Genomic DNA, 72,089 nt, shown 5'->3' with positions numbered 1-72,089 from the left:
CTATCTTATGATGAACAACCAGTGCAAATTCTGGATAGGAAGGAAAAGGTTCTCCGAACTAAAACCATATCATTGGTTAAGGTACTCTGGAGGAATAGTAAAGTGGAAGAAGCCACTTGGGAGTTGGAGGCTGATATGAGGACTCAGCATCCTGAGTTGTTCAGGTAGATTTCGGGGACGAAATCCTTTTAACGGGGGGATAATTGTAAAGACCGCATATGGTTAATACCTTCAATTATTAAATAATTAAGATTTATGTATGAGATTAATTAATAATTATGAAATGTATATCTTGGAAATATATTTAATATCATTTATGTTATTATGCTATTTAATATAAATTACCCAATTCCTGTATTTGTGTTCGGAAGCTGTGGAAAGCGACGTTGGGCCTTTAGAGAGTCGTACTTTGGGTATTAAAGCAATTTATTATTTTTTTTCGGGGCGTCATCGTTAGATTTAATAGTGTTGGATTTTGTCGGGTTTAGTTCTTAATTAAAATGCCCTTGTTAATTATTAATCTATTTTATTTTAAGAATCTTTGATTTTCATTTAAAGGAAAAAGGAAATTTAATTTATTAAAAGAAATTATATGTTAATTCTTTTGTCTTATTTGCTTCAGCCTTTTTAATTAGAATTTGTTAATTAAAATGGTTATTTACTCTTTATTTTTAGAAAAGGAACATAAGCCCTAAGTTAGCCATTCTCTCAAACTTTTCTCTCTCTCTCTCTCTCTCTCTCTCTCTCTCTCTCTCTCTCTCTCTCTCTCTCTCTCTCTCTCTCTCTCTCTCTCTCTCTCTCTCTCTCTCTCTCTCTCTCTCTCTCTCTCTCTCTCTCTCTCTCTCTCTCTTTCGATTTCGATTTTTGCAAAAGGCAGCAAGGGATTGTGAATCTTCAATTGTGTAATCAAAATTCTAGTTGAATTCTAAGGTTTCAACTTAAGGTATCAATTCCTAGTGATCTCTTCCTTTGTTTTCTCTAAACTAAGTTGTGTGTTGATGGTAGAAATTGAATGATTTTGTGGCTGCTTGTTTAAAGATTGTTCTAAACTGTATTTTGATGTTTTGTGATGATTTTTACTGCTGGTATGGTTTAGATTAAGTTGTTGTTGTGTTGTTTGTGCCAATTGAGGTTTATGAGCTCTAGGTTAGGGCTCTAATGGTGGTTTGAGTTTTTGTGTTTATTGTTGTGTTCTTTTTGTTGGTTTGAGGCTGTTATAGTGTATACAGGTGTTCTGGAGGTTTTTGGGAAGTTTGGGAATAATTTGAGGTGTGGGGGTCGGTTTTGAGGTTCCCAGCTATGAACCGGTCGACCGGTTCTGGGAAGCCTCTGAAGAACCAGCCGTCGACCGGTTGGTACCCAGAAACTGGGGTTCCGGTTGGGAACCGGTCTGCCAGTTGGGACTTTTTCCCGAGCCCTGGTTTTTCCCGTTTTTAAGTAATTTAGGGTATTGGCATCCTATTTGTCGATAGGGTTAAGTTTAGTTCCTATCTTAAATCCCCGATTAGTGTTTTAGCGAGTCTCTCATCAAAGTTTAAACATTATGGTTTAGGGCCCTGCAAAACGTCGAGCTGCGTTTCCACTCAGGCTGACCGGCACACTTGAGAACGGAACGAGGTAAGATAGCGTAAGAATATATATAAGAATATATGATTGTTTATTTGTTGCACTACTAACACTAGTTTAAATATGATTTATGGAGTGTTAGTATAGTGTTGTTATAATTGTGGTTACGGTGTTACCAACACGAGTACCAAGGGTACGTCGTGTTCGTGGTACAACACTTAGTAATTCCCGGGAGTACAGTTAAGGCTCTTCCAACACAAGTACAAGTTTTGGTACTTTAGCGCATTTGGTATAGTAGTCGTACTTCCCTTAAGAACGTTCTTAACCATTCGGTGAGCTTGGTTATTAAGCTCAGGCCGGCTTAATCATAAAGCTGGCATTGCAGTATTTTTATATATTTCTTGCATATCTTACTGAATCTGTTGACTCATCAGTTTGTTACCTTGTGTAGGTAAAGGAAAAGCAAAGCTGGAGGAACAGTGAGGCAGAACTCGACAATGATTGTACATATCGCGTCAGTGCAACCTGGAGGGTTTCGGTCTTTTAGTATTTTGGAGTCTGTATTTTGGGGTTGCATTTTAGCGCATTAGTTTTAAAAAAAATATATTTTATGTACATTCTAGCAAAATACTTTTAAATTGTATTTTGTTGCTCGGGATCCCGACTCTTTTAGTTATTAAGCTATAAAATATTAAAGTTATCTTTCGAGTTTAGTAAATATAAAATACGGGCGTTACAACAATGCTAATTCTAATGATTTTTTCAGCTTCGGCGACTTTTCCAGCACCGACGGCTACTCTGACGACTTTTCCGGTGCCGACAGTAAACTTCGGTGACTTTTCTGGCAGGAGTGACAACTTCAGCGATCACTATAGTTTTATTTATTTTATTTTTTAAAAAAAATAAATATGAAGGGAATTTTAATATTTTTTATGGTAATTTAATTAAGTTTTTATTTTTTATGAATTTTAAATTCAGATTTCTTTTTAATGTTTTATATGATTTTTTTTGTAAAAAAAATCATATTTTTAGTTTGATTGGTTAGATAATGCCATATTTAGTGGCATTTACTTTTTATGCCATATTTATCATAACCTTAATAATTTTTCCCATATTTTTAAAAATAGCTCATATTAATAATCTCCTTATTTCTTCACAATGTTGATTCTTTATAAAGTCAAAAAAATCAAAAAAGTTAATTTGATTAAGATAAGTAATTTTTCTATCATTTGTCATCTTGTATTTTGCCCCATTATCTTTCTTAACTTTATATCTATCTTTTAACTTGGTTATAGCATGAATCATAAAGTTGACTTGCTATTTAATTTGTAAAACAAATTGATTATTAGGGGTGATGTTGCATAGGGATGTAAGCACTCACACCTTTGTCTCTGTATGCATGGGCAACTACAAATGCATATAGATATAGATACAAACATGAAACATGTTTATGGGAGTACAACACTATTGAAATAATCTCTGCTGTCATGTTTGCTATGCTAGCTATTAGTAAATAGCATTTTGAACCTTAAAGAAGGGCACTCTAAGTTTGAAAATATTTGTGTTAAATCTCTTGCACTGTAGTCAATCTAGAGTAAGAACGAAAATGCTAATAATCTCTTTTCCATTCAAGTAATTAATGTGATTTTCCAAGGGCTCAGTAATAGTAACTTTGTTATCGGGTTTAATTTCTTTAATAGAGTTTGAGTTTTCCTGTCCTGTAATAGTTAGTTGTTAACTATTCCTTTTTGTAGATATATATTCTTATGCCTTGAATTTTGTCATAGTATCCAAAGTCATTCTTATTCTATCACTATCACTTTTGCTTGTAGCTAATAATGTTGGTCATTGATTATATTGTCCAAATATACATTCAGTTGTTCTACAAGGTCTCTAATTTTAGTGATTTAGTGATTTCTAATTATGTTTATGGGTGGCTCTGTCTCTTTTCCTTTTTAATTACAATTTCAAGTAAGTATGGCTTCTTAATATGAACGTGATGCAGTAGGTTCAGATTCTCTAATAATTTGCTCATGTTTACTTTGTTGTTTAAATTTGTTCAGTGCTGGCTGAAGGGTGGGGCAGAAGGGCAACTGCCCCGGCCGGGCTCCCAGCTAAAAGAAGTCCCATTAGGTTTAAGAAGTCCAATTCAAATGTATCTTAAAAAATGGCGTAATTTAATACTTTTTTTATTTTAATAAATATTTAATGTTAATTGTATATATAATTAAGAGAAAATTACATGAAATATGAGATTTTATAAAAAAAAAAAGTTACAAAAATATGGTATTTATAAGTTTGTCACTATTTTATGGTAGTTTTTTTAATTTAAGATTTTTTATGATATTTGATATGCCAACATTTTTGTAAACTTAATATCCAAACCCCTATGAAGGAAATTACTCTATATACCTTTTATAACTTGATGTTTTAAATTTTTACCCTCTTTTTCAAAATCTATTATGTTTACCTCTTATTTCAATCATTCTACAAATTTTACCCTTATCAATTCACAATAGTTTTGTCTAATCAAAATATCGAGTTGTGTTAAAGGCTTTCAACTGAAGAGCCCTAACAGATTTGAATCGCCTCCTCCCTCTCTCTTGTTTTATCGGCTGTCCACCATCTCTTCCATTCAAGAATTCATGCACACACAGTCTAAATTGGAGAGTTTTTCAGCAAGCCTGAGACAATGGTATAGACAATATAAACTTGAAGACAAGATATTACCGAAAGAGAAGACCATTGTATTGATCTTCTTGATTGATGCCAAAAGTTTTTGTTTTCATTTATTAATTTACTATTATTAGTTTAATTCCAATTAATATTTTATGGGGTTAGAATTATTAGGAGTTCATTCCTTAATTAATTTTAATGCTGTGATCGTGTTTATGTGCAGAAACTAATTTAGTTTTTCCGTTAGTCTTGTCTTTTGACATGGTTCTTTAGTCTTCTCCTTTTAGTTTTTTCTGGTTCGAGTCTTGTCTTTTGGCATGTGTTGTATAGCTCAGAATCATCATGGTGCTATGGTAGAAGCATTCAAGAAGCGGAAGATTGGATGTGTTCAACCCGAAATTGCTGAGATAATTAGGCATTAAAGAAGCATTGAGTTGGATTGCAACTCATTCGTGGGATAGAGTCATGTTGGAAACAGATAGCTTGGTGTGTGTCCAAGCGATTCAGAGTGGTATTTTATGCTTTCACAGTTTGTATTTTGTAAAACGATCTGCAAATAAGTTGGCTGATTGCTTGGCAAGAGACTCTTGTTTCTCTACATGTTGTGTGCTTCAGTTGGAGGACTGTTCCTCTAAAGTGTGTTTTATTGTTTTGAACAAATTTATTAATTAATAGATCTTATGATTTTTATTCAAAAAAAAAAAAAAATCACAATAGTTTTCATTCTTCTCTAATCAAAATTTTGCTTCAACTTTTTTACAAATCTACACATCCATCTACAAAGAACACAAATTTATTATGTTTGAAATTATGTTTTAGTTATGCGAGTGTGCGAGGATAATTTGGGTATAATACTCATAAAAAGAGGTATATTTAAATTTACTTTTATTTGGAAATAAATTTGATTAATGTATGAAAAAAGTGAGTACTTTTCAACTTCTCCCACCCATATTTCATGTTTTTGTTTCTAGCCCAATTAATTTTATGTTAGAGATTTTTGACTTATATACCTGAACTCTAAAATTATTACATTACACATATGCGCAAACTTAAGTTAATGTCCCAATTACCAAAATTTTAAAATTATACATACCAAATGCCCACTAATTTATAGCGCGTAAGTGATTGGGTTTCTTTCCTTTTTTTTTTTTTTTTTACTTTTCAAGTTTTCTTGAAAGAGATCTATCTTTAGCTCTCTTTATTTTTTTTATTTTCTGTGTTTTCATTTAATTTTTAATTTCGAAATTATTTTTTAATCTCAATACTAATATGTTGGACTCAAAAAAAATATCACTTTGACCTATTATTTAAGATTATTATTTTAAAATATGAAAATTATATATTTTTTCATCAATTAAAAAATATCAAAACCAACATTTCAATTTATTTTATAATTTTTTTACAAATAATTACTAAAATTTAAAATTCAATAAATATTAACTAACGTTTTATATATATGAATATTTATTATTTAATATTTGCTATTACACTGACTTTGTGGATTATATTTCTTACCTACTCATTATAATTGTTTTTTTACAATCTGAACGGCCATAATCATGCAAAAATTCTTTTGAAAAAAAAATCATGCAATTTTTTTTTGTAAGATATATATATTTTATTTTATATAAAATGTGACTATGTAACAGAAATTTTAGTTTAACTGTATATTTTGATTTCCTACGTTAACTTTAACAGAATATCCTATTACTTAATAGAATATTCTTTACCAATTTTATAATATTATTACATATATTTTAAAGTACAAATTATATAAAAATTATATAGATATTTTATATAAGAAAACTTTCATTTAATTTTTAATTTTAAAATTATTTTTTGACATTAATATAAATATGTTGGACTGAAAAAAAAATATATTACTCTGACCTATTATTTAAAATTATTATTTTAATATATGAAAATTATATATTTTTTCATCAATACAAAAAAAAAAAAAAAAAAAAATCAAAACTAACATTTCAATTTATTTTATAATTTTCTTCACAAATAATTACCAAAATTTAAAATTTATATAAAATCTATAAATACTAACTAACTTCATGTTTTATAGTAAATATTTTATGATATCACTAAAGAAGACTGCAAGATGATATTCTCAATAAACTTATTTCATAAAATATTTTTATAATTTTTAAAATATATATACAAGGAATTCTTTATCAAAAAACCAAAAAAATAAAAAAAACTCAATAGGCATTTGGCAGCGAGATATATAATTAAGGTCTTGGAGTACGTTCTGGGAAGAATTCAGTAGGTGTTATCCGCGACAGTAATTACGGTCGAGGCAGAGAGCTTGAGCATAGATGTAAATATTGATCGGGTCATTGGTGAAGGCGATGACCTTGTCCGCTGTTACGAAAATTCTGTTTATTACGCAAGTGTACGTATCGAGTAGTATCTCACGCAAGTGAGGTCGAACCACAGGGAATAGGATTAAGTACTACTAAACTATACTTATGATTCTATTTGATAAAATAATAATTTTGCAATTTTAAAAGTAAATAACTCAGAAATTAAAGAGAAAATAAACGAAGATTAATCAAGATGAGAGATTAGGGAGGTGAATCCTGTTGATAAGCTACCTATGTTAATACCTAATTGCTATCCTTATCTCAATGTGAAAGACAGATTATAAATTAACCTAACTCTTTTCAGATCTTTTAGGTTCTAAATAATATGTTCTCTAATTAACTTCTTAACTAGATCAACACAAAATCAGCATTAAGCAATAATCTATTAGTCACTGAGGCTATGTAAATATTTTCGTTTTACATCAGAACCTAGACTATCCAAATTTTAGCATTCCCAATTCTCACTTTTCAGATTTCGAATTAGGATCATAGAACATGTAAAAGGTGATCAAGCTTGCACATGAAATTAAACACAAATAAAGATAGTATTCACACATAAGATGAAGGAATGACAATTATTTATTAACTAGGCATAAACTTAAACAACAATCATCATCCTCCCTTATTGGGAAATTTAGTTCATAATAACTCTAAAAACATCCATGATTAATTCAGAAATAAAAACAAACATAAAGAAGAATAAAAAGGGTAAAAGAAAGAAACTAGAAGGTGGTATTGCTCCGGGTCTTCAAGATAGCTTCCTCTCCACTTGCCTCAACTATTAGGTCTGTTTTTGCTTCCTTCTGACCTTCAATGTCGTATTCCTTATATAGGGATGAGTGGTGTGCCTCCAATTGAGTGAAAAATCAAAATTAGGTCAAATCTGCGATTTCCGTACCTAGTCGCGATTAGCATTTAAGCTGGTCGCGACTACAGGCAAAACTCGAAAAACCGAGTTTCTGCCAAACTCACGAAGTCGCGACCAAGGTCGCGACCAGGAAAAAGGGTCGCGACCTGGCTCTCTGGAGGTCGCGACTACTGATGCTTCTGGAACCGAATTTTCCAATTTTTTCCAAGTTTGTCCTGCGCTTTTCGCCATTTGACTGAATTCGAACTTTAACACCCCGAGAACCTGAAATAATGAAAATCAAGCGTAAAACTGCTCCAAAAGACACCAATAGACGAGATAATGCTAACTTTAAAGACCCGAAATATAGGTTAATTATAACCTAACCAAATCCCCCAAACTAGATTCTTACTCGCCCCCGAGTAAGATAAAAAAAAAACTAACTACGCTATCAGATAATCACTACGCTGCTGACTCATGCTCTGTTTTCTTCCTTGCATAAACTAGAATTTTGATCCTACTAACTCTAACAATTAACTCAGATGCTCAATTAATAACACTATGTACAACTGCAACAATCTACTCAAATATAAAACATTGTTATAAAAGTTTTACTCCTTCCATTAGTTCCACAGCCCGATAACTCATAAGCTTGCATGCTTACCTTTCTCCACTAATGTTGACAGTATTCTTTGGAATCATTAGGTCTTTTCAAGGCTTAGGTAATATGGCTCAGATATTCAGGGATAGGCAAGAGACAATTTTGGCTCAAGATATCATAAGCACACAAACAGAACCCCCAAGCTTTTTACTTTTCTTTTCTAAAACCCCATACTGTTCCCAAGTTTACCAAGATTGAGAGAAGATATATATATATATATTTTTATTTTCCAACATCACTGAAATCATATTCTTAACTTTTTTCTCAATGTTTTTTTCTTTTTTTTTCAGTGACATTGAATTACACAATTTTTTCTTCTTTTTTCCTTCTCAATCTTACAAATATTTTTTTTTCTCTCACTATTACGTCACACTACATGTTTCTTTTCCCCCAAACTAATCATATAGCTTATGATGTCTTTGGATAATCATGGTGAGAATAAAAATTAATAGTGTGGTTGCAAAACTTCAAATCAGTGGGTGAAAAACATAACAGGTTAAGGCTCAAAAGGTTAACTAGGGATACACATTATTACGGTAGGCTTGAAAGGCTCAAACTATCCAACAAATGCCTAAGTCATATTCCAATTGAACACTATCAAGGATTTCGCCTCAAAAGAATAAACATGCAAGTTCTAAGCTATCCTGTCAATCTTACCACAAACCATAGTAAAACAGTTATAACAATTTTCACAACTTGAGTATTTGCAGAAAAACACAGGTTTCTAAGCATCCAAACTAATCCAAAGATTTAACAAAATCAAGCACACAGTTATTTTATAGTTTCAGATCACATCACACTAATCAGCAGCATACAACTATCATCAAGCTTATTGCCATTCCTTAACTAAAACAAAAAAACTAAAACAGAAAATTAAAATGCAGAAATTAAAGTGCAAAATTTAAAATTTTTAAGTCTCTCCCCCCAAACTAAATATTACATTGTCCCCAATGTATACAGTAATATGCAGAGAGAAGAAACTTACCTGAAACCCTCTCAGAAAGGGTTGGGTGGACCCTTTTCATCCAAAAGAGCCCTCGTACTAAATGAAGAAAATTGACCACCAATCGTGTTGATTTCAGAGTTTTGCACAAGAGTAAGCTCACCTTCAGAACTACCACACATCAATCTTTTCCAACGACGCTGAATCGTTCGAAGTCTCTCTTTAGGCTTTGCTTTCTTCTTATCAGCTTTAACAAAAGAACCCTTCACCATCTCAATCTTGCAACAGGTAGGAATGCCAGTTGGGGCAAAAACATTAAAATTGACCCCTTCATCTTGCACTCTCAACTTTAACTCTCCCTTTTGAACATCTATTACTGCTCGGCCCGTGGCTAAGAATGGTCTTCCAAAAATAATGGGAATAGTTGAATCTTCCTCCATATCCAGAATTAGGAAATCAGTAGGGAAGATAAACTTACCAACCTTCACCAGTACATCTTCAATTATCCCACGAGGATTAGTCAAAGAACGATCTGCCAGTTGTAACGTCACTGTTGTAGGCTTTGCTTTTCCCAATCCTAGCCTCTTGAAGACAGACAAAGGCATTAGATTAATGCTTGCTCCTAGATCACATAGAGCTTTAGTTTCCACCGAACCCCCTATAGAGCATGGAATATTGAAACTACCCGGATCTTTAAGCTTGGGCGGTAGTTTCTTTTGCAAAATGGCGCTACACTCCTCAGTTAATGCCATTGTTTCATAGTCCTCCAATTTTCTCTTCTTAGACAATATCTCCTTCATGAACTTCACATAACGGGGCATTTGTTCCAAGGCTTCAGCAAAAGGAATGTTGATGTGTAGTCTTTTGAAGACCTCTAGAAATTTTGTGAACTGCTTGTCTAGATTGGTCTTACGGAGTCTCTGAGGATAAGGTATCTTTTCATGATGATCAATACTGATTGGTGGGGACTGTTGTGGTTGTGTTGAGCTATCAGTAGCCTTCGTTGAAGTGGGTGTTGGGGTTGACATTGGTTGAGCTTCATTCTCCTTTTCTCCATTCACTAGTTGTGGCATTTCAGGACCATCATAATTTTTACCGCTTCTAAGGGTAATTGCTTTGCAGTTTTCTTTGGGGTTTACTTCAGTTGTGCTAGGCAAGTTCCCTTGAGGACGGGTTGCTACTTGAGTTGCTAGTTGGCCCATCTGTGTCTGCAGGTCTTTGATTGAAGATCTAATTTCAGTCATGAATTGAAGCAGTAAATCTGTCTGCAAACTAGAATTTCCACCAAAGGTTTGTTGCTGATTAAACTGTTGATTCTGATTCTGGTTCTGATTTCGTTGCTGATAGAACCCACTGTTTCTTCGGTTATTACCCTGGTTGAACCCATAGTTGTTGTTGTTGTTCTGTGAATAGTTTCCAATGGCTTTAGCTTCATCCATTGGCAAATCATCCACATCAGCTTGGCATTCTGAAAAGTGATGGCTTCCCCCACATAACTCACACACAACTTGGGCTTGTTTAGCTTGCCCTGCAATTATCTTTGTCAATGCCTCAACCTGTGCTGTCAACTTTGTGATGGCATCGACCTCTAACACACCAGCTACCTTCTTTGATTGACTCCTCTCAGTTGGCCACTGTTGATTGTTTATAGCCATCTCCTCCAATAGATCATAAGCCTCATTAGCACTCTTCCTCATAAAGGCTCCTCCAGCTGCAGCATCTATTAAAGTTCTTGTGTTTCCTACCAACCCATTGTAGAAGTTGTGGACTAGCATCCACTTCTCTATACCATGGTGAGGGCACTTTCTGATCAGATCTTTAAACCTCTCCCAAGCCTCATGGAGAGATTCATTATCTTGTTGGCAGAAGTTATTGATTTCTCCTCTCAGCTTTGCAGACTTGGCTGGAGGAAAGAACTTTGACAAGAATTTCGTTGCCAGATCATTCCAGGTGGCGATAGAGTTGGGTGGCAAGGAGTTTAGCCAACTCTTGGCTCGTTCTCTAAGAGAGAATGGGAACAGTCTTAGTCGAATGGCATCATCACTAACTCCATTAACTTTAAAGGTTTCATAAAGTTCCATGAAGTTAGAAAGATGCAGATTAGGATCTTCGGAAGGGAGGCCACCAAACTGAACTGAAGACTGCACCATCTGAAGTATGGCAGGTTTGATCTAAAAGTTATTTGCATCCACTGCCGGTGGCCTGATACACGACTGCACTCCCGTCAGAGTAGGGAGAATGTAATCTCTCAAGCTGCGGCCATTAGCTTGATCTTCTACTGCGCCACCATTGTTACCGTTATTGCCTCCATTGTTTGCGGCATTAGCAGCCATGATTTCTGAAGTTTCAGCAGTTGCTGAAACTCCCTCTTGCCTCTTGTTCCTTCGGTTTCTCCTACAAGTTTTCTCGATTTCGGGATCAACTGGTAATATCACTGCTTGTCCTTGACGGCGCATACACTTATGATTCCTGAAATAGATCACGAAAATATTGCAAAAAAAAGGTTACAAAAATCAGCAAGAGAAAATATACCAAAGTAGAAGTTAGTATAATTTTGTGTAATATTAATCTTTAAACAATTCCCCGGCAACGGCGCCAAAAACTTGTTACGAAAATTCTGTTTATTACGCAAGTGTACGTATCAAGTAGTATCTCACGCAAGTGAGGTCGAACCACAGGGAATTGGATTAAGTACTACTAAACTACTTATGATTCTATTTGATAAAATAATAATTTTGCAATTTTAAAAGTAAATAACTCAGAAATTAAAGAGAAAATAAACGAAGATTAATCAAGATGAGAGATTAGGGAGGTGAATCCTGTTGATAAGCTACCTATGTTAATACCTAATTGCTATCCTTATCTCAATGTGAAAGACAGATTATAAATTAACCTAACTCTTTTCAGATCTTTTAGGTTCTAAATAATATGTTCTCTAATTAACTTCTTAACTAGATCAACACAAAATCAGCATTAAGCAATAATCTATTAGTCACTGAGGCTATGTAAATATTTTCGTTTTACATCAGAACCTAGACTATCCAAATTTTAGCATTCCCAATTCTCACTTTTCAGATTTCGAATTAGGATCATAGAACATATAAAAGGTGATCAAGCTTGCACATGAAATTAAACACAAATAAAGATAGTATTCACACATAAGATGAAGGAATGACAATTATTTATTAACTAGGCATAAACTTAAACAACAATCATCATCCTCCCTTATTGGGAAATTTAGTTCATAATAACTCTAAAAACATCCATGATTAATTCAGAAATAAAAACAAACATAAAGAAGAATAAAAAGGGTAAAAGAAAGAAACAAGAAGGTGGTATTGCTCCGGGTCTTCAAGATAGCTTCCTCTCCACTTGCCTCCACTATTAGGTCTGTTTTTGCTTCCTTCTGACCTTCAATGTCGTATTCCTTATATAGGGATGAGTGGTGTGCCTCCAATTGAGTGAAAAATCAAAATTAGGTCAAATCTGCGATTTCCGTACCTAGTCGCGACTAGCATTTAAGCTGGTCGCGACTACAGGCAAAACTCGAAAAACCGAGTTTCTGCCAAACTCACGAAGTCGCGACCAAGGTCGCGACCAGGAAAAATGGTCGCGACCTGGCTCTCTGGAGGTCGCGACTACTGATGCTTTTGGAACCGAATTGTAACGACCGCCTTAATAAATGTGATTAGAAAAGGCAATTAGCACTAATTTTTATTATTTTATTATTATTTATGAATTTAATTATTTTAGACCCCAATATTTAGAAATAAATATTAGAGTTGTAATTTCTCAATTTCGGAGATTTTATTAAACTCTAGGGGTATTATTTAGCTTATATGTGAAATATGTTAATTTTGTAATTTTTGCTCGGCGACAACGGAAAATACGATGGATGGCTAGATTGATCACATAGGTAAGTTTAGAATTTTATTTCTTAGCGGGGAGTATTTTAGAAAAAATAAATTATCGGGATTGAGCGGGGTTATGGAATTGACCATTTTACCCCTAGATTTAGAAATACCCAAGTTATAATTTTGAGGGCATTTTAGTAATTACCAAAAAAGGAGTTGGTGGCTGCCTTGTAGGGTGACACCTAGCAATTAAATCTCAGCAAAGGATTTACTTGAATTCATTTGAGGGAAATTAAAAAAAAAAAAAGAAAAGAAAGAAAAGTTAAATTGAGGAAATTCAATCTTTTTCCCCTCTCTCTTTGCTCGGCCAACCTAGACCAGAAGGAACCAGGTTCAGCTCCATTATTTTTGCTGGATATCAACTAGAGATTCAAGGTTCTTAGGACTAAGGTAAGCCCTTGTAGTTTTCTTCCTTATTTTCTTTAAGTTTTATTGGTTTGGGTGTGTGATTTTGTGAATTAGGGGCTGTTAAGGTTTGAAGTACCTAGGGTTCGAATTCTAGGGTTGGTTTAAGTTGATTGAAGTCCCTTGTAGCTGATTTTATTGCTTGAGGTTGGTTTTAAGCAAGCTTGAGTTTTGAAACTCAAGCTTTGAGCTTTAATGGCATAATTTGAATTATTGGTTTGTTCTGTGATTTGTTGATTGGAAATGGATGTTTATACATTGTATAGGTATACTGGAGAGTTTGGTAAAGTTTGGGATTGAATTGAATCAAGGGGGATGATTTTTGGTTCCCAGCGGAGAACCTAATTCCGGTTCTGGGTGGTCTGTACCAACCGGTCGACCGGTTGGTGACCCAGAACCGGGATGCCGGTTGGGAACCGGTCTGCCTGTTGGGGGATTTTCCAGAACCCTAGTTTTGGCCAATTTTGAGATATTTAGGGTATTGCCATGAGGTTTATCGATAGGGAAACGTTTAGTTTCAAGTTTAAGTCCCGGAAAGTGATTTAGTGAGTCACTCATCTGTGTTGCAATTGTTGTGATTAGGGCATCCATCTAGCACGAGATTTCCGTTCAGGTTGGCCAGCATACTTGAATTCGGAAAACAGGTAAGAACCGTGTATAATGTGTGATATGAATATTCTAATGTATGTATGTGTTAATATATATACATGCTTATTTGTTGTGATTCATACACTACGAACACTTGTACGGTTGCAGTACAGAGTGCATTGGTAAGATGTATGATGTTTGGAAGTACATCATGGTGTTACCAGCACTTGTACGGAAAGGTACGAGGTGTCTGTGGTACAACACTTAACGGTACTCAAGGTGCGGTCCATACCCTACCTACACTAGTACGATAGTATACTGAGTGCATGTGGTACATGGTACATGGTCGTATCCTAGTTAGAACGTTCATACTCATCTGTTAAGCTCTGCAAATAGGTGTATGGGCGCCTATTTACAGGTCGGAAATTTATATGATGTGTTATATGCATTTCTTACTGAGTCTGTTGACTCACAGTTTCTACTTTCATGTGTAGGTAAAGGAAAGGCTATGACTGAACAGGAGTGAACCCGAGCCCAGATGGGATTGTACATGTCAAGCGGCGCGACCTGGAGTGTTCGGTCTCGGGACATCTGGGAGTTGTATTTTGAAAGTCGCTGTGCGACCTAGAACTTGTGTATTTTGAAATATATAATTTGAAAAGTAAATTTTACAAAGTTTGAAAACGGGATCCCGGAATTTGTAAATATTGTATTATATTACAAAGTTTAATAATTAAAGCAAAAGTTTTAATTTAACACGTTTTTCGAGAAATATCTTTGATTAGCAAAGATTGCACAATAATTGAAAAAGCACTGTAGCGTGCCTTAGCATTAGGGCGTTACAATTTTGGTATCAGAGCCGCCAAGTTTGTCTACCGAAGCTTGCTATGACATGTACAATCTTCATCAGAGAAAGCTCGGTTCACGGTTCAGTAAGCCCGTACTTGTTTAGTATTTTAAATAATTGTGAATGTGAGAGCATGATAGGAAGCATATTAGATTTTAATTAATTATTTTAAAGTGCGTTGCCCTAGAATGCATAAGTGCGGTAGAAAGTTTGTAATGGGGTCGTTGCCTGACCAGACTGACTTACTATTTGGCAGGTTTGTCCTATAGTATGGACACCTGGTGCAATATGGGGAGTCTGGATAGTGTGGTCAGGGCTAGTAACGGTTGGAGAGAATGGAGTTTGAGTTCTCCCCGCAACCAAGGTGAAAGCCTTTGGATGACTTCTGATGGGAGTAATGGTCGTTCGTCACAGGCTCCGTGGGAGTTGGAGCAAAGATTCGCAGAAATGGAAGCTATGATTCAACGACACGATGAGGAGATTCAGAGGTTGAAACAACAAAGGTTTCCTGTACTATCTTTACCTCATATGCCAGGCATTCTCAATTCGGTATTACCAGCAGAGCATAGTATGGCTGATAACCAAGTGGGATCATTGCATGAGAAAATTTGGATAAATAAACCTACAGTCCTTCAGGGAGATTCAAATTTGAAGAATGCTCTCTGGACTGGGAGCCCTAGGGAATGTATTTTAGGACCTCAAGAGATTATGCCACGAAATTGGGATACCGCTTGCCATATTTCTAGTTATGGCAGAGGTGGTAGGGGCTCCATGGTTGAGCAGAAGAGTAAACCTACGTCATCAGTGGTGGGTTTAAAACGGAACAAGCGGTTCCGAGGAAATCAAGGCAAGGGTGTACGCAAGGATTATTCTTACCCTGAGTGCCCGCGATGCAAGAAACATCATCCCGGAAAGTGCAACCGAAAAGCATGCTTCCTGTGTGGCATGGTTGGGCACTTTAAGAGAAATTGCCCTCAGGCAAAGAAAGATAAGCAGGAGCTGGAAGTAAAGCCTGTACTTGTTCAGACATTTGTTATCACTGAGGCTGATGTTGCATCCAGTCCTTCTATGGTGAAAGGTTAGCTTCTTATCAGCAACTCCCATTTTAATGTATTATTTGACTTTGGGACTATATACTTGTATGTAGTATCGAGAGTATTTAATCTTTTGGATAGACTTTATGATTTTCTTGTAAGAGGGTTTGGAACCCTAATGCCTAGCGGGGAATTGGTTATCACTAATAGGCGCTTTAGGTCTACGCCAATTGGGATCGAAGATAGGGAATTGAGTATTGACCTTATAGAATTGAAATTAACGGAGTTTGATATTATACTGGGAATGGATTTCTTATCCAAGTATTCGGCCAGTATAGATTGTAGGCGTAAAATGGTGACTTTTCAGCCGGAAGGTAAATATCCATTTGTTTATGTTGGATCAGTTCAGGGTCTCAAATCCCGGTTACTTCTGTGTTGAGGGCTAGGGATTTACTATGCAATGGTTGTGTAGGATTTCTAGCGGTGGTATTTGACTCCAGCAGACCTGAAACATTTGGGCCTGAGGTAGTCCGGGTGGTGAAAAATTTCCTTGATGTGTTTTCCGAGGAGTTGCCGGGATTGTCGCCACAGCAAGAGATTGACTTTGTAATTGATTTGGTACCTGGAGTCGAACCTGTTTCTAAAGCTCCATATAGAATGGCTCCGGCAGAACTCAAGGAGCTTAAGTTACAACTTCAGGGGATGCTTGACATTGGGTTTATTCGACCCAGTGTATCGCCCTGGGGAGCTCCGGTTCTTTTTGTGAAAAAGAAAGATGGTTCCCTCAGAATGTGTATTGATTATCGGGAGCTAAACAAGCTGACGATTAAGAACAAGTACCCGTTGCCCAGGATCGATGATTTGTTCGATCAGCTTCAGGGAAAGGCATTGTTTTTCGAAGATTGATTTACGGTCTGGTTATCATCAACTTAGAATTCGGGAGAAGGACATACCAAAGACTGCTTTTAGAACCAGATATGGGCTCTATGAGTTTCTGGTAATGTCATTCGGATTGACTAATGCTCCTGCGGCCTTTATGGATCTCATGAATAGGGTATTCAAGGATTTCCTCGATAACTGCGTTATAGTATTTATCGATGACATTCTTGTATACTCTCAGTCAGAAGAGGAGCACGAGCATCATCTTCGAATGGTGTTACAACGACTTAGGGATCACAAGCTGTATGCCAAGTTCAAAAAGTGTGAATTCTGGTTGTCCGAGGTGTCCTTTCTGGGTCATATTGTTGGGAAGAATGGAATTATGGTCGATCCAAATAAGATAGAATCAGTGAGGAGTTGGCCGAGGTCCAAGTCTGTGACAGAAGTTCGAAGTTTTCTCGGGTTAGCAGGGTATTATCGACGTTTCGTCGAAGGATTTTCTAAACTTTCTATGCCCCTAACCGAATTGACCAAAAAAAAAAAATCAGAGATTTGTGTGGTCAGATAAGTGTGAGTCAAGTTTTCAGGAGTTGAAGCAACGTTTGATAACAGCTCCGGTGTTAGCTTTGCCATCAGATCAAGAGAAACTCGTTGTTTATTGTGATGCATCCAGACAGGGTCTGGGATGTGTTCTGATGCAAGCTGACAGAGTCATAGCCTATGCCTCTCGTCAACTGAAGGATTATGAGCAGTGTTACCCAACTCATGATTTAGAGCTCGCTGCTGTGGTTTTTGCTTTATAGATTTGGCGACATTATCTTTACGGTGAAAAGTGTGAGATTTATACTGATCATAAAAGTCTCAAATACTTTTCACCCAAAAAGATCTGAATATGAGGCAGAGAAGGTGGTTGGAGTTGGTTAAGGACTACGATTGTGAAATACTGTATCACCCCGGGAAAGCCAATGTTGTGGCCGATGCTCTAAGCAGAAAAGGTCCCGGTCAAGTGTGTACTACGGTTATGATAGCCCCTCACCTAGCCTCGGAAATGGTTAGTGCAGGAATTGAGTTCGTGGTCGGGAAGTTACATAATCTAGCACTCCTATCTGATCTGTTGGAGAGAATCAGAAAGGCACAATTGGAAGATCCCGAGCCAGTTAAGGTTCGAGACGATGTAATGGCTGGTCGGCCTAAAGACTTTTTAGTCTCGAATAGTGGAATGTTGTTATTTAAAGCTCAAGTTTGTGTTCCTAATGTTGATGAGCTTAAGAAAGAGATACTTAATGAAGCTCATACCATATCTTATTCATTGCATCTAGGAACCCCCAAAATGTATCAGGATTTAAAACCCTATTCTTGGAGGTATGAGATGAAAAGAAAGGAGGTGGATTATGTGTCCAAGTGTTTGACTTGCCAAGTAAGTTAAGGTGAATACCAGAGGCCGGCAGGGTTATTACAAATTTTAGTCCTTCCTGAATGGAAGTGGGAGGACATTGCAATGGATTTTGTAATTGGAATATTTAGAACTATGAGAATGTATGATTCAGTAAGGAACATAGTGGACGGATTCACAAAAATCAGCTCACTTTCTACTAGTGAAAGCTACATATTCAGTGGATCAGTATGCTGAGTTGTATGTAAAGGGGATCGTTTGTCTCCATAGAACCCCTAAATCTATTATGTCAGATAGGGATCCAAAGGTCACATCGAAGTTTTGGGTGAGTCTTTAGAAGGCTATGGGTACCAAGTTAAAGTTTAGTACAGCCTTTCACCCTCAGACTGATGATCAGTCGGAAAGAACTATCTAGATTTTAGAAGATTTACTGCAAGCCTGTGTCATGGACTTTGAGGGTTCATGGAGTAAGTACTTGCCTTTAATTGAATTCTCCTACAACAACAGCTACCAAAGTACAATAGGGATGGCTCCCTATGAGATGTTATATGGTAGAAAATGTCTTTCTCCTATTCATCGGGACGAGACGGGAGAAAGGAAGTACCTGGGTCCAGAATTAGTGCAGAGGACCAATGAAGTTATTGATAAGATCAAGGCTCGAATACTTGCTTCTCAAAGCAGGCAGAAAAGTTACCCTGATCCGAAGCGCAGAGATGTTACATTTCAGGCAGTGGAACATGTTTTCCTGCGAGTTTCACCAATGAAGGGTATTAGGCGCTTCGGGAAGAAGGGTAAGTTAAGCCCTAGGTTCATTGGGCCATTTCAAATACTCGAGAAGGTCGGGCAGGTAGCGTATCGGCTAGCCTTACCACCAGCATTATCAGCTGTTCATGACGTATTTCACATTTCCATGTTAAGGAAATACGTGTCGGACCCGACTCATGTCTTGAGTTATGAAGCCCTTGAACTGCAATCAGACTTATCCTATGAAGAACAACCTATTTAGATTCGGAACAAGACTATTGTTCTGATTAAGTGCTCTGGAGGAACAGTAAGGTGGAGGAAGTCACTTGGGAATTGAAGTCTGATATGAGGACTCAGCATGTCCAAAGCTACTCAAGTTAGATTTCGAGGACGAAATCCTTTTAACGGGGGGATAATTGTAACGACCGCCTTAATAAATGTGATTAGAAAAGGCAATTAGCACTAATTTTTATTATTTTATTATTATTTATGAATTTAATTATTTTAGACCCCAATATTTAGAAATAAATATTAGAGTTGTAATTTCTCAATTTCGGAGATTTTATTAAACTCTAGGGGTATTATTTAGCTTATATGTGAAATATGTTAATTTTGTAATTTTTGCTCGGCGACAACGGAAAATACGATGGATGGCTAGATTGATCACATAGGTAAGTTTAGAATATTATTTCTTAGCGGGGAGTATTTTAGAAAAAATAAATTATCGGGATTGAGCGGGGTTATGGAATTGACCATTTTACCCCTAGCTTTAGAAATACCCAAGTTATAATTTTGAGGGCATTTTAGTAATTACCAAAAAAGGAGTTGGTGGCTGCCTTGTAGGGTGACACCTAGCAATTAAATCTCAGCAAAGGATTTACTTGAATTCATTTGAGGGAAATTAAAAAAAAAAAGAAAAGAAAGAAAAGTTAAATTGAGGAAATTCAATCTTTTTCCCCTCTCTCTTTGCTCGGCCAACCTAGACCAGAAGGAACCAGGTTCAGCTCCATTATTTTTGCTGGATATCAACTAGAGATTCAAGGTTCTTAGGACTAAGGTAAGCCCTTGTAGTTTTCTTCCTTATTTTCTTTAAGTTTTATTGGTTTGGGTGTGTGATTTTGTGAATTAGGGGCTGTTAAGGTTTGAAGTACCTAGGGTTCGAATTCTAGGGTTGGTTTAAGTTGATTGAAGTCCCTTGTAGCTGATTTTATTGCTTGAGGTTGGTTTTAAGCAAGCTTGAGTTTTGAAACTCAAGCTTTGAGCTTTAATGGCATAATTTGAATTATTGGTTTGTTCTGTGATTTGTTGATTGGAAATGGATGTTTATACATTGTATAGGTATACTGGAGAGTTTGGTAAAGTTTGGGATTGAATTGAATCAAGGGGGATGATTTTTGGTTCCCAGCAGTAGAACCGGAATTCCGGTTCTGGGTGGTCTGTACCAACCGGTCGACCGGTTGGTGACCCAGAACCGGGATGCCGGTTGGGAACCGGTCTGCCTGTTGGGGGATTTTCCAGAACCCTAGTTTTGGCCAATTTTGAGATATTTAGGGTATTGCCATGAGGTTTATCGATAGGGAAACGTTTAGTTTCAAGTTTAAGTCCCGGAAAGTGATTTAGTGAGTCACTCATCTGTGTTGCAATTGTTGTGATTAGGGCATCCATCTAGCACGAGATTTCCGTTCAGGTTGGCCAGCATACTTGAATTCGGAAAACAGGTAAGAACCGTGTATAATGTGTGATATGAATATTCTAATGTATGTATGTGTTAATATATATACATGCTTATTTGTTGTGATTCATACACTACGAACACTTGTACGGTTGCAGTACAGAGTGCATTGGTAAGATGTATGATGTTTGGAAGTACATCATGGTGTTACCAGCACTTGTACGGAAAGGTACGAGGTGTCTGTGGTACAACACTTAACGGTACTCAAGGTGCGGTCCATACCCTACCTACACTAGTACGATAGTATACTGAGTGCATGTGGTACATGGTACATGGTCGTATCCTAGTTAGAACGTTCATACTCATCTGTTAAGCTCTGCAAATAGGTGTATGGGCGCCTATTTACAGGTCGAAAATTTATATGATGTGTTATATGCATTTCTTACTGAGTCTGTTGACTCACAGTTTCTACTTTCATGTGTAGGTAAAGGAAAGGCTATGACTGAACAGGAGTGAACCCGAGCCCAGATGGGATTGTACATGTCAAGCGGCGCGACCTGGAGTGTTCGGTCTCGGGACATCTGGGAGTTGTATTTTGAAAGTCGCTGTGCGACCTAGAACTTGTGTATTTTGAAATATATAATTTGAAAAGTAAATTTTACAAAGTTTGAAAACGGGATCCCGGAATTTGTAAATATTGTATTATATTACAAAGTTTAATAATTAAAGCAAAAGTTTTAATTTAACACGTTTTTCGAGAAATATCTTTGATTAGCAAAGATTGCACAATAATTGAAAAAGCACTGTAGCGTGCCTTAGCATTAGGGCGTTACACGAATTTTCCAATTTTTTCCAAGTTTGTCCCAATTTTTCGCCATTTGACTGAATTCGAACTTTAACACCCCGGGAACCTGAAATAATGAAAATCAAGCGTGAAACTGCTCCAAAAGACACCAATAGACGAGATAATGCTAACTGTAAAGACCCGAAATATAGGTTAATTATAACCTAACATCCGCAAAGAAAATGGCAGAAGAGTAGAGATGCTTGCTCACACAGTCCTTCACCACTCCAAGAAGCTTCTCGATCTCTTCTTCTCTCATCGTTCTGAACCAGGGAAAACGAAGAAGACGAGAGGTTTGTAGAGAGAGAAAGAGCAAAGGGTTTAGAGAGAGTGTTTTTGTTGAATTGAGCGCGAGAGAGAGACTTAACAGAATATCCTATTACTTAATAGAATATTCTTTATTAATTTTATAATATTATTATATATATATTTTAAAATAAAAATTATGTCGATATTTTATATAATAAAATTTTAATTTAAATTTAAAATACTTAAAATATTGTAAATATTGTATATAAGAAAATTTTAGTTGTGAATATTCTATATTAGTCTTGTAGTTATATTTAGTGTACTTGTATTATTTTTATTTTTCTTTTTGATCAATATATAAGTGGAGTGAAACCTAATGATAATATGTTAAACAATATGTGTGACTTACTAATATGAATAATTATTATTTAACATTCGCTATTGCATTAACTTTGTAAATTACATTTTTAACTAATCATTATAATATTTTTTTTACAACCGGAACTCCCATAATCATGCAAAAGTTATTTTGGAAAAGAAAATCATTCAAAGGTTTTTTTTTTTTTCTGTAATATATATCAATTCTATATAAAATGTGAGTATGTAACAGAATTTTTAGTTTAGCAATATTTTGTGATTTCTTTCATTAACTTTAATAGAATATTTTATTACTTAACATAATATTTTTATTAATTTTATAATATTATTATATATATTTAAAAACAAAAATTATATAGATATTTTATATAAGAAAATTTTAATTCAAATTTAAAATACTTAAAATATTGTAAATATTCTATATAAAAAAATTTTAGTTGTGAATATTTTATATTAGTCTTGTAGTTATATTTAGTGTACTTGTATTATTTTTTTTTTCTTTTCGATCAATATATAAGTGGAGTGAAACCTAATGATAATATGTTAAACAATATGTGTGACTTACTAATATGAATAATTATTATTTAACATTCGCTATTGCAGTAACTTTATAAATTACATTTTTAACTAATCATTATAATATTTTTTTTACAACCTGAACTGCCATAATCATGCAAAAGTTATTTTGGAAAAGAAAATCATTCAAAGCTTTTTTTTTTTTTGAAAAATATATATACCAATTCTATATAAAATGTGAGTATGTAACAAAATTTTTAGTTTAACAATATTTTGTGATTTCTTTCATTAATTTTAATAGAATATTTTATTACTTAGCAGAATATTTTTTATTAATTTATAATATTATTATATATATTTAAAAACAAAAATTATATAAATATTTTATATAAGAAAATTTTAATTCAAATTAAAATATACTTACAATATTGTAAATATTTAAAATACTTAGAATATTGCATTAACTTTGTAGATTACATTTCTCACCTAATCATTATAATATTTCTTTTACAACCGCAACTACCAGAATCACGCAAAAAGTTATTTTGGAAAAAAAAATCATTCAAAGCGTTTTTTTTTTTTTTTGTAATATATATATATATATATATATATCAATTCTATATAAAATGTGAGACAGAATTTTTAGTTTAGCAATATTTTGTGATTTCTTAGTTAATAGAATATTTTATTACTTAACATAATATTTATTAATTTTATAATATTATAATATATTTAAAAATAAAAATTATATAGATATTTTACATAAGAAAATTTTAATTCAAATTTAAAATATACTTACAATATTGTAAATATTTAAAATACTTAGAATATTGCATTAACTTTGTAGATTACATTTCTCACCTAATCATTATAATATTTCTTTTACAACCGCAACTACGAGAATCACGCAAAAAGTTATTTTGGAAAAAAAAATCATTCAAAGTTTTTTTTTTTTTTCTGTAAAATATATATATATATATCTATTCTATATAAAATGCGAGTATGTAACAGAATTTTTAGTTTAGCAATATTTTGTGATTTCTTTCATTAACTTTAATAGAATATTTTATTACTTAACATAATATTTTTATTAATTTTATAATATTATTATATATATTTAAAAACAAAAATTATATAAATATTTTATATAAGAAAATTTTAATTCAAATTTAAAATACTTAAAATATTGTAAATATTCTATATAAGAAAATTTTAGTTGTGAATATTTTATATTAGTCTTGTAGTTATATTTAGTGTACTTGTATTATTTTTTTTTTTCTTTTCGATCAACATATAAGTGGAGTGAAACCAAATGATAATATGTTAAACAATATGTGTGACTTACTAATATGAATAATTATTATTTAACATTTGCTATTGCAGTAACTTTGTAAATTACATTTTTAACTAATCATTATAATATTTTTTTTACAACCTGAACTGCCATAATCATGCAAAAGTTATTTTGGAAAAGAAAATCATTCAAAGCTTTTTTTTTTTTTTTTTTTGTAAAATATATATACCAATTCTATATAAAATGTGAGTATGTAACAAAATTTTTAGTTTAACAATATTTTGTGATTTCTTTCATTAATTTTAATAGAATATTTTATTACTTAGCAGAACATTTTTTATTAATTTATAATATTATTATATATATTTAAAAACAAAAATTATATAAATATTTTATATAAGAAAATTTTAATTCAAATTAAAATATACTTACAATATTGTAAATATTTAAAATACTTAGAATATTGCATTAACTTTGTAGATTACATTTCTCACCTAATCATTATAATATTTCTTTTACAACCGCAACTACCAGAATCACGCAAAAAGTTATTTTGGAAAAAAAAATCATTCAAAGCTGTTTTTTTTTTTTTTTGTAATATATATATATCTATTCTATATAAAATGTGAGTATGTAACAGAATTTTTAGTTTAGCAATATTTTTTGATTTCCTTCATTAACTTTAATAGAATATCTATTACTTAACAGAATATTATTTTATTAATTTTATAATATTATTATATATATTTAAAAATAAAAATTATATAGATATTTTATATAAGAAAATTTTAATTCAAATTTAAAATACTTAAAATATTGTAAATATTCTATATAAGAAAATTTTAGTTGTGAATATTTTATATTAGTCTTGTAGTTATATTTAGTGTACTTGTATTATTTTTTTTTTCTTTTCGATAAATATATAAGTGGAGTGAAACCTAATGATAATATGTTAAACAATATGCGTGACTTACTAATATGAATAATTATTATTTAACATTCGCTATTGCAGTAACTTTGTAAATTACATTTTTAACTAATCATTATAATATTGTTTTTACAACCTGAACTGCCATAATCATGCAAAAGTTATTTTGGAAAAGAAAATCATTCAAAGTTTTTTTTTTTTTTCTGTAAAATATATATATACCAATTCTATATAAAATGTGAGTATGTAACAAAATTTTTAGTTTAACAATATTTTGTGATTTCTTTCATTAATTTTAATAGAATATTTTATTACTTAGCAGAATATTTTTTATTAATTTATAATATTATTATATATATTTAAAAACAAAAATTATATAAATATTTTATATAAGAAAATTTTAATTCAAATTAAAATATACTTACAATATTGTAATTATTTAAAATACTTAGAATATTGCATTAACTTTGTAGATTACATTTCTCACCTACTCATTATAATATTTCTTTTACAACCTCAACTACCAGAATCACGCAAAAAGTTATTTTGGAAAAAAAAATCATTCAAAGTTTTTTTTTTTTTTCTGTAAAATATATATATATATATCAATTCTATATAAAATGTGAGACAGAATTTTTAGTTTAGCAATATTTTGTGATTTCTTTCATTAACTTTAATAGAATATTTTATTACTTAACATAATATTTATTAATTTTATAATATTATAATATATATTTAAAAATAAAAATTATATAGATATTTTACATAAGAAAATTTTAATTCAAATTTAAAATAGTTAGAATATTGTAAATATTCTATATAAGAAAATTTTGATTGTAAATATTTTATATTAGTTTTCTAGTCATATTTACTGTGCTTATATTATTTATTTTCTTTTTTCGATCAATATATAAGTGGAATGAAACCTACTGATAATATGTCAAACAATATGCTTGACTTACTAATATGAATTTTTATTATTTAACATTCTTTATTGCAATGACCTTGTGGATTACATTTCTCACCTACCGTTATAATCGTATTTTTACATCCTCAACTGCCATAATTATGCAAAAATTCTTTTGAAAAATAATATCATGTAGAACTTTTTTTTTTGTAATATATATATATATATTCTATATAAAATGTGGTTATGTAACATAATTTTTAGTTTAATAGTATTTTTTGATTTCTTATGTTAACTTTAATAGAATTACTTAACGTAATATTCGTTATTAATTTTATAATATTATTATATATATTTAAAATAAAAATTATATAGATGTTTTATATAAAAAAATTTTAATTTAAATTTAAAATACTTAGAATATTATAAATATTCTATATAAGGAAATTTTAATTGTAATATTTTATATTAGTCTTCTGGTCATATATAGTGTGCTTATATTATTCATTTTCTTAATCGATGTAAACCTTCTCGTGAATTGCGTCAAGGTGACCCTATTTTACAATTTTTATTTCTCATATGTAATAACGTTCTTGCAATACTTATCCAACATGCGCAGGATGGTGGGGAAATTCATGGTATTCAAATTGCTAGAGGTGCCACCCTGATTTTCCACTTCATGTTTGTTGATGAAACTATGATTTTTGCTCAGGCCAGCTCAAAGGTGGCTGAGACCTTGCGGGTTTGTTTGAAGAAATATGAAATTTGGTATGGACAATCTTGTAATAAGAGTAAATTTGGCATATTTTTCTCTAAGAGGTGTTCCTGTGGAAGAAAAAAGGAGATTGAAAGGGTTCTCCTTATCTATGAGATGGATTCAATGGGGTTTATCTTGATAATCCATTGTGTTGTCAAGGAATTGCTCTCAAGATTTTTATTTCCTTATGGACAAGTTAAGGGCCAGACTAGAAAGGTGGAGGATGAGAACTCTATCTTATGTGGGTAGGATGACTTCAATTAATTCAGTTGCGCTGGCTCTGCCTATTTACTCGATGTCCACCTTTTTAATTCCCACAAATCTTAGTAGACGTTTAGATGCCATGATTTGGAGGTTTTGGTGGATTAGAGGCGTGGAGAAGGTATAAAGATATCAACAAAGCTCTGATTGCAAAACTTGCTTGGGAAATGGCAAGCAGTACTGATAAATTTTGTGTTAATGCTTTTAAGGAGAAATATTGTTCTTGGATCTCCTTTTGGTGTGTTCATCCTAAGGCCATTGATTCTCTAGTGTGAAAAGGCATCCTGGAAGTTAGGAAAGTAATTTCGGAAGGCTCTTATATGCTTTCAGCGAATGGGAGGGATGTGGAGATTTAGTGGCAACTGTCCGTGGTTGGGTTATGAGAAGTTCAGGGAGGTGATAGAGAGAGTGAGAAGTAAGGCCCCTAGTCTTAGAAGAGTGGCTGATCTGTTGGATTTTTCTCTTTAAAAATTGGAATAAGAGCTATGTCTTGTTTTTATTTGGCCAGGAGGTTGGTGAGAAGATTTTATTGATAGCAATTCTGAGTAATCAGGATAAGGATTTGTTGGTGTGGAAAGACTCTTGGAATGAGCTTTTTAGTGTGAAAGGGGCGTACTAGTCTGATCAAGAAGCTCATTTTGGTCAAGCGCATTCTGCTTGGAAGCTTATTTGGTCCTGTAAGCTGCACCTGAGACAGTGTGATGCTTTGGAGGATCTGTTCTGGGTTGCACCGACAAAAGATAAATATATTTTCGATAACAATAGACACTACAAGAAATGTCACTTTTGCCAGCACATTTTTATGCTAGCAAAAGTTGGTATTGCGCTGGTAAAATAGAATTTACTTGTGATGTGTTGGCAAAAGGGGATTGGCAAATCAATGTTGGTATTAAAACTTTTGCCAGCGTAAAATGAAAAGCGCTAGAAAAAATGACTTTTCCCAGCGCTATAAGCGCTGGTAAAAGTTAGATTTTAGCCATTGTAAATGTACGCTGGTAAAACTTTGACCTCTTTGTCAGCCCAGTTTGCGAAAATGCGCTAGTAAAAGTTACTTTTACTAGCGGAGTAGCGAACTGTGCTGGTAAAAGTGATATTTCTTGTAGTGAGAAGCTGTCTGTTTTGTGATCATGCGAGTGAGAACCCCTTTCACCTTTTATTTGAAATGCTCTATCAAAAGCTCTCTGGTTCGGTGCCCCTTTACCACTGAAAACTAATGAAATAGAAGGAAGTGATTTGTTAGATGTGTTAATCTTGGTGGGGCAAGGTCTTGTGGGTGATCAACTTCTTATGCTATTGGTCTATTTTGCTAGTGTGTGTGACACCATTTGGGTTATAGAAACTCTTTACTACGTGGTGGGAGTCAAAAAGATTATGTTGGCTTCAAGAGGATATTTGCAAAAAATTCTTGGAGTTTGCTGCTGTGGGAAAAGCTGGGTCAGGTGATAAAATAGATCAGGGGTTGGTGCTTGATTTTGGTGTGTCCCCTAACTAAAAAATCTTGGTGAAGGATGATTTTAAGGATTCATGGTGCGGTATGGTAGTGGTAGCAATTCACAAAAGGAATCTAAAGTGGGAAAGTGTGAGCCATTGCTCAATGGGGATTTCAGGTCTGGATGCTGAGTTGAGAGCAATTTTGTTGGTAGTTTCGTGGGCGGTTAAGAAGAATTGGGAGGCAGTGGTGCTTGTTTCCAACTGTACGGTGGCTATCGAAGCTCTTAAGAAAAAGAAAATTCCATATTGGAGGTTTGTATCGGTGTTCCTACAAATTCTGCTTCATTATTAAGAGAGACAACTTGAGTTCTGTAAACAATTTGGCTGTCCAAGCCAGAATAACTCTTGGTGTATTGGGGAGGGATTTCTCCTGTCAATCCTAGGTTTCTTGCTTAATTTATGAACCGAGGTTCTCTTTCAAAAAAAAAAAAATAAAGACTATCAATTACATATAAATATATATTTTTTCCAATAATAATATGTATACATATATAATACAAAATACACATATATAAACTATATACAATACATAAAATATGTATTATCTATTTTCATTTTTTTATTCTAAGAAAGATTATTCATGAAAATTATATCTCCCTAACCTATTTTCTTAAACAAATTTCTAAGCTTTTAAACAAATTCCTATGTTGTGACTAAAAAGTTCGTAGCTAAAAGTATTAGTCACAAATATTACAATTTATTGTGAGAAAATGTATTTTTAGTCACAATACTTGTTGTGACTAAAACTAAATTAGTGACAACTTATAGCTAAATACTATATTTTAGTCATTAGTAATTTATTGTTGTGACTAAAAAAATCATATTTAATCACAAAAAATTTATGTTGTGACTAAATAATTGTTACTAAAAATTGTTGTTTTTTGTAGTGGGAGTTAGAACACCCAAAACTGCCACAAAAGACCACACATACACTCAAATAACTACAATAATATCGTCCAATATTGACAATATGTTTTTGGGCTTTGAAAATAAGAAATTTAAAAAAAAAAAAATGAAGAAAAACAATGAAGAATTGATGAACTGGCCTTTGGAAAATGGTGATTGACAGTGAAAACGATCGCTGAGGAGAAGAGGAGAAAATGAAGGAGAAGATGAAGTGTGGGCTAATGGACTTCGCGTAGGGTTTTAATAACCCTTTAGCTTCAGTTATATTACATAATAACTGAAGCCTAAATAGACACGCATTAGTCATTGTGTGCCACAATGGCGTCAAATATTACCTATTAACCGAAGCCAAAGAGTTTACTTTTGGCATTTTCGTTTCGTCATTTGTGTCTCTACTACAAAAAAAACTTTTAATTTCAGTTTTTAAGTGACACATAAAGTATTTGCTTCGGTTGGTGTAATCGACGCTATTACCGTAGACGCAAATACTTATTTTTTTCTCTTCGGTTATGAGCCGACTCTAATTGATTTTTTGCTTCGGTTATAAACCGAAGCAAAAAAGGATACGTTTTTGCTTTGGTTCATAACCGAAGAAAAAAACCAATGCACCAACGCTAATTGTTTCTTGTTTCGGTTATGAACTGAAGCAAAAGTATTTTACAAAAATAAATACAATATCGTATCAATCCTTTAATAGAAAAATAATACAATATCGGACAAACAATATGAAAATTTGTTTAAACACCAAAAAATAAAAATCTAGATCTCAAATAATAAAAATATATCTCAAATTATACTAGATCTTACCATATAAATTTTTACTTTTTTGAGTTTGAAAGCAAAGCAAAAATCTTAAGAAAATATCATTATGATAATATACAACTACTGATTTCTTATACATAAATGTTGAAGCATTAATTTACAGCCATCTTAAAGGATGGACAGCCATCTTAAACTAATTTACATTAATTATGAGAATTACAACAAAGTTAAATACAAGCCTAGTATTGGGAACTCCATCCTTCGAATAGCAATATAATGAAATTTTGGCAGCCAGGAGGAGAACTCAATAAGAGCAGCCCAAAGAATAAAGCGCTATAAGAGAAGAAAAAGGAAAACAAGGATTTGATTAATGGAAAAAAATTGTAAAATCACCTTGTCATCTCTGTTGATGATCCAATATTGGATCCAATTCTTTTTGTACACTTGAGGAAGAAGAGCAGTAGTACTGGTAAAGAAATTTTACGAAAAACTGAGGAAGAAGAGTGACGACAACTATCGCAAGCAAACACAACCAAAACAATCCGGTCCTTGTAACGTGAAAGACCGCCCTGTCAAATTAATAAAATTGGAGTCGCACCATTAATTTATAGAAACAAGAATTATACTTGCTCCTTTTAAGTATCATTATAGGACGAACTGATATTACTGATAATAAGCACAATAGAAATACATATGTGCATATAGTATTAACTGCCAATATATATGAAATGGGAACATCATTTAGCAAACCAGATAAACAACACTCACTTGTTTGATTAATAACAAAGAAGGAAGAAAAAGTATTAAAATGCTGGAATTCTTGAAACAGAAAATCAGGCCATGTGTATGATATATATGATGTAACTATAAAAATGAGAAAACGTGAAGAAGTGATTTAGGTTGAAATGAAACTAATTATCTTCCTTCAAAAAAATAACATACCTATCACGTAATATAAAAAGTATATACAGTAATTAAAACCATGATATTCTTTTACTCATACAAAAAAAATCTCATAATCAAACTCTCTCCTTGATTGTTTGATTGTTTATATTACCAAGTCGATCTCATCCTCAATATTGGTCAATTCTTCTACAATAGTTGGGACTCGTATGCATAATCCTGAACTCAAAAAGTCCACTCCTTAACAATTCTAGAGTTTATTTATATATAGATAATTATGATGAGTAATATGACTGGGGTGGTGCTGAAAATTTTATCTATAATTACAGATCAAATTACCATCAATATTACAAATACAGTGCCACAGTTCCACCATGGAGCTGTACCAGCAATAACAACAACATTAATCATCTTCCTTATGATGATTCTCTATTTCTCCAAGATGTAAAAAGTACAAACCTACATCAAATTCATCATGCATACAACAATAAGAACACCCTTCTAATTATTACTAGAATGCAATTCATGTAAAACAATACCAAGCGAGTTATAATTAAAACGAGCTCATCCACAAAAGGAATTAAACCCAACCAATTTAATTATTAAATGCAGTGCTACGTTATTAGCACCTGTTAATAAATCAGAAATTTCCAAAAATTTTAAATTTCAATAAGAGAATATGCCAATACATGCTTTTAATGTTTTGGAAGCATAACATATTCATTCATTACATTACAGTACACATATTACCATCTCCAATTGCCAGTGTCATGTCCGCAGTCCTACTCTTTACGAGATCAACAATTCCAGCTTTTGCAGTGGAGCTACTCGGCAACATAGCACCACTGAACATTTACTCACCAACCAAAAGAGCTGAAATTATCAAATTTTAAAAAAAAAAAAAAAATTTAAGATTTGAGTTTTAAGGCAGAATCCAAAACTTACTAAAAACCTAGGTCTATAAGAAATTACCTGTTCTTCAAGATCAATGTCAAGAATATAATAAAGGCTGGTTCCATCAACAATCAAGGTCGCTGATGTCAAAGCATTTCCCGAAATTCCTTCTGTGGCTTCTTGTAACGCGTTCTACAAGATTCCCAGGAGTTATACAATTAATTACATGTTGGGTCATCATGGGAGTCATGAGCTTTGAAGAGTATCCAATCGATATGGCAATTTCTTGCTTGTCACCTGTCAAAACCGACACTTTAATCCCAGCTGTTCCCAGAGACTCTATAGCTTCAGGCACCCCGCTTTGCAGTTTATCTTCAATTCCAGAGGCACTCAATATGCAGAGATTGGTTTCTATGTTGCCAGCAACCTTGCGTAGGGCAGCAGCCCGACCTCTCAAAGATGTGCTTGCTGCCTCAAATGAAGAGCGCCACACCTCAAATTCTAAAGGAGAAAGTTCACGCATTCCAACAACAAGTGTTCTTAAACCCACTGAAGAGTAAGCAAGAAGATGAACTTCTGTAGCATGCATTATGTTTGTGTTCACCGATTCATCAATTACACTTAGCATTGTTGTATCATCGGAGTCAGTCCGAGTCTCAGAATCCGATGAGTCGACTTGGGTTTCATACTTCAACGACTTAGAGAACTGCCTCCGCGGCGATGGCTGAAGCTTCTTTTGCAACTTGTTAGTTTGAAATGGAGGGGGGAGGGCTCTACTAGGGTTTTGAAATTGGGGGGATAAAGATGCTCAAATAAATTTTTATTTTGTGAAAATTGAGTTTTAAAAATTTTTATTTTTTTTGGTTCGGTGGATAATCGTGTGAAATGTATTAACGTCCCTTTTCAACTGAAGCAAAAACAATTGGCCTCACTTTTCCACTCATGAAGCAAAATGTAAAAGACATTTTTTAAAAATTTCATTTTTTTCCACGGTTATTCTTTTAGTGTCGGGGAATGAGCTGACGCTAATTGGTACTTTTTTAGCTTCAGTTATACTCTGAAGCATAAAATCTTTCCATATTTTTTGCCTCGGTCAACCATTTTAAAGAGACATGTTGACCGACGCAAAAAAGTTCTTTTGTAGTAGTGTGTACACAATCTTTTAGCTTCGCTTTTTTTTTTAATGAACTAAAATAGGGTAAGAAAAATTCTTCAACATTATTATATCAAAAATATAAATGTTATTCCTTTAGGTTTTAAAAATTATCCTTATCGGTCATACAAATATTAGTCTATATAACTCAATATATCTTGGGGTCTTTTCAATATTATACCTAAAATTGATTTTATTTATAAAAATACCTTTAAGAAAATTATTTGCACAAATATCGATTGCCACGTTAGCATAAATACCGAAATATAAAATAATTACCGAAAATTGAAAAAAATAAAAAAAATCTCGCTTCCAGAAATTTCAGTGTTTTGCAAATTTTAAAAAAAGCAACATTTTGGTTGCTTTTGATGTAAATAATATATCAATTAGTTACTTTTTATTAGAAAAAATTAATTCAAGATAATTTTTTTCTCATACACATTTGGTTCCTTATTTTGATCAGACAACTTTAAAATTAATATATATAATAATTTTCATATTGTAACTAATTCTATTATGTTTTAGATACTATTTGGTAACTTTATAAGTTTTTTTATTAACATATTAAATTCTTTTTATTAAATAAATTTATTATTAGTATACTATATTTTAACTTTTAAATACAAAATAACAAAAGACTTTAAGTTAAGTTATGATGTTACTTGATATGTTAAAGTTTATTAAATTTTAAATTTTATTACTTTTTGTTACAAAATATAAAAAAGGAATAAAAAAGTTTCTTTTAACACTGATCGTCCTTTTTCGGAGTCACTAAAATGTAAGAGAGATATCTAAGTGTTAGAGGAAAAAAAAAAAAAACTAAGAGAAATAATAAATTTAGAGAAAAAGAATAATAAAAAAATAATAATAAATGAAGAAGATTTTTTCAAAAAAACAAATTAATAAATAAATGAAGAAGATAATAATGTCAGAAAAAGAAAAAGTAAACAAAAAGGAAAAAAAAAAAAAGTAAAAAGATAAATATTGGAGGAGACCTATAATTTCTTGTTTACATTTTAAATTATAGTGTGTTATTTTGTTGTTTAAGAAACCTTAGTCTAACTTTTAATTTTAGTCATTTTTTTTTGTAGCAGAAAAATATATGCTTCTAACATGTCAAAATGATCAATTTAAAAAATAGATTATAATAGTGTAATTTTTGTGTCCAAATAATAAATTGCGTGGCTGAAAAAACTTTTGAAATAAAAAAAAATAAAGAAAGTGAGAATAATAACAATTTATGTCGTTTATTCACATCATTTTTTTTTTTAAAAAAAAATCTGATTGTATATCAACTAGGAGAGTCAATAAAATGTAAAAGAAAAACATATGGTTAATTTTTAATTTTAGTAGGCGTGTAGCGGTATTTAAAACAATAAAATGGTCTAAGAAAATTTCATAAATAATTTACAATTCATGTTGATACATATAATTATTTTTTTCTAAAACTACTAATTAGATTAAAAAACAAAAAAGAATGTAAAATAATAATAAAAAAAAGAATAGAATGTAAAAATATATATATATATATATATACTAGGTGAATGTACGTGCCGAGCCACGTATTGCTAGTTTTATTTAAGATTTTGGTCTTTTTAAGATTTTGAATTTATTTTATTTTTAAAGATTACAAATTTTTTGTTTGAAAAAATTAAATATTTATATTTGAAATATTATTTAATAATGTATTAAAAATAATATTAGTGTAATTATAAAATTGTAAATAAATTTATTATTGGAGTAGTAGATTATTCTATTTAGTTCTTTTTTTAACATAGCATTGTAATGTAAGTTTATATCTATAAATATTCTGTACAGTGTTAATATTATATGAACATCTCCATTTATAAAGCTAAAAAGTGGGTCAATGACAGAAGTGGTATATCTGCAATCACACAAAGATAGAAGTAGTATTTCTGCTTCCTATGCTTATCTAGAGAAAACATTAGATAACGTGAGGTTAACTTTAATATATAAAGATTTTTCTTTTCTAAAAAATAAATAAAAAAAAATATTAATATTCTCTCAAGATAGGTTTGTTAGAGAGATATGTGGCTAAGATGATTTTTTTAATTTAAAAAGAGATTATTAATAAAAATATTAATATTCTCTCAAGATAGGTTTGTTAGAGAGATATGTGGCTAAGATGATTTTTTTAATTTATAAAGAGATTATTAATATTTAAAAGATTGTTTAATTTTTTGGTTTAATTATTGGGTTTATTTGTTAACGGGAGATCAAACCTAATCGTTAAATTTAACAGAATATTCTTTTATTTTTAAGTATATTCTGTTAAACCAAGAATTGACGTTAGATAGACACTTTTAATATATAAAGATATATTTGATCAACCTAATTTACTGTTATTTTGAAAAAAAAATAAGATTTTTATTAAAAAAAAAAAAAAAAAAGCTATTGTCTAGAAAAAGAATAAAAAAAGAAAAACTAGCATGTAGGCAGAGTTTAGGAGAGAGAAGCAATAAATATACATTGGTATACCTATCAAAAAGAAATGCCTAAATTGTGAGTATTAAAATAGGTAAGGGTAAATTCTTAAATAATTTAATAATAATAGTTGTTGGTGTAAATATTTCATATATCTTTGTATATATATATTACCATATATATCAATTAATTATTTTTATATTTCTTTTTATATTACATAAATATTAATCTATGTTTGACTTTGGGCACCATCTATTTCTATGTTAGTATAATATTATCTATTTTGGACTTGATAAGTGCTCACATTTGTTTATAAATACTTTCTTAAAAGGTCTCATATCAATAGAAATATTATCCATCATCACTATATACACATGATTATTAGATTTGTAAGGTGTCATAAAAGTTGGTGAGTTTGTTACAAGTTTGTTATTCTGTTACAGTTGTTAGTTAGTCTTCTTCTTCTTCTTCGAGCTTGTACATAAAATTTCTTACTGTACTCTGTTTTGGGTTATCAATAAAAGTTGAATTCATTTTCTCTTCTTTTCTTCTCTGTATTTTCTCTCTTCTTAAAACTAAAATGGTATCAGAGCCAACTGATTGTTGAGCTCATGCTTCTGCGTTTTGAATCTTCTTATCTCTGATCCTCTGATCTTTCATGGCACGAGGAAGAGGAACTCATACTCGAAACAGTGGCAACAATGAAACTGTTGGTCAATCTAATTGTTTTGCTGCTCTTGATGAGAGCAACACATTTTCTACCATTGATCCACGAAGTCCTTACTACCTATCTAGTGCTGATAATGCATCGTCTTCGCTTGTTCCTAAGATTCTTACAGGTGTTGACAATTACAGTTCATGGAGGCGATCGATGATGGTAGCTTTACTGGCTAGGAACAAGATCAAGTTCATCAACGGAAAACTTCCTGAACCTGATGAAGACGATGAGGAATATGATTCGTGGATTAGATGCAACAGCTTAATAATCTCGTGGATCTTGAACTCTGTTTCACCAACAATTGCTGACAACATCATGTATATGGAAGATGCTTCACAAATCTAGTCTGAGTTGCAGAAAATAATTCACCAGAAAAATGCTCCCAGAGTTTTTGAGGTTAAAAGGTCGATGCAGACCTTAACTCAGGGATTGAATGATATTACATCTTACTACACTCGACTCAAAGGGCTATGGAATCTTTTACAATAGTACATGCATCAACCTGTGTGCACCCGTGGAGCAATGAAAATCATTCAAGAATATCATGATGAAGATAAGGTTCTTGAGTTCTTGATAGGGCTCAATGAATCATATCTTAATGCTAGGTCTCAAATTGCTCCAAGATCTCCTTTCCAATGTCAACAAAGCTTTTGCATTTATAATTCAAGAAGAAAGACAGAGATGAATTATTATTTCTCAATATGAGACTAATCAAAATTCGAATGACGGTGCCAATCAATTTGCTGGAAACACTGATATGCCAATCGTGGCAATAACAGATCTAATAATAGATATTATAACAAGCCTATTTTTTCTCACTGTGGTATTCCAAGTCATACTATAGCTAAATGCTATAGAATCCATGGATATCCACCTGGTCATCGTCTATATGGCAGGTTTCTTAGGGAAACTCCAAATCAACCTGCTAATCAGCACAATCGATCCAATGCTAATTTCACAACAGGTAGTGAAAATAAAGAAGGATCCAATGAAGAGCATGATATTGCTGCACAATGTTAGATGTTAATGGCTATGCTTGCATAGAAAATGTAGGAACCATCTTCACAAAATAAACAAATTCAAACTGATCAGCTTGTGATTTCAAATGTGTCTGGTAAGGCCTTTCCTACTCCTCAACATAGTTGGATCATAGACACTGGAGCTACACATAACGTGTGTTCCAATCCATCCTTATTTTGTTCTATTCAGAAGCACAATAAAATTACTTCAGTTAAATTACCTAATGGAAGTAATACCAAAGTTGCTTTTGTTGGGAATGTCAGGATTCATGACATACTGCTCACTAATGTCATATATGTCCTTGATTTCCAACATAATCCCATTTCTATTTGTGCTTTATCTGATTCAGCTAACTACTCTTTTTTTTCCTTCCTCATAAATGCATTGTTCAGGATATCACCAAGAATCAAGTGATTGGGATGGGTGACAGAATTGGCAATCTTTACTATATGTCTGAACAAAATTTTTCTTTAGCTTGTCCTGTTTTCAATTCTACAGTCAATAATGACAATTTGTGGCATTATAGACTTGGACATGCTTCATGTATCAAAAATCATCCTCTGAATAAAAAATTGCAATTTCAATACTCTTATTGTTCTGACTTTCATTGTTCGATATGTCATTTAGCCAAACAAAGAAAATTGCCTATTGTTAGTAATCACAATCTGTCTAAAAATTATTTTGATCTCATTCATGTTGACATTTGGAGACCCTACAACACTAAAACTGTTGAAGGCTTTAGGTATTTCATAACTATTGTTGATGATTGTTCTAGATATACATGGATACATCTTATCAAGAACAAATCTAATGCTCAATTAGTTATACCACCCTTTATACAGTTAATAAAAACTCAATATCACACTCAGATTAGAGGCATGAGGTCTGATAATGCTAAGGAGTTGCAATTCCCTGATTTGTTTTCATCTTTAAGGATTGTGCTTTATCACTCTTGTGTGCAAAAGCCCCAACAGAATTCTGTTGTGGAACGAAAACATCAACACTTGTTGAATGTTGCCAGGGCCATCTTATTTCAGTCACACATTCCCTTGCCTTATTGGGGAGAATGCATTAGCACTGCTGCATACATTATTAATAGAACCCCCACACCCAATATAAAACACAAATCTCCTTTTGAAATATTAAATTCTAAAGCTTCAAATTATGAACATTTGAGGGCTATTGGGTGTTTGGCTTATGCTTCTACTCTAAGTGCAGGGAGATCAAAATTCTCTCCAAGAGCCATTCCTTGTGTTTTCTTGGGATATCCTACTGGTATGAAAGCTTACAAGCTTCTTGATCTTTATACCAACAAAATTTTTTGTTCTAGGGATGTTGTTTTTGATGAGCATATTTCCCTTTTGCAACTAATGGTCCTATTTCTTCTCAATTTTCTGGTTTTTCCCTGCCAATGCTTCTAGAACTGAACCAGAAAATTCCTCTTCACCTCAGCCTGATTCTCCCATTTCCATTTCCCATGAAAACACATTACCAGTGCAGCCTACTGTCCCCACTCAGCCTGATCTAATTTTTCAATCTGCACCAGTTATACAGCCTACAAGTCCACCCTATATACACAATCCTGATGTTGTCGAGGCTCCTATTCCTTCTAGTTCTCACAGGCTTGTTAGAAAAACTAAGAAACCCTCTTATCTTTAGGATTACCACTGTTTTCTCTCCACTAACACTGTCCAATCTCATGTTCTCAAATGTTCAACTGATCATTCTTTGTCTGACATTGTTGATTATAGCAGGCTGTCCCTTAAATTTCGTGCTATTATGCTAGCAATCTCAAGCCATTTTGAACCTAAATTCTTTCATCAAGCCAAAGGCATCCCTGTTTGGGATAATGCCATGGATAAAAAGATTGCAGCACTTGAATCCAATGGTACTTGGAATATTGTTAGTCTCCCAGCTAGTGCTCATGCCATAGGGTGTAAATGGGTGTACAAAATAAAGTACAATGTAGATGGATCGGTTGAGAGGTTTAAGGCAAGACTAGTGGCCAAAGGGTTTAGTCAGCAAGAAGGAGTTGATTATAATGAGACCTTTGCTCCTGTGACTAAACTTGTATCTGTCAAACTCATTTTAGCCCTGGCTGCTATTCAAGGATGGTTTCTTCACCAATTGGATGTTAATAATGTATTTCTCCATGGAGATTTGCATGAAGAGGTCTTTATGGCTATACCTCCTGGGTATAGCCTAAGGGGAAGATGCCTCACAATGCTGTTTGTAAGTTGCAAAAGTCTATATATGGCCTGAATCAAGCTTCAAGGCAGTGGTTCGAAAAAATTTTCCACAGCTTTGATTGCTGAAGGTTTTCAACATTCAACATCTGACCATTCCCTCTAATTACTCAACACAAAGCATCCAACATTATTGTTCTTCTTATTTATGTTGATGATGTCATCATAGCAAGCAATGACATGAATATTGTGTAAGCTTTAAAGACCAGACTTAATGATAGGTTCAAATTGAAAGACCTTGGTGACTTAAAATATTTTCTTGGACTCGAAATTGCCAGATCTAGTGCTGGTATTTACTTGTCTCAAAGACATTATGCCCTTCAGCTTCTTGAAGATTTAGGCCATCTGGGTTGTAAAGCTGCTAATACTTCTATGGAAGTGAACCTAAAACTCAATCAAGATGGTGAAGATGCTCTTGCAGATCCAAAGCTATATAGAAGAACAATTGGGAAACTGCAATATCTTACAATAACCAGACCCGATTCAGCTTATACTGTGAATAAGTTAAGTCAGTTTCTGGTTGCACCTAGAGCTACACATATGAATGCTGCAATAAGAGCCCTTCAATATGTCAAAGTAACACCTAGACAGGATCTATTTTATGCAGTAAAAACAGACATTCAGCTTCAAGCTTACACAAATGCTGATTGGGCAGCTTGTGTTGATACAAGGAGGTCCACAACTGGTTTTTGTGTGTTCCTTGGAGACTCATTAATATCATGGAAAAGCAAGAAGCAGAGTACGTATTGAGATCCTCAGTTGAAGCTGAATACAGGCCATGTTGAATACAACTTATTGTGAATTGGTTTGGCAAAGAGTTGAAAATTGAGCATCCTAGGCCTGCATTGCTGTATTGTGACAATAAGGCTGCTCAACAAATAGCTGCCAATCTAGTTTTCCATGAGAGGACTAAGCACATAGAAATTGATTGTCATCTTGTAAGGGAGAAAGTCCAAGAAGGGGTCATCTAAACTATGCATACTTCCAGCAAAGATCAAGTTGCTGATATATGTACTAAAGCTCTATTACCTAGTCAATTTCAAGTCTTAAAAGATAAAATGAGGCTTTGTAACATATACACTCCACCTTAAGGGGGAGTATTAGATTTGTAAGGTATCATGGTTAGTTGGTGAGTTTGGTACAAACTTGTTCTTCTATTACAGTTGTTAGTTAGTCTTCTTCTTCTTCGAGCTTGTATATAAAGCTTCTTACTATACTCTATTTTGAGTTATCAATAAAAGTTGAATTCATTTTCTCTTCTTTTCTTCTCTGTATTTTCTTTCTTCCTAAAACTAAAAATGATCATTTTCTTTTTTAATTAATATGGAACCTTAGTTGTACACTAAACAATCTTCTCCTCAAACAAATAACTACGTACTTTGGCTTCCCTCAAAGGATCCTGCATCAGTTAACTCTCCACACTAGTAATGCGCCCCAAAGTACATGCTCTTTCTCAGGCCAACTCATCAATCCAAAACACACCGCCTATTTAACTTAGCACATTCACCGAATCCCATTGTAACTTTGGGATCTAAGATACAGCTCTGATATCATTTCATAATTTTTTAAAGACCAAATACGCTCATCCATGTCCATGTCCAGTTCCTCAACATCTCTCATTTCTTCAATGGAGGTCCCTTTCAACATAAAACGTCTTGCCATAAATCCCAACAAAATATCTTTTTATTTATTAACAAAGAAGTAAATGGAGAGAAAATTGAAATAAAGAAAAAGGAATAAAAAGAATAATAAAATGGTTGGTGACATTAAGATTACTATATGCACGTGGCTATTGTAAAAAATTGAGCTATAGAGGAGAGCTGATATAGCTCTTGTTTTTCATCATCCTCTAAATATCCAAAGATAGCTGTATTTTACAGCATTATATCAACAAAATATTTCTTTATTTCGAATTTGCTTAGATCAACAATATTATCACCAAAAATATAAAATTATCAACGTGCATGGCTGCAGAGCATGGGAGCTAGCCCAATAATATATAGTGTCATACGTTGTCATTATTGATAGATCGTTCAAGCTCACACAAAGCCTCACTTAAATTCAGAAAAATCCAAACATTAATTAATCACACTTATCAAATTCAGAAATATAAATAAAATTCCTCAATAACTTTAATTTGGGTTATTGATTAAAATTATTAGGCAGACACACATTGAAAGTCGGATGGCATGTCTATGCCACAAGTGTTGATGAGCAAGCTGAGTGAAATGGGAATGTTAATGTTGATTCCAAGAATGTTAGCCTTAATGGCTGTGCAAAGGCACACAGCAGCTTCAAGATCCACAAGGCCATCAAGAACCGAGCAGCAATGGTCCGCGGGCAACCCTATCCCCGTCCCCACAGCCCCATGCAGCACGTTTGCACACACCCCTAGCTTCAAGGCATCTCTAGGGCAACTCACCTTCATTGGGTTCATGATCATCTGCTTATTATTATTATTATTAGTGTTTGGGATTGAATAATGATCAGGCCTAATGGCCTGCTCATCTGGACTACTAGTACTACTTGCCATGAGGTTCATGGAGAGGACAAGAGAAATGATTAGGGTTGAAGAATATTGTCTTGTGGTGGAAGCCATAATATGTAATTTATATGAAGTTGTACTTGTGTTTATCATATTATTATGGCTGGTATTTATATACTTGAGTCCCAGCCAAGTGTGTGTTGGCTCTTTATTTTGTTTAGCCCAAAATTATTATGTGATGTGAAAAGTAAGGCTGGCAATGGTTGAGATTCCTCATGATCAAATAGTGGATAATTCATCTTGACAAAACAAAAAAGTGGACAATCCATCGAGATACTCATAAACTTTAATTTGTGCATATTAATTTTTGGTTAGTTTGGATCACAAGACTGAATAAGCTGGGGTTTTGTCATATTTTAACAATACCCGTGAACCTTTTCAAAAACCATATATTAATCATGATTGGTTGGTCTTCTGATTCCATTTTGGTCACAAGATGCTACTGGGCACATAATATTATAAATAATTATAAATTATAATGACAAATTAGAAATTATTAAAAACTATTATATATAAATATATATATATATATAATAATTTATATAGCTGGCTTTGAGTAGTGTATATATATACACAAGAGTAGTACTGTTCGAAGAGTTGAATTTATTGATCAAAAGTGGATTGAAATGACTGCTAGTTATACTTTTTTGTATATATATTGACCAATAATATGTAAAACCTCTTAAGTCTAAGTTGGGGTGTCAAACCACGATAACAAAGGGTATAAACTTTTGTTAAAGTGGTAACGGACTCCATATAATTTTATTCCTATAAGGCCAATTGTGTAGTTGTTCACTTATGTATGAGCCTTGAGGACTGTGATTCCTCAACTCATTTATATGAAGATTAAGTTTATATATTTGTATATTAAAACGAATCAAGATCACCTGTCCAAATATTATATCCCATATTATGTCTAACCAATATAATAATAACACATTATTTAATTTATTTTTGTAAAGTTTATACTCTAAAACTAACGGAGCAAGTCTGTTAGCTACAAAAAATGGTAGAACTAATCTTTTTAATTAAGGAAATTATAATCATAATATAATTAAAATAACTAAAAAAATAATAATGATTTGTATTTTTTTTATCTAAATGATAAGGACATAATATTAATAGGAATCATTGAAAAAAAAAAAAAAGAACAATCCTTTAATTTTTCTTGTAAAAAGAAAAAAATGATTGTATTATTAAAGATAAATCAAAATTATTATAATTGGTGTGAAGAAAAAAAATACAAATAATCAGTTGTGCACAAATATCAAAATAATAAAAATAATAAATACTTAAATATTTTGCCATATTATTATTATTATGAATTTATTACATAAAATAAAAATAATCATTTGTAAATATTTGATATAGTACTTTTTAATTTTCACTATTGTTTAGAATAATCTTCAACGATAATTTAGTGGCCATGTACTTAAAAACAATCATATATTCTTGTTATAAAATAAGGATATAATCAATTATATAAAATAAGTAATGTAATATGTAGAAGTGTTTTGTAAAAATAATTTTTATGAAATTTTTTATTAGTAAAATAAATTTACAAAAAAAATTATTAGTAAAATAATCTTGTAAGGTAGCGGAAACGACCATAAATTATATTGTGCAACCATATATGATTACTATAGTCACGAAACGGCTATAAATTTACACTGGGCGACTATTATAGTCGGATAGAGTAAATGAAATAAGGTTATTTTGTAAATTTTAATATTCACATTATTTTATTTACAAATTTCACTATTATATATAGATACCCGCTGCAAAGTTCAACCATGCTTCTTTGACTATTTTGATCTCCATGTATATTTTGAATCTATACAATTAGATGTTAATATAAAAAATTAAAAAAAATATGTAGCAATTATATTGTTAATATTTAATTTTAAAAGAAAACAATAATAAAAAAAGAAATTATGAAAACAGCAAAAAAAAAAAAAAACTATTAAAAATGAAAACTTGTAGTTAATAGAATTGCTCCGTTAGTTTTAGTGAGTTAACTTTACAAAAATAAATTAAATGATGTGTTATCATTATATTGGTTAGACATAATATGGGATACAATATTTAGACAGAGAATCTTGATTCTATTAAAACAGGTAGAAACTGCGTTATACGCGGTTATTAATAATTTTTTTTTTTAGAAATACTTTATTTATCTTTTAAAAATTAAATTTACATTTACAATATTTAAAGAAACAGAAAAAATTAATTTTTTTAGCCAAAAAAAAAAACAATTAGTTTTATAAATATATTAATGTACATACTAAAAATCATAATAAAAATATATATGTATTTTTTTTTTTTGGAATCAGATACTTTGTATTGCATAAAACTAGACTTTTTACAATTTAAACAGCACCATATAAAGGCCTGAATAATACTCTAGTTACATGTATAAACAATTGAACCAATCTCTTTCTTCTATGGTATTTTTTGTATCTAATAAGCTATTGATTTTATGCTTCACATTCTCTCTCACTTGGTGAACACAAACAATCATTTCGGTTGCTCCAGATTTGATAAATCAAAGCAGCCACCACTGCTGTATAAACTTTCCTTCTGAACTTGAATGTTTTAACCCGAGAAGTCCACCTGATCATGACTGCTAGAGGACGGTCTGATATTTGCCAATTCAACCATTCTTAATTTGATCTCTTGAAAACACCTGTTACTGAAATAGCATTAAAAAAATAAATGATCTATTGTTTCAAGCTCAATGCCGCATAAAAGGCAGCTGCCTTCTTGACAGACATTAAATTTCAGCAATCGATTCCTGGTTTGGAGTCTCTTTTGAACAGTCAGCCACATTATAAAGCTATGTTTAGGCATGTTATATCTATTCTAGATTTCCCTATGCCATGAAACTCTGTTTTGATCAACATTTAACAGCTTGTAAACTTGGTGGTACTATACCTTCTTACCATAATTGGCTGCAAGTGAGAGAGATTTTTATGTTTTTCTTTAAGTTTTACTATTTGTTTCCAATACCGGCTGCCATCATTGGTTTGATAGTCTCACCAATTTAAACTTTTGATGTATATATGATGTACCTATTTTACCCATAAATTATCATGTTTGATGGCAACAGCCCACACATATTTTCCTAGTGCAGCTTCATTTCATAACATTGTATTCCTTAATCCAAGCTCTCTTAAATTTTTGAGTTTGCATAACCGATCTCATAAATATATATGTATTAAAGATTATAAAAATTATAATATTATTATATTACAATATTTCAGTCACACTTAATTATTATTATTATTATTATTATTATTATTATTATTATTATTATTATTATTATGTGAGTTTTCATATATATATATATGAGAGTATTAGTTAAATGGTATTTAATATTTTTTTGAAGAAATCTTTTTATTATTTAAATGAATATAATTTGGCAGTAAATTCATATTCTATAATTTTATACTTTATTTTAATTTTTTTTTTTTGAAAATTAAAAGACATTATTTAAATTGAAGATTTAATTTTAGAACACATGCTTTATCTTTTTATTTAATTATTTTTTAATTTTGTTAAGAATTTTTAACATTTGACATGAATATTAATGAGTTATTTTATTCTATTTTATGTTTTAATTTAGACCAAAACTAACAAAAAAAATATTCAAAATAAATTTGTTAACTCAAAGTGTATGAAGCAAATAGACTAAAAATGACTATTATTTTAATTAAACTTTAATTGCATAATAATATTTCAATTAAAACTCAAACTAACTTTTTACTAAAAAAACTTGCCAATTATAATATGAATATATTATTGTTAATTATCTCCAAAGAAACTCTTCATATTATAAAAAAAAAGTTATATAACTAATAAAGAAGAGAATTAAAAAGTTTCTATTAGTACAATAAAAATTAGAATCTAGAATTATTATTATTGATTTTTTATTTTAAAAAGATGATGTTAAGAAAATTAGGAAATATTAGAAATTATTTTATCAAGATCTAGATTTACTACTATATATGTTGTTTAAACCTGAATTTCTAAAACAATGGAATTTAAACACATATAAAGTTTAAGAAACCTTACATTGGTTGCAGCGAAATTAAATGACTCCTTCCACTCAGACCTCTAATCCTTGTTCCTTTCTGTCGTAGAGTATTATCAAGATCTGAGCCCGATTCTCTCCTTCAGTTGATTGGCCATTCTTCACAGTCTTACACACTATGATTGAGTACCAACTTGCTATATATGCGTGAGCATGTACTCTATCACTATAAGGGTTAGAATTTTTGAAGAGAGAAAGAGAGAAAGATTCGAAAATAGAGAGAGAATGAGAAGACTCAAATTTGACTGAAGGCTAGATAAAGCTAAAGCTTCATCAACTGTCTATCATCTGTCAATTTGAATCTATAACTAACTATTTATAGGGATTCTTCTAGGTTTAAGTTTGAATTATTTAGCATTAACAAATTGATAAACAAATAGTAAAAATGAGCAGTAGTGGCCGACCATAATATGTGGGCCCACCACTTGTAATTTTGCCATTTTTAACTATTTATCCTATTTTTTACAAATGCTATATTTTCCAATTCAACCACTTAAATGCCAAAAATATTTATTTAATAATTAAAATAATTATCAGATAAAATTGTCATTTAATATATTTATTAATTAGACTTAATAAAGTCTCTTAATTAACAAATAAATCCTAGAATCTCTTTTCTCCACAATTTAGTCCTAACTCAGTGAAAATTCATAAATAAAGCATAGTCTAATTTTAAAATTATAATTGATTAATTAAAATTAAGTAACTGAGTCTTACAAGCAGTATTGTCTCAACTAACTTGGGGACCATGGCCTTATATAACTAAGCTTCCAATAAGCAGATCTAGAATTTACCAAGTAAATTTCTTAACTTATTAATTCCTCCTTGCACCACTATAGATTTGGAATTGCACTCTCAATTATATAGAATGCTCTATATGTTCCACGATATAGATACGCTATAAAAATTTAACCATCGTTCTAATTCCAATAATCAAAGATCCTCTGTAGATGATTTACACCGAGATGGGACAAATTTACCGTTTCTCCCCTTAATGTATTTTATCCTTAAAACACTTAGCTTCCTATAAATGATATTTCAGTAAACTAATATAATCACTTAAATAAGAGCTCTTCCATTTATTTCTATTAGGCCAAGCTCGAAGGAAATCATCATTTCATTTCTATGTCCAGATTGAAGCTATAGATTCTATATCTATGTTTAGCGCTCACACTAAATTGTACTATCATGTTCCCAAGCTGTACGTCTGACCCGAACCAAATGGTAGATTTTAACTAACAACTCAAAGAACACGCTTGAGATCAAACCTAACCATGCGAAGATTAAGATCTTTTGATCTAAGATCAACCAGTGATATTAACTTAGAAAAATACAATGCTAAGATTATAATATCTTTACCAATATAATATCAGTCCCAGTCCAATGTATACTCCATACATATGATACTAGCATACTTTGCCAATATTCTGGAAAGAACATAACACTTATCCAAGGTGTAAGTAAGCTTTATCGCTGACTATCACATTAGTGTAAATCTAGTGCACTGATGAATCATGGGACATTAACTTTTGAAGCATATAATCACAATTACCTTACACTGTGTTGACATCACTGTAATTATGAATAACTATATGTTCTGGACTTACAGAAATCGTATACATTAAACCATAAACATGAAAACTACATGTAAAACATAAATGATTTGTAATCTTCTATTGATAACAAATCAGATTAGATTGAAATGGGTTTTATTTTAAGCATAAAATCCCGACAAACTCCCACTTGCACTAACATAAAATAAGTAGTGCATTTCAATCAATCTATTATCTTGATATCTAGATTAAAATGTAGTGTATTTGACTAAACTCAAATTACAAGAACTGTAAGTCTGTGGTAAGCAATTGCTAAATAAATTAATAAATTAATAAACTAGTTGACCCTAAATAAAACTATCTTATGTGATATTTTATTTTAGCAACCTAGTCTATTTAATAAATTAAGCTTAAATGGGCTTCTTATATCCATCTAAGCCCAAAAGCAAACATATAGGCTCACACAGGTCAAATAATTTGGATGAGCCCTATCATGTTACTAGATTTATCACAGATGAAAGAAATTACAAAATTTATCTGTTACAAATTATTTATAAGATCTATAGACAATTGGACATGATTAAAATCAGATTATTAGATCTGTCAACAAGTTAATTATAGCAATTTAGATTAAATAAATAATAGGTTTGAAATTTTTTTGAATAAATAAATAAACAAACAAACAAACATAACAAACATGTAACAAATATCTGGAAAGTAGGTTAAGATAATTCTGTTTTAAAAAAATATTTAAAATATATCTTAACTAGAATTTAAAATTTAGGTTGTTAGAGAATATCTGAAAAAAAATATTTAAAAATCTAACAAATCTCCTAAATATCTAGCCAATTTTCAAATTTTTAGTTAATTTAAATAATTTAAATTAACTAAATATCTAATAATATAATATAATATAATATCTTAATTTTAAATTTAGATATTTTTAATATTCTATTTTATAATTTAATGAATTAAATATACCTAAAATAAATAATTTTAAAAAATAAGATATTTGATGGTTAGGATATTATCATCATCTTTATTTAATAATTAAATAAAGCAAAATATCCTAAGTTTGAAAAAATTTATGGTTACCAAATCCTAAAATTTCTATTCAAACCAAAATATCCTAAGTTTGAGTCCCCAGGTTTCTCTCGTTATCACGATGGATTTCCTACTCCCTAGGTCGGGGGTGTCTCATGTCCTCATTCATGCGAGAAGCCTCTGGTACATCATTTGGTTGATAAATCCTTGGGATCTTTGAGGAACGTCTCGACGTTGCTCTTGATTATTTTGTTGTTCATCCACTGGAACATTCCTAGTATCCCCAGGTTGTTCTTCCTCAGTGTTTTGGAGATTTCTTTGATTTGCAACATGTCTCTTGGTTCTTGAACCTTGAGATCTGTCTCGTGGCCTTCTCACTCCAGGATTAGGTTGATTCTGAGTATTAGTTCCTTGAGTCGCCTTAGCCGTTGCAACCTCTTTTTCCAACTCAGTGTTTCGTCGGTTAGATTCGGCCAAGCGTTGCCGGAGTTTTCTATTTTCTAATTCCACTAATGGTACATACCTATTTAGATCATATGCATCCTTACTTCTAGGTACATATCCTGTAGAATTATTGGTATCTTCGTTCCTCCCTTCTAGGTTTTGATTATCACCACCATAGTTTCTCCTTGAACGTGATGTTCTAGTAGTATGGGGTCTTTGAGAACCCATAGGTTCTTTCCCAGGGCGATGTGTAGTTTCCTTAGGGCGATATTCATCGTTTAAATTGTTATCAGCCATGGATAGATTTTTGTTTGTAAGGAGGGATTTTCTGAGTTTTATCACTAAGGCTCTCAATGAAAGCACCAAACTGTTAACACTGATTTTCGTTAACCAAAATTAATGAGCCTTGACCTAATAATTATTTTATAGAAATAATAATTAATAACTTAGAAATTAATAACTCCAAATATTTTTACGTGGTTTTGCAGTTAAAATCTGCATACTCCACGAGTCTTTCTTATTAATGGTATTTTGAATACAAAATACAATATCAGGGTAATAATATTATTCTCTCAAAATTCCCCGTCCCTTTTTTTATGGAATCTACCCCTATTTATGTAAATATAGGTTGGCAGTTATTTACTTAGGATTAGTTTATAATGTATAATTATTCATGAAACATAGACAATTCTCACATTTTATTTAATTGCATGTAGGATAATATTTGATAACTGATCAACTGTCGTTTGTTCTTATCCTTTTCGATGGTTAATGCTGATTTAGACAATCGTATCTCGCTTAACCCGAGTTATTCTCCTTGTCCATCTTGATGTGGAAAAAATACTAAGTGTTAGCAGATGATTCACCTCGTTAAGTCTCTTTATTTGAGTTAAGATCGCGAGGTGACCGTCTCACTATATGTAATCTGAGGTTGCCATGATTGTATTTATTCTACTTCGAATTATCTTCTTCGACTACGTACTCCGAGGTAGGTGCGCGTGTCTCGTCATATAAGTTTCATTAGCCTTTTATCCTTATCTCGCTTAAGACTATATAATCAGCAAGTTGTGAATATTTTCTATTAAACCTTTCTTGATGAGTTATTTTATCTTGCCTTTAATGATATAACTTTATTATATGAGGTGGTTCATATTCCACTGCAGGACACGTGTCGACTTCTAAAGTGCAGTCGAATTTCGAGTATAACAATAATATTAAAATTTGTTATTTTTACTTTGTTTTAAGAAATATTTTATATTTATATTTTTATTATTAAAAAACCACATCAACCTAGAATGATTTTATAAACTATATTTTTTTTTTCAAAAAAAAAAGTGATAAAAAAATAATTTAATAATATTTTAAATTATTTATATCAAATGCATATAAATTTATACTATGGGAAAAAAACAATTAAAAATATATAAAAAAATAAAATTTTATTTAACATAATTTTTATATATTTGTGATTATAATGAACTAGATTACAACATTATCTTTATTATAATAGAATCTTAACAACTCATAACACTTTAGAATTTATAATTTACCAAATACTTAGCTCAGCTTTTTTCCACAGTTCTGTTACAGCTGTTTTTACTCACAACATACTATAACTACTTTTTCCAACATGCTAAATTGGCCCTATATATACGTTTATTCTTCTTATTCTTTGTATTTTTTTTTCTATCTCCAAAAATCCCTATTATATCATTGATAATTTATTAATTTACATGTTTATTTTTTTGAAGAGTAATTTGTGGCATAACCCCTCCAACTATCAATTTACTTGCAAAAAACCATCCAACCTCATATTTTGGTGGGAAAACCATCCAAAGTACTATTCCGTTTACATTTTTAAGGTGTCGTCTGTCCAGCCTCGTTAAGTCCTAATTTTGCCCACGTGGCAATGACAAGTCACTAAAAAATTATCCTATGTGGCCATATTTTACAAAATAAAAATAAAACTTTAAGAGTAATTTGCGGCAAAACTCCCCCAACTATCAATTTACTTGCAAAAAACCATCCAAAAAACTTTAAGGTTGGATGGTTTTTTGTAAGTAAATTGATAGTTGGGGGAGTTTTGCCGCAAATTACTCTTAAAGTTTTTTGTTTTTATTTTAATTTTTATTTTGTAAAATATGGCCACGTAGGATAATTTTTTAGTGACTTGTCATTGTTACGTGGGCAAAATTAGGACTTAATGAGGCTGAATAGAAGACACTTTAAAAATGTAAACGAACTAGTACTTTAGAGGGTTTTTCCACCAAAATATAAGATTGGATGGTTTTTTGCAAGTAAATTGATAGTTGAGGGGAGTTTTGCCACAAATTACTCTTTTTTAAATAATAAGGTATACATGTTATATATTTTCAATGCATACATTGTTTTTCTAATATATATGTTTAATTGGATCACAAGAATGATTATGAGTTGTCAATTTTAATAGCACCCGTGAACCTTAAAAACCATATATTTATTTCTTGCAAATCGAGCACTTGGCTGGCCTTTGGATCCATTTTTATCACAAATGCCGGAAACAAAATGATGCTTAATTAATTATATATGACCAATTAGTGCAAATAATTATTACATAAAGAATCATTAAATATAATTTGGTACGTAGACGCCATAATAATTAATTATTAGCATGTAGTCTTACACTACAAGAGGTATACTAGCTAATATTTTAAACTTATTGCTAGCTTAATTAGTGGATTTAGAGTTCATTTGGCATGTATTATTAAGTGGTATTGTATTTTATTATATTATATAAAATTGTAATTTATATTTTATTTGTACAAAATATTATATTAAATGTTAATTTATATTAAAATATTGTATACTTATACACCCATAAAAGTTAATATCACTTATATAATTTTACATAAAATATAATTTAAAATAATATACATACTACAAAATATCACTTTTACTCACAACAAAATTTGTGACTAATTATAAATTATTTTTTCTATATTGTGACTAAAAGTTCCGTGACTAAAGATATTAGCCAACAAAATTACAATTGTTGTGACTAAATGTATTTTTAGTCACAATACTTGTTGTGACTAAACTAAATTACTACAAAAAATCTTACTTTTAGTCACAACAAAACTTGTGACTAAAAGTGAAAAAATTGTGACTAATTATAATTAATTATTATTCTTATGTTGTGACTAAAACGTCCGTGGCTAAAAGTATTAGTCACAAAATTACAATTTGTTGTGACTAAATGTATTTTTATAGTCACAATACTTGTTGTGACTAAAACTAAATTAGTGACAACTTGTAACTAAATATTATGTTTTAGTCACAAATAATATTTTGTTGTGACTAAAAGTCACATTTAGTTACCAAAAAAATTATGTTGTGACTAAAAATTTGTCACTAAAAGTAGCAGTTTTTTGTAGTGTTAGTGACAATTTGTAACTAAATACTATGTTTTAGTCAAAGTAATATTTTATTGTGACTAAAAATCACATTTAGTCACAAAAAAAATTATGTTGTAACTAAAAAATTATCGCTAAAATTAACAATTTTTTGTAGTGACAATAGAATAGACATACCAATTAAATAAACTCTGAAATGACTAATATATATGTCAACATCACTTAGGTACTATAGTGTTCTTTAACATTTCTCAATATGTATATATCTTCAAATTTGGCCTTAAGTAGAACTAGAACCCATAATTTAAGTATGGTCGATAATTCAATTAAGATTGAGTTATTAATAATTAACTAACTTGTTTGTGTCAATATATACCAGCAATATAGTTTGTAAATACAAATTTTACTTCGGGACCCAAAATTTATTATAGCTAGGGGTCTATATATCAATAATAATATTTAATTACTTCTTGTTATTAATAAAGGGGATAATTTATTTTAAAAGAAAATAATAAAAGTTTGTGTAAAAAAATATTGTAATTAAATATACATTATAATTCCAATATAGCTATCATGAAAATGTTTATAACTCTAAATATTAGATATATTAATTTGTTGCCGTTAAATATATTTTATGATATGTATTATAACTAAAATTAAATTAATATATAGTGCTTCTAAAAAAAACTAAATTAATAACTTTTTCTATTTAAATATTATTTTTTGGTTATAACGTTGTTGTTGCCACTAAACATAATATTTAGTTATGAGAAAAATATACATTAGGATAAAAATATACATTGATCACTAAACATATTAATTTTTATATATATATAAATATATATCTATTAATTTTAGTGGGCTTGACGTACATATTTGTCACTCAACACTTAGATTCACAAAGTAAAAAACATATTTTACAAAATATACACTACATGAGTTAAACTAGATAATATTAGAAGAGAAATTAAGTTAAGGCGCGCAAAATCTCCAACTTAACAATGCTATAGATGCGTACACTTAACTATTCTTGCTCTAACATTAATTAGTAGATGTTCATGTTGGGTATTGTTCCCATGTCCTACATCTTCACATGCCCACTAATAATAGATCAATTAATATATATACTTTATATTATTTCTTTTCTTAAAACTTGAATTAGCATCTATAAATACAGAAGCTGTACTTTCAATATTTCTCATCCATATCGAAGTGTAAATCATCTTCTTCACTTATTTGCATAATATATTGTGAGAAAAAATGGCTTTTAGGGCTCAAGCATGCACTGCTCTCCTTCTCTCCCTTAATTTGGTGCTCTTCACTATGGTTAGCTCCACTAGTATCCCATTAATACCAACTATCCCAACTCTTAACTCTAAGGCTAAGTGTCCTTTGGACACCCTAAAGCTTGGAGTGTGTGCAAAGTTGTTGAATGAGTTAGTACACGTTGTTGTTGGGACTCCACCCAAAACTCCTTGTTGCAGTCTTATTGGAGATTTGGTTGATCTCGAAGCAGCTGTGTGTGTTTGTACTGCCCTTAAAGCTAATATTTTGGGCATCAATCTTAATGTTCCAATTTCGCTCAACTTACTTCTTAACTATTGCGGCAAAAATTCTCCACTTGGCTTCCAGTGTCCTTAAAATTAAGTATTGGCCAGATTTCATTATTTTACCTTATTTGATCATTTGGTATTTTGTGTTTTTATTTGGTTGTTTGGTTTTCATAACTTAGTGTGCATGTTGTCAGTGTGTTTGGATTGGTTTAATGGCTTATCTCATGCCATAAACAAGATTTATTAATAAATTGTTGCAGATATATATATATTTATAAATACTAGCAAAAAGCTACGTGCGAGACACGTATACTAAATTTTATGCTAATTTTTTTTTTATGTTATTTGAAAGTTATACAATTAAAAATTAAAGAAAAAATATTATTAGTTATTCGGTGAGATTATTATTATTATGTGTATAGGAAGAAATCACAAATTAATTAATCTTATAATTTTAACTTTAATCAAATAGGATTCTAGATATATGAACAATAAATAATCACGTAAAAATAAAAAATAATTATTTGAATAAAGAATTCAATATACAAAGTTATATATATGAATCCCATTAATCAAAAATAATTATTCAATATATGAACAATAATTTGTCACGCTATATGTTTCCCAATAAAGAAATCCACCTCCTCATAGTCAAAAATAAATAATACATCTAATACAGATCTTTGTAATGGAGTACCTAAAAGAAACAAAACTTCAGTTATCATAATCGGAAAAGGTTTAAGTGAACTAAATAATGACTAAGAAGATCTAAATTACAAAATGAAAATAACATGTCTATATGAGTATGATTTTTTTGCTATATGAGCATGATTGATCTAAGAGAAAATAGATAAACCTATAAACATATAGATATACTTAATATTAATTTTGACAAAGTAGCAATTCAATTATAAACAATTCTAAATATCAGCTTGACAATTTCAACACACTAATTACTCATTAAATAACCATAATGTATACTTCATGATAATTTTATTTTATTTGATATCAAATGATAGAGATTATTGAGTATTGTGGACAATGTCCCACATGGAATAAATGGTAGAGAATTGAGCCATATATAAGAACATGGGCTACTCCACTCATAGCCAATTGGTTTTGAGATGGAACCCCATGATTCTCAACATGGTATCAGAGCCATATCCCTTGCGGGCAAGTGATCATATCCGATCCCCACCTATACAGATAGTGACCAATGTCCACTCTGATACGGTTCAAGATTGATGAGCAAAAAATAGCCATCATCTTGAGGGGAAATATTGTGGACAATGTCCCACATGGAATAAATAGTAGAGAATTGAGCCATATATAAGAACATGGGCTACTCCACTCATAGCCAATTGGTTTTGAGATGGAACCCCATGATTCTCAACATTGAGGTTTTCAGCCATGGAAAACACACTATGATCAAAAAGTAATGCTCATTAATTGTATATTTCAAAGAAACCCTAATTTCCATGAATGTCCCTAATAAGATATAAACAATCAAGTTGTAAATTAAAAAAAAAAAAAGTAGCGAAATTTCAGTTAATATAAAAAATAGAACAAATTGAAGATTTATACAATATTGGAATTTGAACTTTTAGAGGCCATTAGCGAAGGGGCGAAACTCGTTAGATCCCCTAGGAGAACACTACCTTAATAGTCTGAACACAAAAATTGTAGAAATCAAAATATGAATAAATTAGCATCATCAACAAAAAGAAAATTAAAGGGAAAAGACTTAATAATTACGTTACAAATAATTATTGATTGAATTAAAAAGTTAAGATTATAAGATTAATTCAAATTATTATTCATATATTGATTCCAAAAAGAGTAAGAAAAAGAAACATCATTTCTTTGTGCCCAAACTCTTTCGGATTTTACAAACTCTTTGATATTAAGAAAATTGTTGCTTTAATTTTTCATTACACTGGAAACATATTGTTTTAGCTCTATTAGACAACCATATTTTCCCTCCTAAAAAGTCATTTTTTTTTTTATAATTGAAAGATGTGATGTTTGAGTAATTACATGTATTGTGTAGTTGAAGATTTGATGTTGAGTAATTTACATGCTGTGTAATTGAAGATTTGATGTTGAGTCATTTCACACTGGAAACATATTATTTTAGCTCTATTAGACAACCATATTTTCCCTCTTAAAAAGTCATTTTTTTTTTATAATTGAAAGATGTGATGTTTGAGTAATTACATGTATTGTGTAGTTGAAGATTTGATGTTGAGTAATTTACATGCTGTGTAATTGAAGATTTGATGTTGAGTCATTTTTTTGTTTTTATTTAATGATGTTTTTTTTTTGGATTTAATGAGATTTATTTTATTATATATAAATAAGAAGTGATCCATGAATTTCTCATAAACCATTTTATTTTTAATAATAAATTATTTTATTTTTAATATAAATAAAAAGTCACCCACGAATTTCTCATAAACCAAGAATTCGGTTATATAGGCACACTTTATATAGAATATATATATATATTTGTGGGTTACAGTACTGTTATGTCAAATATATGATCATAAATTTTTATATTAATTTTAGTCGTATTAAATCACACTTTTAGAGAAATGGGCATTCCCATCTGTGCAAATGTTTATTTTTTCAATGACCAACGGTAATAAAATTGAGGGACCATTTAAAATTAATAATAAAAAAAAACTAGTACGTCAGTTATAAACCGACGCTAACCATTAGTGTCGGTTTATAATCGACTCTAACTATTCACTAAGAGTTTTATTTTTTCAATGACCAACGGTAATAACATTGAGGGACCATTTAAAATCAATAATAAAAAAAACTAGTACGTCGGTTATAAACCGACCCTAACTATTAGCATCGGTTTTTATAAACAACTCTAACTATTCAGTAAAAGTTTTTGGCAAAAGGGGTAACTTTTAATCCCTAATGTAATAATTAGGTTTAGTTTTTACCGGCGCATATTTGCGCCAATAAAATGAGATTTTTATATATCGGCGCATTTAGGTAATTATAGCGGCAAAAGGCTTAGTAGGAATCGTCAAAAGGCGCATCCTATTTTGGCGGTTTCATATATTTTTGTCAACGCAAGCATGTACTTGCAAAAGGTTAAAAAATTTAGGTGGGAAATTTCCCTCCATGAAATAGTTTTAGCGAGGAAGTTTAAAGTTTTACCGGCGAGTAATTGTCTCGACAAAAGTAAATAAAATTTTGGCACAAAATTCCTGCATGGGAAATGGTTATGGGGAGAATAAATTTTTGCTGGTGCAAAATTTAACCATTTAATGAAACACAATGTTTCATCTTAGGGTTCCTATTAAGATTTTTGCCGGCGCAAACAAATACAACGGCAAAAGTAACAGTTCTAATGAAAATTATTTGTATAAAATTATCTTCTTCAATACTTTTTTTTTTAACAAAAGATAAATTTTATTCAAAATTGAATAAAAACAAACATACAGCAAAGACAAATAGCCCAGAACAACTCACTCAACACACTACCATCCCTCAATTACATTTTAAATATACTAATTATCTTTTTTCAAATTAGAATTGATTACACCCAAAATACGCCACTTCACTAGATATTTTATCTCTTGACAAACTGCCTTACTCGAGCTACACACAATCAAAAACTCATCTATTTTTTTTTCCACATCTTCTTCAATACTTATTTGTATAAAATTTTGAAAAAATATGGTCTTTACTAGTTTATTTTTATAGAATAAATTTTTCATTGTTTTTTTTATGTTGAAGTATAATATTTTAAGGTTATGATAAGGTGCTTTTTTAATTTAATTTTCAGTCTCTCAATTTTTTATTTTTTTTATTTTTTCACCTTATCATTATTAATTTTTTAAATAGATATCGTTTAGCATGATTTTTGAAAACTGAATTAATAAAAGATTAAGCTAAGAAAAGCTGATTTTAAAGTAAAGAAGACAAATATTTTACATGGTTAGAGAGTTAGTGAGCTTTAGTCCACAAATAAATATTATTGAAGTTCTTTAGTTATATAGAGTATTTACACAAGTGTTCTTGCAAAATTTTTGCAGATATTCTAGCCAAAGTTCGTAAGCCTTTGCATGGACGGGTAGAGCCTTATTTATAAGCTGAAACCAGGTAGGTGAGGTCCAATTGAGGGATAATTGTCATAAAATAAACCAACCGATGGCGTAAAATACAATATAATATTGACTTTGGGCCTAGTAGGCCCAATTGAGGGATACTTGTCATCCATACAAAGTACTACTTTCTAATGTTGAAAGGTGTTCATGCATCGTCGATCATGTACACCAAAAGTCAGAGACTAAAAGGTAGTTTACTTTTTGTGATATGCACGTTTTCCAAGTCTGATGTGGGAGAAAACCCCTAATTTTGTGAGATTCGGTGTCAGAGGCGTGCCACGTCGGACCGACCCTACAAGATTGAACTCTGGGACACCCCTTGGACTACCCTTCTAGAATACCCATGGGGTATCCGTAAATGTCTTTTTGGACATTTGTTATTTTGGCTATGTCAGCTCTCCAGATTCATTGGTTCGACCTTGCTTGCGAATAAGCCTTAATCGAATCCAGACCATTGATCTTCCAGCTTTGTTCTTAACTCATATCGTAATTTGTTAGAGCCTTAAGAATGGGCCCGTAAATTGATTTGGGGATACCAAATCCACATATGGCTCTTGTCTAGAAATGTAGACAACAAGTAAAATTTGAAAAAAATATAATTAGAGTTAGTCGGTTATTTGAGTAATTTTATAATAATATATATAGCTTTGTCTATTAATAACAATGTGAATACAAATTTGTATAAGTTATATAAGATTCTTACTCAAGTCCTAACAAAGCCAGTAGAGAAGGACGGGGCCAAACTTTGAAATAAATTTTCTCGTGCTCTCTAATTCATTATTCTACTGCGGCTCTCAAAAGTCGAGTGTAGCGGTGCCACATGTTATGCCATGACCCTAATTATTTTTGAGATTTTCAATTTCTCTGTAATCAAGACCTCACCATGACTCTAAAAAAGATTAGTACCGCAATTCAAAATTTTAATAAAAGTGAAAAGAAGATAATAAAAAAAGTGACAGAAAAAAAAATGAGAAAAAAAACTAAGTGAAAAACATATTAAGAAAAAAAAGATGAGAATATATTACCCCTAAAAAAATTGACGGTATAAATTTTTCGTTGGATATGGGAAATGCCATAATATTTCACCGCAAATGGAGTCCTCCTTAATTGGGTCCTCTCAATGGGGTCCTCCTCAATGGGGTACTCCCAGTGGGGTCTGTTGGAAGTTATTTTACCAGGAACTTAGATCTACTCACAAGTATGTTGATTTAACAACCTAAATATGAACTTCTAAAACGATAGAAAATTAAACACATAAGAGTATCAGAAATCTTACATTGGGTGCAGCGGAATATATGTCTCCTCCCACTCAGATCTCTAACCATTGATTCCTTTCTGTAGCAGAGTATAATCAAGATCTGAGCCCGATAGTCCTTCTTTGTTGTTTTTGAATTCTACACAGCCTTCCTCACTATGATTGAGGTATTACTTGATGTCTATGGGCACTACTCTAGCACTTATAGATTTCGAAACAGTGAAGAAATAGAGAGAGAGAGGGTGGCGGCTTAGAGAGAATTTTCAGAGAGAAAATTCTGTCAGAATAATGTTGTGTATCAGATGTATAGTTATGTTCAACTCTGAAGCCTTTACCTTCTATTTATAGAAGACCACCCAGGGATATGATTGACATTTAATTGAAAAAATCAAAGAGAAAAGGAAGCTTAAGTGGCCGGCCTAGGCATTGTGGAAACAAGGCTTGCCACTTTTCCAACTTTCCTTTTCCTACACTGATAGTTTCCTGTTTTGTCAAAAACTGCCAATTCCTTTGTTCAACCACATAAATGTCAAATCTAATTATTTAATAATTAAAATTAATTATCAAATAATATATTGTCATTTATTTTATTAATAATGAAACTAATTAAAGTTTCCTAATTAATAAATATGCCCTTCAAAATCTCTATTTACTGTTTTGCCCTTAATAAGTGATAAATTCTCAAATAGACAAGTCTATCTTGAGAATTTTAATTGATTAATTAAAATCAATTAAATGAGTCTTACAAGTAATATTATCTCAACTAGTGAGGGGACCATGGGTCTATATATCCGAGCTTCCAATAAGCAGATCTAGAATTTACCACTTAAATTCACTGACTTATTAATTCTTCGTTGAATCCACACATAGAACTCAGAATTGCACTCTCAGTATATAGAATGCTCTATATGTTCCACCATATAGACACATCATTAGTTATCCATTGTTATAATCCTAATGTGATCAATGATCCTCTATATGGATGATTTACACTGTAAAGGGACTAAATTACCGTAACACCCTACAATGTATTTTATCCTTAAAACACTTAACCCTGTATAAATGATATTTCAACTAAGTGAAATGAGTACTCAATCATTTATCTCGTTTGGTTAAGCTCGAAGGAAATCACCCTTTGCTTACTATTCGCCAAATAGAAGCTATAGATTCCATATTTATGTTAGCGCTCCCACTCAATCGCACTACCGTGTTCCCAAAATGTATGTATTGCCCTGACTACAGATTAGGATTAACTAACAAATCAAAGAAAACGAATAATACTCTTGAAATTGAGCCTAACCATATCAGGATTTCGATCATGTGATCTAGGATCAACTTATGATATTGAATTGAGTAGATATTTACGGTAAGTTTCAAAATCTATTTCAAAGTTAAATATCGGTCCATTCCAATGCATACTCCTATGCATCCGACCTGAGCTTTACTTTAACCTATGTTTTGGAAAGAACATAACATTTCTCCAAATGCAAGTAAACTCTATTGTAGATTGTCATATCAGTAAAACCCAGTGTTCTGATAAATCTAGGAATACTTTATTCACATAGTCATGTTTACTTTCCACTGTGTTGACAACACAATAAACATGATCAAGTATGTGAAAAGGGGTTTGGATGAATTTATAAATCAAATAGACAAACAATTGATTAAGTGAACCAAAACATACACAAATGAATGAAAAATACTTCTGTTACTTTATTGATATTGAATAATCTGGATTACATTGAAACAGAGTTTTATTTAGGGCATAAAACCCAACAAACTCCCACTTGCACTAATATAAAACAAATCAGTACATTTCAATTAATCCTAAATTCTGACGGTGCTTTTCGAATGAAGTTACTGCCAAGACTTTGGTGAATGGATCAGCTAAGTTATCCTGCTTATCCACTTTCTCCACCAGTACATCCCCTCTTGCCACATATTCTCTGATAATATGATACTTTCTTTCTATATGCTTACTTCTCTTGTGGCTCCGAGGTTCCTTACTGTTGGCTATAGCTCCATTGTTATCACAAAGCAGGACTAGAGGCCTTTCCATTCCAGGAACTACACCGAGACTGGTGAAGAACTTCCTAAGCCAGACAACCTCTTTAGCTGCTTCAGCCGCAGCTATGTATTCTGCCTCCATGGTAGAATCCGAAATCGCAGTTTGTTTAGCACTTCTCCAAACCACTGCTCCACCCCCAAGAGTAAACACCATCCCAGATGTAGATTTCCTGTCTTCAAGACATCCCTGGAAATCTGAGTCTGTATAGCCTAAGGGATTTAAAGCACCACCCTTGTAGACTAATACATAATCTCTTGTACTCTTTAAGTATTTCAAAATATACTTAACAGCATTCCAATGTACCCGTCCTGGATTTGACTGATACCTGCTCACGATTCTAACTGCATAGCAGATGTCAGGTCTAGTGCATAGCATAGCATACATTAGACTTCCAACTGCAGAAGCATAAGGAATATTTGCCATGTCTTCTATCTCTTGAGGATCAGTAGGACACTGTTCCTTAGATAGACGGATACCATGTCTAGAGGGCATGTTTGCCCCATTGGTATTGGTCATGGAAAATCTCTCTAGAACTTTGTCAACGTAAGCTGTTTGAGAGAGAGCAAGGGATCTGTTCTTTCGGTTTCTGACAATCTGAATACCGAGAACATAGGCTGCCTCACCCAAGTCTTTCATGTCTAATTGAGTGTCAAGCCATTCCTTGATGTGAGTCATTTTCTTGACATTGTTGCCAATGATCAAAATGTCATCAACATAAAGGACCAAGAATACTACTACTTGGTTTTCCTTGAGTTGGTAAACACAAGGTTCATCTTCATTTTGATGAAAGCCGTAGGTTTTGATGATCTCATCAAACCTTTTATTCCATGAGCGAGAAGCTTGCTTAAGTCCATATATGGACCTATTTAATTTGCAAACTTTATTCTCCTGCCCAGGAATAACATAACCTTCTGGTTGCTCCATATAGATGGTTTCTTCAAGAAGCCCATTAAGAAAGGCTGTCTTGACATCCATTTGCCAAATTTCATAATCTAAAGCGGCAACTATGGAGAGAAGAATTCGGATGGATTTGAGCATGGCAACCGGACTAAAAGTTTCTTTATAGTCCACACCTTCTCTTTGGGTATAACCCTTGGCGACCAGTCTAGCTTTGAAAGTTTCGACTTCGCCTCCAGCACCTCTTTTCTTCTTGTAGACCCATTTACATCCAATTGGACGAAAATCATCAGGTGGTTCTACATATTCCCAGACTTTGTTCTTTTTCATGGAATCCATTTCTGAATCCATACCGGCTGACCATCGCTTCCGTTGCGGACTTGCCATTGCCTGTTTATAGGTTAATGGGTCGTCATCAATACCGTCACCAACGACCATATTGATTTCACCATCCAAGCCATAACGAGATGGTTTTGTAGAAACCCTCCCACTACGACGAGGAGCGGTGACCTTCTGAACAGGAGCTTTGGTAGTAGTTTTCTCAGTTGCTACAGCTGAGGGAGTCGGATGTTCCTCTTCTTGAGTAGAAGAGGATGGTACATTTGAAGGAACAATATCTGTGAGCATTTCCTCTAATACAATTTCACTTTTCGGTTTGTTGTCTTTCATATAGTTATCTTCAAGGAAAGTAGCATTTGTAGAAACAAACACTTTGTTATCCTTGTGACTATAGAATAGTCCACCCCTAGTCTCTTTTGAATTTCCGACAAACATGCAAACTTCAGTTCGCGATTCCAGTTTGCCTTCTTTCTTTCTTAAGACGTGAGCAGGGCACCCCCAAATCCTATAATGGCGTAAACTAGGTGTACGACCATTCCATAGTTCGACGGGTGTCTTAGGGACTGCTTTAGATGGTACAACATTTAAAATGTCGTTTGCCATTTGAATAGCATATCCCTAGAAGGACGTAGACAGAGTTGAATAACTCAGCATAGACCTAACCATTTCTAAGAGAGTGCGATTTCTTCTTTCTGCAACTCCATTCTGCTGTGGAGTGCTTGGGGCAGTATATTGGGATTCAATTCCAAGTTCAGTTAAATGATCTTTGAACTGCATATCCATATATTCTCCACCCCTATCAGTTCACAAGATCTTTAATGTTTTACCTAATTGGTTTTGAGCCAAAGCATGAAATTCCTGAAACTTTTCAAACGTTTCAGATTTCATTTGCATTAGGTAAAGAAAACTATATCTAGAGAAATCGTCAATGAAAGTGACGAAATACTCATAACCTCCTCTGGCTTTTACATTCAGCGGTCCGCAAACATCTGAATGTACTAACCCTAGGGGTTCTTTGGCACGCTCTCCCTTCGCAGAGAAAGAACGTTTGGTCATTTTTCCTTCTAGGCAAGACTCGCAGACTGGCAGTTCTCCTAAGACGACATTTTTCAATGGACCGTCTTTGGTTAGCCTATTGAGTCTATCAAAACCTATATGACCTAAACGTAAATGCCATAGATAAGTTTGATCATCATTATCAATCTCTTTTCTCTTAAGGCTTCTAGGTTTAGCTACATTGAAAAGTTCAGTATTTAGTGAGATTTGAGTATCAGGTCTTAAAACATAAAGCCCTTGTTCCATGTTTGCAACACATATATGAAATCCGTTACGAGAAATTGAACAATTTGAACTCGAAAAATTCAATATATAAAATTGTGTTTGTAAATATGAAACGCTAATCAAGTTTCTACTAAAATTAGGAATATACAAAACATTCTCTAAAAGTAAAAACTTCTTAGAATTAAACTTGATTCGGGCTGTTCCTCTTGCTTTAACTGATACCAACTCGCCATTTCCAACATTAAGCTTTAACTCACCTGGGTGAAGATTCTCCCAAGTTTCAAGCAGCTGCAATGAAGAACATACATGGTTAGTAGATCCAGAATCAACAATCCAGGTGGATTTGTCGTTCTCTAAAACACATGATTCAAACACAAAAGCATCACCTTCGTTTGAATTGTCTAGAAGCCTGGGACATTGTTCTTCTTTATGTCCCTTTCCATTACAATTCGCACATAGAACATGATGTCTGATAATTGTACTTGAAGAAGCAGCTTTGTTAGAGCCCTCATGCTTAATCTTCTTCCTCTGATTAAAGTTTGCAATACCAGGAGGTCCCATTGCAATCAGATTCCGCTCATGGGCCCTCAACTCAGTCTCGAGTTTGTCCATGTCAGAGGAGTGAGGATTGTTCAATAAGTAATATAGAACAAAACTATCATACTCCCGAGGAAGACTATAAAGTATGAGTCTTACCCATTGTTCCTTTGATAAATCAATTCCTAGTAGATTTGCCTTTTAGAATTTCAGATTCATCAACAATAGGTGCGAGTTAATGCAACTACCAGGATGCATTTTCACACTATTGAGTTCTTTTGCAAAGATACTAACTAGGAGTGGATCGGGATGAGGGTTATTCATATTGGCACTATAACATATCAATAAACAGAAGTAAGGTTTTGGTTCTATAAATTCATACACAGGTTCAGAAAACAAATAATCACATATGTTATAAAAATACTAAATCTAACATAGTTTATATTCCAAGGTTTCCAACGAACTGATACAGTGTCCCGTTTAGGCGAGAGTCAAAGCATCATCCATTGAATAGAGTTGTCAATTCATCTAAAATGTCAAACATTCTAGCAACCTTTTATTCGATCAAGATTGGAATTCAGCGTTGTCCCGTTTAGGCGAGAGTCAAGGCAATTCTATCTTATGAGCTTCTACCATTGTTTCGCACTCTTGTAAGTCTTATACAGTCGCCACCATTAGGGTGGTCATAAACCATATAAAAAAACTTATAAGAATACTTGTCTTTCGAGATTAAACGACGCTAACTTGCTAATGAACGTTCCTCCAATAGGGAGGATTACTCACTAAAACAATAGCTATGTAAAACCAACAATGGAGATCGAATTTCTCTTGATTAAAGCTCATTATTTAAAAATATGTATTTTGTTTAATCATTTATATTCCATATCTCAATAATGAAATATTACAAATTAAAGTAAAAACTTTAATTAAATTTCAAAAATAGAATAATTTTGAAAAATATCTTATTTAAGTTGTTTAGAAAAAAAAAATATAAATACCCAACTTAAATATTCTTCAATCAATGACTTAATTAAATATTACCAATTAAGTAGTAACCACTTAATTTAGAAGATATTCCATTTTAAGTTCCCATATTTATAAAATATCAACTTAAAAAAATATCTAAAGAATCTTAATAACCAATTCCTAAAATTCCTCAACTTAATTTATAATAGGAAATTCAAAAATATTCAAATCTAAGTTGATTTGATAGATTTAACTAAATCTCAACTTAAATAGGAATATTTAATGAAATTATAAAATTAAGATTCAGAAAGAATTTATATGGTTATAATTCCATATTTAATTAAACACAAGAAAAATACATATAGTTTTCCAGAATATAACTATTCAAACTATGTTTTTCTTAAATTAATTTCAAGGAAGAATGAAATTAATTATGTTGCTAATCAATTTTTTATTAGGTCAAACTAATATAATTAACCTAGCACAGTTATCCAAATCAGGCAAATGGGCCTTCACAATTGGGGTTGTTCATGTGAGGGGGGGCTGGGTCCAGTATGTCGTACCCACTTCTAAGGCTCCCAACTCTCACACAAGGCCCAAAAGAGAGGAATTTAACCTTAAAATGAACAACTGTTATTAATTGAATAGGCTCACTACTAAATGAGCCTAAATAAAATCTATCAGTTATGATATTTTATTTAGCAACAACAACCTATATGTATCTATAACAGAAATTAAACATATAGGCTCACACAGGCATACACACTTGGATGGATCCTATCATGTTGCTAGGTCATACACAGATGAAAGAAGTTTGTAAAAATTACCTGTTACAAATTATTTACTTGATCTATCATCAATTGAACCTTTGGTTAAAATTAGATCATAGGATCTATCATCAAGTTAACCAAGGCAATTTAAATCAAGCAATAATAGGTTTTAGAAAACTTACAAACAATCTAAAACACATACTTCTGCAACAAGGTTAGATTTGGATAGTTGGATGTAGGATTTATTTAATTTTAAACATATATTTCGAAAATAAAATTAAAATTAAACCTACCATTTTGAAAAATTAGGTTTTGGGTAACCTAAATGTCATTTCAAAATTAAATTGCTAACTTTCCTTTTAAATCTCATGTTATTTAATAAATCAAATAATAAAATAGAAAATGGTAAATACATACCCTTTTCTTGTTTTACAATTTAATTTAATTAAAAAATAACAAAATTTAAAAGTTAACAAAAAAATACCTTATTTCCTCTTTTAAAAAAAATATCATGATTATTTTGATCTTATTTTAATTAAGGTCAAGTTACCAAAATAAATTAATATCTGACCTTAAAAAAAAATAAATAATCAAATTTTAAAGGAAATAAGAAAAGAGGTAAGCAAAACTTGATTTTTCCTATTTTCAAAATCAAATTACACTAATATCAAAAATTAATTTTAAAAAATAAAATTAATTTATTTATGATAATTAGATTTGAAATTTGAAAAACAAAAATCAACATAAAAAACTACACAAAAAATCGGAATTTAATTCCATGAAATAGCATGAAAAATCGAAAAAAATGAAAAATTGAATGAACTGTACGGATGGCATGCCATGCATGCTCATCCGCGCGCGTCTCTGGGGTGCATGCCGAGGAATCACGGAGCAGGAAGGCTGCTTGCAGCCATTCCGCGCGCGTGATGAGGGTGCTCATCACCCCGATTTTTCTAATTTTCAAAAATTCATAACTAATTCAAATTAAATCGAAATCAAGTTCTGTAAAAAAGATGAGAATATATTATCCCTAAAAAAATTGACGGTATAAATTTTTCGTTGGATATGGGAAATGCCATAATATTTCACCGCAAATGGAGTCCTCCTTAATTGGGTCCTCTCAATGGGGTCCTCCTCAATGGGGTACTCCCAGTGGGGTCTGTTGGAAGTTATTTTACCAGGAACTTAGATCTACTCACAAGTATGTTGATTTAACAACCTAAATATGAACTTCTAAAACGATAGAAAATTAAACACATAAGAGTATCAGAAATCTTACATTGGGTGCAGCGGAATATATGTCTCCTCCCACTCAGATCTCTAACCCTTGATTCCTTTTCGTAGCAAAGTATAATCAAGATCTGAGCCCGATAGTCCTTCTTTGTTGTTTCTGAATTCTACACAGCCTTCGTCACTATGATTGAGGTATTACTTGATGTGTGTGGGCACTACTCTAGCACTTATAGATTTCGAAACAGTGAAGGAATAGAGAGAGAGAGAGAGGGTGGCGGCTCAGAGAGAATTTTCAGAGAGAAAATTCTGTCAGAATAATGTTGTGTATCAGATGTATAGTTATGTTCAACTCTGAAGCCTTTGCCTTCTATTTATAGAAGACCACCCAGGGCTATGATTGACATTTAATTGAAAAAATCAAAGAGAAAAGGAAGCTTAAGTGGCCGGCCTAGGCATTGTGGAAACAAGACTTGCCACTTTTCCAACTTTCCTTTTCCTACACTGATAGTTTCCTGTTTTGTCAAAAACTTCCAATTCCTTTGTTCAACCACATAAATGTCAAATCTAATTATTTAATAATTAAAATTAATTATCAAATAATATATTTTCATTTATTTTATTAATAATGAAACTAATTAAAGTTTCCTAATTAATAAATATGCCCTTCAAAATCTCTATTTACTGTTTTGCCCTTAATAAGTGATAAATTCTCAAATAGACAAGTCTATCTTGAGAATTTTAATTGATTAATTAAAATTAATTAAATGAGTCTTACAAGTAATATTATCTCAACTAGTGAGGGGACCATGGGTCTATATATCCGAGCTTCCTATAAGCAGATCTAGAATTTACCACTTAGATTCACTGACTTATTAATTCTTCATTGAATCCACACATAGAACTCAGAATTGCACTCTCAGTATATAGAATGCTCTATATGTTCCACCATATAGACACATCATTAGTTATCCATTGTTATAATCCTAATGTGATCAATGATCCTCTATATGGATGATTTACACTGTAAAGGGACTAAATTACCGCAACACCCTACAATGTATTGTATCCTTAAAACACTTAACCCTGTATAAATGATATTTCAACTAAGTGAAATGAATACTCAATCATTTATCTCGTTTGGTTAAGCTCGAAGGAAATCACCCTTTGCTTACTATTCGCCAAATAGAAGCTATAGATTCCATATTTATGTTAGCGCTCCCACTCAATCGCACTACCGTGTTCCCAAAATGTATGTATTGCCCTGACTACAGATTAGGCTTAACTAACAAATCAAAGAACACGAATAATACTCTTGAAATTGAGCCTAACCATATCAGGATTTCGATCATGTGATCTAGGATCAACTTATGATATTGAATTGAGTAGATATTTACGGTAAGTTTCAAAATCTATTTCAAAGTTCAATATCGGTCCATTCCAATGCATACTCCTATGCATCCGACCTGAGCTTTGCTTTAACCTATGTTCTAGAAAGAACATAACATTTCTCCAAATGGAAGTAAACTCTGTTGTAGATTGTCATATCAGTAAAACCCAGTGTTCTGATAAATCTAGGAATACTTTATTCACATAGTCATGTTTACTTTCCACTGTGTTGACAACACAATAAACATGATCAAGTATGTGAAAAGGGGTTTGGATGAATTTATAAATCAAATAGACAAACAATTGATTAAGTGAACCAAAACATACACAAATGAATGAAAAATACTTCTGTTACTTTATTGATATTGAATAATCTGGATTACATTGAAACAGAGTTTTATTTAGGGCATAAAACCCAACAGGGTCCTCCTCAATGGGGCCCTCCTAATGCCAAACTCTTCAATGGGGTCCTCCCTAATGAGGTCCTCCCAATGGGGTTCTTAATGGGGTCCTCCACCCTCACCACCAATTGGGACCTCACCTGCTCATAGGATTTCAGACCAAGGAGGCATATCCTAACCTAGGACCAAAAAAGTGACATCTCCACTCCTAGGACCGAAAAGAAGGCATCTCCTCACAACACCTCCTATCAACACTTCCTCGTCACCTTGGGTCAAACTTTAAACCTAAACACAACCATATTCTGTTCAGATTTTTGAAAAAGACAACATAAAAGTTATAGATCTTTTCCTCAACTTCTGAAACTCATCTTGAATCAACTCATTTGGACATTGTATGAGAAAGTTATGCATGTTTTACTGAGAGAGGTTGAAGAAAGAAAATTACCTCGACCCTTGCACATATCACCTAGCCCTAGGGGCCTATCACACATCACCTCAGCCCTAAAGGCCTAGCACACATCATCTCAGCCCTTAGGGTGTTAGCATGCATCACCTCGGTCATGGGGGCCTCAATATGCATCACCTTAGCCCTAGGAGCCTCAACATGCATCATCTCGCCCCTAGGGGCCCTAACATATCGTCTCGAACCAAATGTAGAGCCTTGCCATCATGACATCTCAACCTCATCATCTCCTCAGACCAAATGGGGGTCCTTACGCCTCTATCACTTTGGACCAAAATAGTCATCTCAGCCTTATCATCATCTAGACCCAAAGAACGACCTCACACTCTCATCACCTTGGCCCAAGATGAGGCTCAACATGCTTGTCATCTCAGCCCAAGATGAGGAGTATCCCACGTTCTTTTCGCCACCTACTAACAAAATTGTCTTAGCATGTGTTTCTCGTGACGAAAATATGTCAACACATGAAGTTAGAAGATATTTTAATATTTTATCATTTTTTAGATATTTATTTTGAAATGTAATTTTTGTATTTCCAACCTAACCTGACGATAGTTACGGGAAGGTGCTCTGAAGTTAAGCGATTTTAACTCTAAATTACTCTCAGATGAAAACCTATATGTGGGGAGTGAAGTAACTTATAATAGAACCCCAATTTTAATTCTTATAAAATCTCTCTTGAGCTCTCATTCTCTCATTCTAAACTCACTTGAGGAGTGAACTCTTGGGGAACATAACTCTGGAGAACTCTCCTCAAGCATTGAGATCAATAACACCCCAAGTGGACTACCTATTACTGCTGAAAGGGGGTGAACCACTATAAAATCCTCATATTCATCTTTGTCAAATTTTCTTTCACAAATAAGTTTACTTTTATTAACTAGTGCCTGTGTTTGTCTTGCTTCTTTACGATCTTCTTAGATCTACTGATGAAATACTACATCAACAGTTTGGTACTTTCATTAAGAGCAGTGAACACAAGTGTTAATAACTACCTACCATCATGGTAAGTATGAGATGGAAGAAATATTAGGAGGAAGACCATGGTGACCCCATGAACAAAGAAAACACCATGTAACACCAAGAAGAGTTTCAACCGACAAAACCCGTTGGCGAAGGGACCTCTCGATGCCTAGGAAAACAACCCAGTGACGACAAAGGTCAAGTCCGAGATGGTGGGAGTTCATCATCACCGTCCTAAGGTGTGTGATAGAAAACTAGTGTCCATGAGGTGTTTATGGAGAATGAGGTGTTGCGCCAATGCTTAGATAAGACTCTCAGACTCAATACAAAGTGGCAAGAGAGGTATGGTACCCAAGAGGCCACAAGGCCACCGCGATAGAAACTCGTGGGTTTTGCGGTATTGCAAAAAGGGGACGGCCCCGTGGGAGTCGTTCAACGCGACACCCTGTCGAAAGCTAAGAGAGGTCTAGGTCATGGTCAACCCAAAGTCGTTATACTACTTGGCCTTCTCGTGAGAATGATACCCATGGCAAGAGGAGTGAACGTCCTCCGTCACAACCATGACAATGGGTAACAACCCTGGGTCGTGAGAATATGAGGAACAATACAGACCCTTCTACTCAATAACAAACTAGGAGAGACACACAAGAACCTATTTCCCTTCAAGATAATACTACAAATCCCCCCCACGGAAAGCTCCCGTGAGGAGAGGGCCACGACACGCAATAATGCAGTCTTGCCTTCTCATTCATCTCCTAATCCTAGGGATATTGGTGTTGATGAGGGGGGAAGGAATCTTGTCTAGAACCCTCCTTTTTAGGTTTCCCCCATCACCAATAAGGCATCCAGAGCCTCCTCGTACTAATGCATCACCACCACATCAACCAGCCTAGAGAGGGAGGTCACAACAAAGGGAGGCACCTCCCAGTCACCTTCCAAGTCAAGACTTGCCTCAATCCTCTCGAGATAGACAAGAAGTCTCATGAGATAACTATGCACACAAGGGACCTCAACCTTGGGGACATGGACAGGAAAGACAACGCACCATCTCCCATGACAACTCTATCTGCCTGGGGCAGACACTAAGGGAGACTGACCGTAACATGCATGAAATCCTTCACCACATGATGATAGTTATTTGTTAAGGTCTTGAACTGTTGCCACACAATCTTAAGCTCAACAAGGCCCCTGCCCCGGGGACCACAGTAGTAGAGGACAGTCGGTTTCATGGAGTATAGTTACCTTTTTAATTATAAAAGGCGATCGATGAGTGTTCATGACAATGCTCACCTCCATATTATGAGGAGCATCCTCGACACCTCTCACGAGACATAAGGAACCCAAATCTCTGGGACCATCTGATATCAAGGTGACAACCTGATCTAATGGACCATCTAGACATGGGGGCATGCACAAGGAGAAGTATTGTACTAGGCACCATATGACATACCTCGTAAGCAGGGGCATACACACCTTAGTTTAATATGATTGCTCCTCTACCAAAAGATCACAATGCCCTGGTTCTAGTGACGAATGACCAAAGACTCACCACATAAGAAC

At 32.3% G+C, this 72,089-nt stretch overlaps 3 protein-coding genes and 1 non-coding gene across 4 annotated transcripts; 2 read left to right on the top strand and 2 right to left on the bottom strand.

The window, feature by feature from the left end:
* Positions 1–10,853: 10,853 nt before the first annotated feature.
* On the top strand, positions 10,854–10,960 carry LOC133038596 (small nucleolar RNA R71). Its single transcript, XR_009688094.1, has one exon. It is a non-coding gene; the product is annotated as a small nucleolar RNA R71 (small nucleolar RNA).
* Positions 10,961–31,365: 20,405 nt separating this feature from the next.
* On the bottom strand, positions 31,366–32,377 carry LOC133037675 (phospholipid-transporting ATPase 1-like). Its single transcript, XM_061115055.1, has 2 exons — positions 31,713–32,377; positions 31,366–31,613 (listed from the first exon to the last, which is right to left on the bottom strand). The coding sequence occupies exon 1, from the start codon at positions 32,260–32,262 to the stop codon at positions 31,759–31,761; it is 504 nt and encodes a 167-aa protein (XP_060971038.1). The 5' UTR covers positions 32,263–32,377; the 3' UTR covers positions 31,366–31,613; positions 31,713–31,758.
* An 8,563-nt stretch (positions 32,378–40,940) lies between these two features.
* Positions 40,941–41,881, bottom strand: LOC115716300 (14 kDa proline-rich protein DC2.15). The gene has a single exon (XM_030645061.2). It carries the CDS (start codon positions 41,852–41,854, stop codon positions 41,375–41,377), a length of 480 nt encoding a protein of 159 aa, XP_030500921.1. The 5' UTR covers positions 41,855–41,881; the 3' UTR covers positions 40,941–41,374.
* Positions 41,882–53,469: 11,588 nt separating this feature from the next.
* LOC115716303 (14 kDa proline-rich protein DC2.15-like) lies at positions 53,470–54,055 on the top strand. Its single transcript, XM_030645064.2, has one exon. The coding sequence runs from the start codon at positions 53,548–53,550 to the stop codon at positions 53,926–53,928; it is 381 nt and encodes a 126-aa protein (XP_030500924.2). The 5' UTR covers positions 53,470–53,547; the 3' UTR covers positions 53,929–54,055.
* Positions 54,056–72,089: the final 18,034 nt, after the last annotated feature.

Source organism: Cannabis sativa, chromosome 5 (assembly GCF_029168945.1).
Source record: "Cannabis sativa cultivar Pink pepper isolate KNU-18-1 chromosome 5, ASM2916894v1, whole genome shotgun sequence".
NCBI classification, from domain to species: domain Eukaryota; kingdom Viridiplantae; phylum Streptophyta; class Magnoliopsida; order Rosales; family Cannabaceae; genus Cannabis; species Cannabis sativa.
This window is presented reverse-complemented; position numbering and strand designations above follow the sequence as displayed.

Excerpts from the sequence above, each read along its gene's own strand:
- LOC133037675 (XM_061115055.1), bottom strand. The coding sequence starts at position 32,262 with ATGCTAAGTGTAATTGATGAATCGGTGAACACAAACATAATGCATGCT.
- LOC115716300 (XM_030645061.2), bottom strand. The coding sequence starts at position 41,854 with ATGATAAACACAAGTACAACTTCATATAAATTACATATTATGGCTTCC.
- LOC115716303 (XM_030645064.2), top strand. The coding sequence starts at position 53,548 with ATGGCTTTTAGGGCTCAAGCATGCACTGCTCTCCTTCTCTCCCTTAAT.